The sequence below is a fragment of the Myxine glutinosa genome, chromosome 3 (genome assembly GCF_964187855.1).
Source record: "Myxine glutinosa chromosome 3, kmMyxGlut1.1, whole genome shotgun sequence".
NCBI classification, from domain to species: Eukaryota; Metazoa; Chordata; class Myxini; order Myxiniformes; family Myxinidae; genus Myxine; species Myxine glutinosa.
Window position 1 is genome coordinate 175,111,792 of NC_136263.1, and position 72,089 is coordinate 175,183,880.

Sequence of the window (72,089 nt, forward strand, 5' to 3'; positions counted from 1 at the left end):
CCGATAGGAAGGGTCGTCATGGCGACCCCTTTTTGTTGAGGCGTTCCGGCAGGTCGAGATCGGGACATTGGATGGCCACGTGCCGAGGTGGTGCGTGGGACCTCAGCCCGGGTAAGCCCCCGTCCCTGCACCGAATGCGGGACGTATCCAGCCGCTGGCACAAAACAACCCGCATTCATTGCTCGGCTTTACGAAGCCGAGCTCTGGAAGTGAATTGGCGCACCGAGAGGTACTAGTAAGTAGACTGTAATGATTAGGATAGTGGCCTGGACCCGAAATTAGAAAAACCAAATTTGATGATTGGCAAAGGATTGGCAGAGTGATGATTGGTAATGGTACAGTGATTGGCAGATGATTGGCAAATTTTTGATTGGTTGAAATTGGACGAGCAAAATTTATAGTAAGAGATGCCCCATGTGATGGGATGGCCAATCCACCATCCCTCACAGCAGGGTTGCAAAGGAGCACTAGTTTATGGGGTTGATGGCAGTGAAAACTAGCCCGGGTGGGTTAGGATATATCGTGTGTAGGGCCCTAGAGATTGACATTAGGTAACGGTAAGGTTAGGTAGCTACATTGGACAGGTAGCTGGGGACATAGAGAGGGTAGTTTGGATGATAATGACGTGGTATGTGCTTAGTTTAAAGGGAAGACGGGGAGCACTAAGTTAGCAGGGCAACAGGTAGTTGAGATGATGCCGTGTGAGTGTTGGAGGTGTATTCAAGTGTATTGAGCAGTGTGTGAGGAACAGGTGTGATTGAACAGGTGTGATTGCACAGGTGTGCAACTGAACAGGTGGATGGAGCAGTGTATGAGTAAGAGTGATAGTGATAGTGATGTGTATTGTGTTGACCAAATGGTCCAGGGAGAAGGAGGGTGCAGGTGGCACCAGGTGTGAGTGCACAGGTGCGCACCAACAGGTGTATGGAATAAATGGTTGTGTGGAAGACATGGAGTGTGGAATATATGGAGTCTTGGAATGGATGGTCGTGGAGTGAGTATGGTGGAAAATATGGAGTGGAGTGGATGGTGCGAAGGTGTGAATGGGGGAAGAGTGGACCCCCATCACGGATACCCGGGGCGGGTAGTGTAAGTGTTAGGTAGAGGGTATAGGTAAATTGAGGTTGGATATTGGCATCTGTGGTGCGGGTGGAAGAATGATGTTAGGATGGGTGCATTAGTGTTGTGGAAATGGCTGGGCGTGTAGCCTGTTAGTGTGTGTAGTTGGTTTGGGCACTCCACCACTGTGAGGATGTCGGCCAGGTGAGGCCGCAGGTGGGCTCTGGGAGCCGGTAGAGTTGTTGTGGATGGGGCCCGAAGATCCGGAGGACGGACCCGGGTAGCCCAGTGCCAGAGGGCACCAAGGGGTGACAGAGCCAGGAGGGGCCTTCCCCAGTTAGTTAGGTTAGGGTGAGGAGCTAGGTAAGCTTGGGTGGCAACTACAGTGGTGGAGGTGTGCAGGTGGGTAGACCTGCTGGGAGAGCTGCATGACCCAGCCCAGAAATTGTGCAAGGGCACCGGGAGATGAATCGGGGGAGTGAGACCCCAAATTGAGAAGCACCACAGTTTGGTCAATGGGAATTGGTTTTTAGAACCCATAGTGTAAGTTGGCCAATGGATTGGCAGGGAGAGACCCCGGGTAGTGTAACGTGTGTTAAAGTCATTTAGAGGATAGTTAGGATTGAAGTCTCCTCGCACCATCTACATCCACTCACCTCAGGTGACAGGTACCTCCACACCATGCCATGTTTGATTATTTTTTATGTGCAAATATTTTGGATTGTGAGACGCATCATGACGTGGGTGTGACATTGTGCTTTATGTTCCATCTCTCCCTCCTTATGAGGGTTGATGATGAATTGGTGATAGCAAGTTTTGGCTAGAGGGATTGTGGTGACAAATTTGGAATAGAAGAAATATGGGGAGACGTGACAGTAGCGACGAATTTGTAAAGGTGTAGATTTTGTAAATATGGGGTAAGGGCAAGGGTAGAGTAGGTGACAGGGGGGTGACGTACGGTACGGACGAGCTTTCTCATTTCGCTCTCCGTACGCATTTCACCTTGCATTGCCTTATTGATGTGTACCCTTGTGACCTTACCCCTCGCTCATTTGTCTTCCCCCTTTTGTCTCCCACCTGACCTGTGCGCCATTGGGCACCGAGGGGAGCATGCGTGAGGCCTCCATTGTGCGCCCGGAACTCCCAGAACCAGCTGTCTGCATCGATGCACCACATTATGGACCACATGTCTGTGGCCGAGCACCACTGGTGGACCCCATGGGTTGGGGCCTGGCCCCTCTGCTGGAACCGGCCATGAGGGCCCGAAATCTTGCTGGCGGACCTTGGCCACAGGGCACCGATGCCCCACAGGTGAACCACACTAGTCAGCCCTGTGGGCCATAAATAAAATAAATTAAATGGACACATTTGGGCAAGTTTTATTGCAAATAGGCCGCCAGCAAAGAAAATGACAACAACTGGAAGAAATAATAATAGCCAGCAGAGGGAGCCGAAGAGCAAGAGATCAGCTGCAGGGTTAGGGGTTGTTGTTTTTATTTTCATTGAACAATGGTGACTGCACCGATTGGTGCTTGGGGGTGTATTGGTGCGTTTTTGGGTGCTTTCATGGTGCGTCGATGCAGAGCAGACTGTCTCCCCCACCCCCCCCCCCCCCCCCAGAAAGAACAATTACAGGTCCTGGGTTACGTTTTGTAAATAAAAGTAGCGTCAATTGTAAATAATGCTCCCCACCGTCAGTGTGTAGTTTGAAGACCATTCCGCAATTCGGTTAGCTGTGGGCGTGAGTCTGTTAGGCAGGGTGCAATGGAGCAGCGGGACATATTTATTTATGTTTTAAAACTGTCGCACTCAGGGTCAGGTTAAAAGTAGAGGGAACTACACCTACGTGTCACACTAAATAAAAGTTGTAGGCCCGGGACGTGTCTAAGAGGAGGAGGGTGCAGTGTTGCGGGTATGAGGATGGCATTTTTTTTATTGTATTGTATTGGAAATTGTTGTGTAACATTGTTGGATATGGCCCCTCCTGCCTCCAGAGTTGTGTAAAGATAAAAAGGGCGTCTCGGTAGTTAATTCCATAAACACCACATTGCAGGACACGATAAAACCCTTGTTCAGTAGCTTATATCTTATTATGTGTTTTAGAGTAAGGCCTTGTCTTCCATTAGAATGACACTCCATTGCACCAAGTGAAAGAGATAGATTCCCTTCATTCCCATTCCCAAAAACCTCCATTTCCCCCTTTCGTCATTGCCAAGCCTCGATTGGCAATTACATCCCCTCCAAAGCCGCCATTGGCCACGAGGCAGGGTTGGGGAAGAAAGGCGGGTCCCCACCTCGTCAGAGAGGGGAGGAGTGAGTAAGCCCCACTCAACCAACCACAAACAAGGGGTTGGACTTCGAGAGGGTGTGGCAAGAAAGATCAAGGAGGTTCGCAAAGGTTGAGGGGCGGGGCATATATAACCCGCTGCGGGACGTTCCCCAAGCAGATGAGTTCTGAGTCTGAAAAGAGACGACCTTCAGAGAGACAAGTGCGCAAGGAGAGAAGGACGCGTCAGACGATTTGGGAGAAAGAAGGGGAGGACCCAAAAGAGCCCGAGACGTGGAGCGACAACCAGCCCCGGCCGTGTGCAGCGAGATACGCGTGCCGCCGTCACCCTGCTCGCTCCCAGCCTGACGAGGCCCGGCTTGCTGTGCACCCTGCCAAGCCTTCCAGCTTGTGGTCCGAGCTGAACATTCCTCCTTCCAGCCAATCCACTCTGCAATTCCCCGCGTGAGTCTGTGTCTTCATTTGTTCTGTCCTGGGTATTAATTAAGCCTGTTAGGTAAGCTAGTCATTTGCACTGTGTCACCTGCGTCTCATGTCCCCTGTAAATAATCGTGACTGCTCTTTTTGCTTATGTGTGTAAATAATAATAAACCCCGTTACTCTTTTCTCGTCTCCTTCTTCCTCTTTGCATTCGTCGTCTTAGTCTTTTCCCGATTGAATAGCGGTGGCGCGATACGGCCAACGTCTGGGTGAATCGGGTGAGTCGGGGAACAACTGTTCGGTCGCGGAGCCTCCGCTCGGCAAATATAACATCCTTAACCGCGTACCGTAACAGTATCATACCTTAAAAGAAGATGTCAACACGTTAAACTGGAACACACTACTTACACTTGGAATTTGGGTGTTCTTCAAGGAAAGCCACGATACCTATGGCTCATTTTTTAAAAACCAGATGGAGAGGAGGGTACTGATAAGAATAATGCACTGAGTGATAATGCCAAGGTGAAACAACTTCGGGTTTCTCTTGATGGCACATTTTATCCGCGAGATAGATTGGAAATTGATTGGGAAAAAAGTGATTATGCGGAAGCCTACAAGTCCTACCAAAAGGTGTGTGAAAGCAACGGTAATAATAATCCTATTTTGGATATGGTTGCATTTCAAAAACTTTATACAATCTATGCAATTGACCTGAGTTCTCAAAAAGAAACTATAAAGTCTAATAGAGTGGATACTTCTCTATACATTGAAAGAGGAGAGAATGAGGAAGTTGATGCTTATTGTTTGCTTTTGGAGGAAATAGAATTACAGATTAATACAGATAATGGTGTTATGATTAATATCACATAGGTTTTTTCTCATAAATAAATGAGTAGGAAAGAACCAGTATATATTAATCAAATCAATCTTAATAAATTAACATCTTGTATTCAAAATCAAAAGCCTTGTATTATTAATGTTAAAACAATTCAAAGAAAAGGAGCAGTAAGAATTGATGTTTTACTCACAAGAGAGCAGGTAAAAACACTAAATGATGCTGGTTCACTTAAAATTAAAATGACAAAAACTATGTTAAAGAAATATTCAATACAAGAGGGAGGATATCTCCCATTTCTAAATCCTTTATTTGCTGGTTTAAGTGTGGCGGGAGCATTGACTGGTGGTATTTCAGCAGCGGTAAAAACTGCTAACGAAAGGAAGGCACAACTAAAAGCTCAAAAAGAATTGGAAAGACATAACAAGGAGTTGGAGAAACAAATTAGTGGAAGTGGTGTAATTGTGGATTTTGCTCAAAAACTTGAAAGTTTACCTGATAAAGCTAGATTGTTGGTTGGAGATATGCTTTCCTCTATCGCTCAAGCGGGTGTTAAACTAACTAAAAGGGGTAATGGGTTATATCTTTCTCATAAATAAATGGATAAATGGTTTAAACAATTTGGAAAGAATACAACGTCAAATATAGAACTTGCTAAGTATTGTAAAACACTACAAATTGATTAATTAGTCCTTGAGCCAGACCAAAAGTAATGCTCCGGCGGGGGGAGTAATTCTCATTATGATTTTCCATTAGACCAATGTCTCAAGTGTCAGAAAAGGTGTGATGGACATCTGAGAACGGTAGCTTAGTGCCCGGATGGACGCCATCTTTGAAACCACCCAGCTCGAAAATGCCCATTTGGTGGGGTACATTGTTGCACGTGTATCTGGACTTCTATACTAGCTATCGATGTGCGGTTGACGACTAAATATACGTCCGATGTGTACCGTCTAAATAAAAAATAATATGAAGCATTTTGTTTTAGATTAATTATTATAAAAATCAATTATCGAAAAAAAATCATATATTTTTCAATATTTTATTATTAGACTTGTACTTTTTTTAGTGAAACAACACTGGTATGATTTTCCAAATTATGCATTGTGCTACACCGTTTATCTGTCTATAAAAATAACTCAAAAACTAAAACATATCATCCACCACGAGTTTACAACAAATAAATGTAAAGAGGCATAAAATGACTTAGGCCGCCGCTGGCATTATCTATTCTGACGATAACGCAAGTTAGGAATGTCGTACGGAGAGGATTTTAACACCATACGATATCTAATAAGCAGGCGGAAATTGTTACATAGGAAATCTGCACTTTGGTGGCCATCTTGGATTTCAAAATGGCCGCCAATTATATTAATTATTCATTACTAGAGTTTGGAAAGACGTATGGAGCTGATTTTAACACCATACGATGTATATTCCTAATAAGCAAGCGGAGGTATCATTGAACATGTCATGTTTTAGTCAAATAACACCGGTATGATCTTCCAAATTATACATTTTGCTAAACCGTTTATCTGTCTATAAAGATTTTCAGGCAATTTGGCCTGCATTATAATAGAGAACAACATATGCTATACAATATACAGTGCACACAAAGTTAATCATCAGAGTCGCCATCAGAGTCATTGGCATCCTGAGCCACGATAGCATCATCCTGCACCATGTTGGAGCATCCCTGCAGCTTACACACAACAGTGCACTTCAACCCATTCAGTATGCAGGAGCAATCTGACGGTCGACACGTCCTTCTGCATGTGCATGAGATGAGATTCAAGACGACATCTGGAGCTGGTAGACCCGCCATCCATCGGATTGTGAGCGAACCGCCATCATCGAGTTCCCAACCATGTCCTGCTGATGGTGTTGGGACGTCTGGTAGGTTTTCAAGGCTGCGTCGCCAGATAGCCGCCTGATAGTTGGCCCTAAGCGTATGCTGCATCAAGGAGTCTTCACAAGGCGGCAATTGTCCAGATTCGATCTGGCCCTTCTTTGCACAGAACATGTGATAACGGAGCGAATTAACACCGACGATCTTCGTGTTCTTGGCGTACAGCTGACACGTGAAGGCCTGAATGCTATTGAAGACGTCTGTTGGTACATTCCACGAAGATCCCAGATCTGTGAATGCTTGAAGATACAGCTCATTCGCTTGCACAAGCTTCAAAGCCTTTATCTTTCCTTGGCTAGCCAGAGCACTCACAGTGTCACACCCGCTCCATGCATGAAGCCCTGGCAATGCACTGCAAACTCCAGACCCCAATACCGCAGCCAACTTTCCAACGTCGATCATTCTGACTCGAACCTTTGTTCCTCGTCTGATGAAGAGCTGACTATCGATGGTTCTGCTGAGATGAAGACTGATGATCAGAACGTCGGTGTCATCTGCCACTAAGATGATCGTCTTGTAGTGGGTAGCGGCGTGCTTTGCGTGGAGAAACATACGCGTGTCTGCTTCCTCGTGGCTACATTCGAGTGCTTGCACCAACTTCCACCTATCGCGGGTCAGTACCAGACATTTTTCACCACAGGTGACATACAGTGTTCTGTTGCCTAGCTTTTCGCGATTTGTTTCATGTTTCCACGACTCCGCCAGAAACACAACCAGTTTCTCCTTTGTCTGGCTGCAAGCAAGGAGACGCCGCCAGTTCATGATTTTGTGTGCGGGTCTGATCTCGCTGAAACTGATGCCTTCATTTGAACCGCGGTTCACACGCTCAGCTGCTTTGATGGATTCTTCTGTGTATGTGTCAAAGACAACATCGATGCGCTCACTGCCTTGACCAGCGTGAAGCGCTGCAGCAAGGATGCGGTCAGATAGTTCTTCGAACGTGTCATTCTCGCCATGCATCTTTTGTATGAGAGCCATCGCATCAATTATTGTTGCACTTCGCTTGTCAACGTTCTCGGCTGGTTCCACAAGACCTTCCATGTGTTTCGCAAGTGCAGCTTTGTTCGTTTTTTTCATTGACCCATCAACGTTTGCCAAAGACCATGGTAACGGCCCTAGTGGGTGACAAAGGACAAGTTGCATGTCGAGGTTCCTTGTCTTGGCGATGAGTATCATGGTGGCAAACAGTTGTCTGTCAGCTCTCAGGACGATCTCCTTGTTTGTGCCCTTCACAACTTTCTGCTTGATCTTACCAAAGGTCTTCAAGTTTAGCTTGTTCAATGTGTCATGAAAGCCTGTTCGCTCTTCAAGACGTTTCTGGAAGCTTTGATACGCCGCTTCCCCCTTTTGCAGGGTGTTGAGTAGGTCATTAGAAACGTCCTCCCTCGCAGCCGCTCCGGTAGATATACTGAGAAGACATGACGGATCATCGGCGAATGGATTGGTCCAGTCATTTTCCAGTAGATCACAGATAGCTGTGACGCCAGACTCATCACGTTTGATGCGAGAAGTAGACAAGTCAGGGTGCTTGGCGTGAGATGTGTCGCTGCCATTCACAAGGATAGTTTCTCGTAGTTGCCTCAGTGCAGTAGCCCGATTTTCTGCAGTTAGATAGTATCGTGACACAGCCCCTTGTCGAAGACTAAAACCTCGTGTTCCTCCAGCTGTTTGCGTATCTTTGTTTACTGTTTCTTCTGTTGTCTGATCAACAGCGATTCTGGCAAATGGATTCCCTGGTCTAAGCTGTACGGAGAAGTAGCCTTGATTGAAATGCCTGTACAACTCGGGGCATGTTTCGTGGAGTTGCGTCATCTGTGCATAGTACACTGGTAGATATCTAGCATAGTTCACCTTGTTCATTGCGAAACACCAAGGGATCACTCTTCTGACACAAGCCAAGTGAAGCATCCAGTCGCCTTCTCTATCCGCACGAATCAACCCCAGCAGGGTCTCTACCATATCAATATACATCATCCAGAAGCGAGCCAGGTCTCCATGTTTGGTTCGCAGAAAATGTAGGTATTTCGCGAACATATCAAAGCTCTGTACACATGAATCATCATCGAGAGCAGCAGCGAGAGTCTCGTGGCAAACATCCTCCTTGATGCTGCGAATTTTGAGGTCAGTGCTTCGAATCTGGGGTTCCTTGTCAGGATGATTGCTTTCTATCCACACCTGGAAGCCCTTCCAAATGATGCGCATTAGTGCCTCGTACATCAACTTGTGGAGTCGCACAGCACGGTTGTATTGCTTGCCTTCCAGAACCCTGTTGATGGAACCTTCAGCGATTACTCCTGACTCAACAGCTACATCCTGAAGGCCTGCATCTCCAAACATTTTCCCAATGCTCGACATGAAGTTACAGATGGTATGGAAGTTCCCCATCATGAGCACGATTCTTCCATATCGATCGACATCTTTCCATGCTATTTCGGTCGCCTTAGCAAATAGTGCCTGGTCTAGCACCACCGGTATACGCTCAAGCTGAAGTGATGACATGATGTTCAGAGCTTCTCTGAGGATTTCTTGCACTGTTGCCATATCTGTGGCAGGCGCGTTTATAGTCGGCAGGTAGCCAACTACATCTTCCGTCACCTGAACACGATCTCTAGTCATGATGTTGAAACCAGTCCACGAACTGATTGTCTGGTCGCATGGTTCCAGCATGCGAGTCATAATCCATACGTGATTTCGGCGCTGCGCAAGGGATGTTGCGCCTGCAAGAGTGTCAGAAAGATCTGCAGGCTTGATTGCAGGTGGGCCCTCTCGTTTCCCACCGCTGTATATTGGAACTAAATCGCTGGATGACGGGATAGATCGCTTCTTATCTGCTTTGGATACTGCCGATGGAGGTTGGGGCGGCAAACACGACTGCGACTTCGGTTGGACGATGATACCGTTGACGCGATGCGATGTTCCGCCACCACTCAGCGATTCCTCTAGCCTGTCGATGTTATCGAATGCTAATACAGTCGGGACCGAAGGGTGCACATGTGACGGAAGTGGTACTGTATCTTTCTCCACACTTGCTAATTTGTCTATGCATAGCGCTGTCTCGATTTCTTCCAGAACTGTGTACGAACATCCGTGCCCGAGTCGATTCAATATTCTGATGACCTCTGTATTACCGGTGAGCGTTTTCATGACCCACGGAAGTAGGACATGCTTCGATGTTCTGATGGTACCCCGGTGTACAGCATTGATGATATCTTGAGCCATCGACCATACCAGTGTGTCGGCACGCGCAGAGCTACCCCCACTCCCGCAAATCAAAGTATGCAGAAATACACGAAGAGAATCTGGTATCTTCACGTAATCTGAAGTGAGTTCTGCTGGCTGAGGCGGCCAACGTTCATTGTAATGAGCATCTTTGATCTGGTGTCGCAGTGAAGTAGCTGCACGCACAATGTTACTTTCACCGTCCGTTCATTCAAATGCTTTCACTTCTGCTTTCAGGTTTACGCACTCTGCAGCAACTCTCGCTTTGTCAGATTATCGGGCATCAAGTATACACGGTGTTTCACATTGAAGAAGATGAGCGATTCTCCAAACTCTCTTTGTAATGTGCGCTGCAGATTCTTCTTGATGGAGTCACGAACATCAACTGAAAATGTATCTGAAGACAGGATATCTGTTGCAACATCAACTATTGGAACAATCCTCGGGTTCAAGAACAAGTCAGTGCGAATGAAATTGAATATACATCGTATCATTTCTTTTTTCTCGATATTATCTTCAATGTCAGTTTCTACTTGAGGTTTTTGGGGCCGTGTGTAGTTTCTATAGCAGGAGAAGTGGTAGCGAGCCTCAGCTGCAACCATATCTCGTGTAGTCAATGCCAAAACTCTCTCATCATTGCGAGCTGTCGCAGCATCTCTTATTGTCTTATCTGCTCGAAGTTCAACAGCCAAGACAACTGTTTCACGGGTACGACTGCCTTTTATGAATTTTGAAGCACGCTGGCAAAAAATGCATTTATCATCGTAGACCGTTGAAGTTGATCCTGTCTCTTCCCGTGATGATCGCCGTCGCACGCATCGCCAGTATCAACTGAAGAACTTCTAGCTGCATTGGTCAAAGTAGCTAGGTGGTTTTTGTGAGTGAAGTCTGATCTACAAGCCCTATGGTATAATATTGGAATATTAGGAAGTTCAACTGCGCCTTCTTGGACTAGCTTTAGAATTGGATAAAAGTTTCTAACTGCGGCTGCGTCACACAATGTCTTCCAAGAACTGTTGCCCGCTGCCTTGCTTAGTTCAGAGAGTGGCGACTTCTTGCTGCACAGGATGCACGTTCCGGACTCAGGTTCAATCTTCGCCCGTTTCGCCTCGACACCGGCCATCTCAGCTGAAAGAACAAAAAGACTGACGTTAGATTACTCCGATATCCGAAAAGCTCGCCAGCTTACATAGACATACTCATCCAAGTCAGTGAACATGTTAGATGGCGCCACAATACAACTCTATAATAGAGTTGTATGTGGCGCCATCTAACATGTTCACTTTTAGTTCTTAAGCCACCCATCCCCCCCCCCCCCTCAGAAATTAATCAGGTCACCGCAACAAATCTCAGACTGAGATATAGAATATAGAATATAGATATAGAATAGACTGACGTCACTTTCGGCACTGGGTTCTGTGGGTTGATTATCGGCGGGAAATTCCAACTGACATAGTTTCGGTTTGTGGAAAGTGCATGCCTTTTCATATATTTTTTGTGTACACTCGTGGTGGATGATATGTTTTAGTTTTTGAGTTATTTTTATAGACAGATAAACGGTGTAGCACAATGCATAATTTGGAAAATCATACCAGTGTTGTTTCACTAAAAAAAGTACAAGTCTAATAATAAAATATTGAAAAATATATGATTTTTTTTCGATAATTGATTTTTATAATAATTAATCTAAAACAAAATGCTTCATATTATTTTTTATTTAGACGGTACACATCGGACGTATATTTAGTCGTCAACCGCACATCGATAGCTAGTATAGAAGTCCAGATACACGTGCAACAATGTACCCCACCAAATGGGCATTTTCGAGCTGGGTGGTTTCAAAGATGGCGTCCATCCGGGCACTAAGCTACCGTTCTCAGATGTCCATCACACCTTTTCTGACACTTGAGACATTGGTCTAATGGAAAATCATAATGAGAATTACTCCCCCCCCGGAGCATTCACTTAAAAAAATGGCCGGTTGGCTCAAGGACTAAATGTGGTAATCTGTATGAGAGATGAATTAACAAAGTTGTCCAAGAATACAAAGAATCATATTATGAATTTAGACAGCCAGAATGGTTCTCATTGGGTTTGTATTCATAATAGTCAGGATAAATATTATTTTGAGAGTTATGGTATGCCACCACCTGTTGAAGTATAACAATTCTTACAGAATGGTGTTTATCAAACGTTTCAAGTTCAAGAAATTAATTCTAAATGTTGTGGTCAATTATGTTTATATGTATTATTTCAACTCAACAATAATGAAAATTTTTATGATGTCATTTTTAATCTAATATAAATGACATGATGGAAAAGATGGTTCTATCTTTGGAGAATCCTCTCAGGATATTGATTTATTAAATTATTATACAAAGGCACAGGCTGAACGACAAAAATATAGTTTAAGTAAAAATATTAATATGAAGAATACTTATAAATTAATCAATTATACAAACCCTACAGATGCGAATGACTTAATTAGATTCAGTGATTTATCACAATATATATCTTTAAATAAAACAGCACGTTTTGTTAAACAAGTAAAATTTACAACCACAACACCTGGTTATACTGACCATACACCTTTCCTCATTCAATTTAACTACCTGCTTACAAATGAATTTTATAAAGAAGGACATATAGTTAACATGCGAATTAATAAATGGGGGTATGATATGCCTGATTTAGGGTATAATTGGTCTTTTTCAATAAACATAGAAGACCTACATGATTTGAATCAGTCTCATCAAGAAGAATATTATCCGCTTGGTGAGGATAAGGATTTATGTGGAAGTACAATTAGTAAACAACAAATACATGATTTTAAGAAAAGAAAAATATATGATAGTATAGCGATGGTTAGCATGACAAAGAAGGATGGTAATGAGATAAGGATAGAAAGCCGAGGAATACAAACCAATTTGGTAGTGGGAAGATGGGGTGGTATTACCTGTCATAATATTAATCTCACATATACTTCTGATACATAAATGGCAGGAAAAAAACTACAAGAGAATTATAATTTTTGTATTCAGGGATACCTACAAGAAAAGGGTGCTCGGTATTACATACCTTATGATTTGGAGCATATACATGGGAATTTTGTCATAAAAAAACTGGCTTTATACTGATATTGCGAAACCCACAAATAGAGACTTGTTAAAAATATTAAATAAAAATGAACTTCTCAAAGTTATGAAATATAAAACTCTTTTAGAAATCATCAACAAATCTTATTGGTATCCTATTATGAGAAAAATAATTATAGATACAAGAATATCTCAAAATCCAGATGAATATATGTATAATATTCTTTGGGGTCCAAACCCAAGGGTAGCAGGGGATGAGGAAGGAGTTGAGGAGAAAGAGGAAATTGAGAAAAAGGAGAAGGAGGAAAAGGAGAAGGAGGAGAGGGAGAAAAAGGAGAAGGAGGAAAGAGAGAAAAAGGAAAAGGAGGAAAGAAAGAAAAAGGAGAAGGAGGAAAGGGAGGAAAGAGAGAGGGAGCAGAGGAAGGAAAGGGAGAAAAGAGAGAAGGAGGAGAGGGAGAAAAAGGAGAAGGAGGAGAGGGAGAAAAATGAGAAGGAGGAGAGGGAGAAAAAGGAGAAGGAGGAAAGAGAGAAAAAGGAAAAGGAGGAAAGGGAGAAAAAGGAGAAGGAGGAGAGGGAGGAAAGAGAGAGGGAGGAAAAGTATAAAAAGATGGAAATCAGTGAGATTCGTAAAAGATTGAATGTATTACGGCAAATAAATCAATCTCAACTCACCGAAGAGGAAGATAAAGAAAGAATGACTCTTGTGAAGATAATGATTTTAAAAATGGTTGAGATGAGTTCAATTTCAGGGAGGGGATTTACATGAAGAAGACAAAGGTCATAAAGTTGATGATGTTGGTGTTATTAACTTTAGTTAGTTTTTATTTTGTAAATAAATGGAGGAGAGAGTGAAGGCATTCCTAAGGATTCTTTATGTTTTAAAAATTAAGATAGAAATGTATATGTTGAAAACCAAAAAGGTTTTGATACTCTGTCGGAATTTTTCTGATAAATAAATATGAGTTATTGTCTCAAATGTAAAAAGAAAACCAAATCTAAAAATATCTCTTATGTTAAAGCTAAAAATAATAGAGTTTATCAAAAAGGAATATGTTTAGTGTGTGGCTCTAAAAAGTGTCAATTCATCTCTCCTAAAAGTGGAGGAGACATACAAAAGTTTCTGTCAGGAAGTAAATTTACAACAACTGGAATTCCAGGGGAATTACACCTTCCAGGGTATTCTTTCTGTGGTCCAGGAACAAACTTGGATAAAAGATTAGATGAAGCTGACAATCCAAAACCTTGGTCTAAACCTATAAATAGGGTTGATGAAGTGTGTATGAAGCATGATATTGCTTATGGGAATACCACTACATTGGATGAAAAACATGAAGCAGACAGAGAAATGTTGTATAATTTGTCTTTGATACGAAATCCTACGTTGAGAGAGAAAGTTGATAGGTTTATTGTGAAAAAAATGATAAGTGCGAAATTGAAACTTGGTCTTGGTTATTCCCCAAAAAAACTATTAAACTCCAATGATGTCATCAAGGCTGAGGAGCTTTTGGCTAATGAATTACATAAACCTATAATCACAAAGTTTAAAAGAAGGAAAGTTTATTCCAAATACACCGACCACATATGGTCCGCTGATTTAATCGAACTAAATAATGATAAGGGTATGCTTTAACCGTTATTGATTTGAGGAGTAGATTTGCCTGGGTTGTTCCTTTGAAAAACAAAAAGGGTAATACTCTTATGTTAGCTTTCAGTGGAATCTTTAGTAAAAGTAAAAGAAAACCAAAGAAGTTATGGACTGACGAGGGAACAGAGTTCTATAACAAAATATTTATGAAATTTCTTAAGGGGGAGGGTATTAAATTATACAGCACCTTTAATGAAGGAAAGGCAGTTGTTATTGAGCGTTTTAATCGCACCTTGAAAGAGAAACTACAAAAAAATTCACACAACTCGGTTCTCAACAATGGGTATATTTAATCCAGAATATTGTAGATAATTACAATAATACAGTTCATTCATCAACAAAATCAAAACCATCGGAAACATTTACAAAATTAGAATATGAAAAGGAGATTAATTTGAGAAAACCCAATTTCAAAGTTGGTGATATTGTAAGAATATACAGATGGAAAAGCCATTTTGAGAAAGGTTATACAAAGAGATGGACTAATGAATTATTTAAAATTGTTGATGTAATGGATACAGTCCTTTGGACTTACAAATTATATGATATGAATGGGGAAGAAATCTTGGGTTCATTTTACTCACAAGAATTACAAAAAACAAAACAGATAAACCATTAAACAACAACCATCCATACTTTTATCCACCCCACCCAGATTAGTTAATTTAATTACTAGTAAAAAAATTCATATGCAAATAAGAGAATTAATTTAAATACCGGTGAGTTGGGTAAAAAAGATGGAAATATTTTTGAGTGGACGGAAAACTTTGATGGTTGTCAGGAAAATATATACTTTAATTTAAAAATGGTGTGTGGCACTGGATGTGCTCAAACAAGAACATTGAGGGAGGTTTATCATTTTATCTTAGCTCAGTTAAAATATCTTAATAAAGAACCAAACTCAAACATCTTTTTTGTTAATGTATTAGATGGTGATGGTAGTGGTAAGATAATTAAATTATTTCCCACACATAAACAAATATTTGTAGGATCATTGTTTGAGTGGTCTACTCGGGATCATTGATATTAAGAGAGTGAGAGGGAGCAAATATTCGTAGGATCATTGTTTGAGTGGTCTAATGAACAACATTAAGGATAGGTGCTATAGCTCGTATGTCAAAAGGCCAAAAGGTTCGTAAAGAACAGGGTGGGAGAAATAGAGGTGTTTAGGGAAATGAGGGTGAGAGAAAAATTAACATGTAAGTCAATGGGAAAATGAGGGTGGTCCAGGAGCAACATTATTATCCTACTCATCGGTCACGTGGTTCGGCCTCTATATTTGTTTTCACACAAATGCCTTAAAAACCACTGAAAACACATCCTGGCAAGGGTCTGCAATCTCTGATTGCTCTTTCTAGTTGATTTTCGTGTTAGAAGCGGTCTTGCAAAAACGCCACAATAAGCTATCTTAACATGGATATCCACCTCATCACAAATTTTGCCCAAGATGGAAAAAAAAACCTTTCGGAGGTGGGCAAATGAAGATGCTACAGCTTCCGTTGTGTGTCCTTTAGTGCTCCTGTCAAGTTTGGTTGCGACTGGATAAGTAACGACCGAATGTATCGTGGTGAAAAAATTCGTGAGACAGACAGACAGACACCAAATTTCGTATTTTATTATGATTCACACGTATATTTTCAGGTAATATTTCATCCAAAATTTCATCCATATTTCTCACAAAAAGTTATGTTTAAACTTATTGTAACAGACTTTTTACTGTTCTTCATATAATTAAAAATTTCCACACCTTCTTGAAACTCAAGTGAAGATGTATTTAAACAACTAGCAACGGTACCCGCCCTATGGGCGGGGCTCCAATTGGGAAGCCCAAATGAAAAGGCAAAATATCAGAAATTGAAAGTTTTTTATATTTTAAACGATTCATATAAACATCCGTTGAATCATATCACACGCAAATCATCAAAATCTAAACAGTATCTTTAGAATTTCAATAAAAGCCACATCACTGTTCATATCGGTAAATATTATTCCATCGTGTTTCAAATCGTGATCGATACACTATGATCGTGATGATCGTGATCGTGAATCGTGATCGATAATAGTGTTCACAATTGCTATGTCGTATGTACTCCCGATACGTGTACCAAATTCCCGAAACGTGTAACTGTACCAAATCAACACTTAAAAGGATTTTGAGCCGAAAGTTGTTACGGCTTTGGCAAGATCGATGGAGACAGCGATCTGTTGGCGTACCCACCGCCCAAATGGCTATGTGGAATTCTCTCATGTAGAGATTAAACGTTACGGCTGTTACGGCCTTGGCAAGATCGATGGAGACTGCGTTTATTATACTTTTAATGAAGGACACTGTCTCAAGCCCCATTCCCCATCATGGATGGGGCTCAGCGGTTGACCCGAGCCTGACGGCGAAGGGCAAGGTACACGCTGGCCCGTCCAGTGTATCGTGCGTGCGGCCCCGGACATCGAAGGGCATTCAACGTTCATTAAACATTAAACGTTCATTAAACATTAAACGTTCATTAAAGGATTACGAAACGAAAAACATTACGAAATTACGTTCACACCGTCACGTCAAACACTACCGTGAACACATACATCGTCACAATGAGAACATCGTCACAATGGACATTATGCAAACGTGAATGTTATGCGGAATTCCAAACCTGAAAATACTGGAGACTAAAGGTGAAATTGGGAAAACGAAATAGCCTATTTTACTCCGGGAGATCCCAGGATTACCCACACAAAATATCGTTTCGATCGGGTGAGCCGTTTTTGCAGTACCTTCGAACAGACGGAAGGACATTTGGTGAATTATAGTAAGATTAACAAATGCTGTCTGCAGTGAGATATATTAAGATATAATTAAAATGTTTTGCTGCATTGAACCAGAAGGTAATTAAAACACGTTCATTATACTTATTGAAGATGACATGATTAAATTTCAGGATGTTAATATTGTATTTTGAAATTATACTGCTAGTTTATGTTTTCCCCTCATGTCTTGACATTTAATAATTTCAATTTATTTCTCACATTAAAGTGTCTGTGCACTCTTTTGCCTGCATTGTGTAGTTGAAACTGTGAGAGCGATCAGATGAGAAAACAGCAGTTTATTATGTGCAGAGAAAACAACACACAGACAGTGTTGGTTTACTGTGTGTTTATTATAATAACATGCAAATATATTCCATCTGTTTGTGCAGAGCCATGCAAACCATTTATGAAGAATGAGAAAAGAAGCGCCGTCTTGGAAGGAGATGTAATGCTCGCTGGTTTCTTCTCAATTTACGACACGGGAGCTACAAGTGATTTGTCGCTGAAGGAAAATCCAGAGATTGCAGAATGTGAAGGGTAAGTCACTAATTTCCTTCATTTAATAGTTCCGATAGTAATTTAACCATATTCGGTGGTGTAAAAAAATATAGCATCCACGTCGACTCTGGGAGATCGGCTGCCAAAAAACCCATGTCAAGTCGTACCAAAGACTTAAAAAACGCTCAGAATTTATAAATGATAAACTATGGACAAACAGCCATATGTGGCAAATCCTAGCACATCCTTTGATGGGTCTAATGGCCTTCTTCTGCATTTAGGTTCCATTTAAGGGAACTTTTATACTAGATAATAACACTGGAATTTCAGTTTCAGCATCAGGCTTTTCCGTCATCTGCTGTCCATGATTTTTGCAATCGAGGAAATTAATAAAAATGATTTGCTGCTTCCAAACATAACACTTGGTTATGTGATCTATGATTCGTGTCAGAATATGCACAGAGTCATCAAAGCATCTTTAAACTTTGTCGGAGAGATCATTGGAGATGATTTTGATGTAACATGCAAACCACAAGGAGTGATTGGTGAAAGTTCATCTGCACGCTCAGTTGCAATGGCATGGATGACTGCACTGGCTTTTACTCCACAGGTAATTGTTTTGTCATTCAACAATTTTAAACTGCACAACAAATATTCACTCACATTGTTTTGAAGGTGTCGAATGCTATTCAAAATAAATCAGTCACTTTATATTTCATATTTAATGCGTTTGAAGCCTTGAAAAGCTCACGCAAAAGAATCCTTGTCATTTCATCTTTTTTTTTTGAGCTAAAAAATGATCTGTATGACAGATACATATAATACAGATATGTTTTGCTGTTATTTTTCGGCATTAAACCAGCATATAATCTTTGGAATACAATCATGGATGTAACTCCGTTTTTTCACGCAATGTAGTTTTGACATCTTTCTTCAGATAAGTCACTTTGCCTCATGCAAATGCCTGAGTGATAAAAAGGAGTTTCCATCTTTTCTGCGTACAATTCCCAGTGATGCTTTCCAAGCCATTGCTTTTGCCCAGTTGGTGACTTACTTTGGATGGCTGTACATCGGTACACTAGAGGATAACAGGGATTATGGAAAGCAAGGCATTGCTCAGTTCATGTATGAATCTGAAGAATCGGGAATTTGCATTGCTTTTCGCAAGATACTCCCTGAAGAAAATAATATTTCCAACAATAATGGTCTTGGTAGGAAAAACATGTTCATAGACATCTTTAGAAATTTCTGATTCGTTTTTTTAAAAGTAATGGAAGAGTGAGAGAGTAGAAAGCCATGATCAATCTAAAATAATCAGAACTATCATTGAAACCTTGATGTGATCTTAAACAGTGTCACATTTTGGCAGGTACACTGATAGAAGAAACAAAAGCCACAATCATCTTAGTTTTTGCATCAGGTAGAAGTTTCTATGGGTTTGCGGTGGAGCTGTTGAAACGTAATGTCACAGATAAAACCTGGATGGCCAGTGAAGCTTGGATATCATCATCATTAATTGCCATTCCTAATTTAAGTCACATTTTTTGTGGAACAATTGGGTTTGCTCTGCGCAGAGGGATAATACCTGGATTCCAAGAATTATTGATGCACCTCAGGCCTCAACACCAAATAAAGTCAGGCTTTCGTCACCAAGGTGCTGCCCATTTCAAAACACATAGGATGGACTTTGCAAGAGTCCAAAAAGGCTTTGCATCAAAAGAACTTCTTTCATTTTATTGCAGAAATATTATTTTGAATTCCACAATCACAAGCTTAAGCACATGTGCTTTATTGAACACAAATACTTCAAAGTATATGTGTGAAAGTTCAGTTAAACCATACATTTCAACATCAGGAACCATTTTTATCAATGTAAGAAACGATGATATAACTGATTCAACTCTACTGAGGACGAGGAAGGGAAATACAAACGAAGACAGTGATTCCAATATGAACTTTTTACCTGAAACGAGTATCAGCAAAATCAATGCTTTTATTTACAACTTTTGGGAAACCCAATTTAATTGCACATGGAACACGGATGATTCCACAAGAACAGCCTGCATTGGTGATGAAACACTGGGTCGTGAGAATGGCAGTTTTACAGATGTTTCTCAGATTAGGGTTGCTTATAACGTATACCTGGCTGTGTACAGTTTTGCACATGCCTTACAGAATTTGTCCGAGTGCTTACCAAGTAATAGCCTCTTTATAAATAACACTTGTCCAAGCATTCATGACTTTAAACCTTGGCAGGTGAGTGTTTGATGAAATTAAGGTTTTTGTTCTCCGACATCGAATTTTCTTTATGAAATAATATTTTACATGATTAAAATGTAATATTATTTACATGTTTTAGTTCTCACAATGAAATTAAGGTTAGGTTTGAGTAGATTAGTAGTAGTACCACCTTTGGAGGCCATTTTTCCCCACAGAGAAGGGTTGGCCTTTTTCCGGCACCATGCTCCCCTTTTTCATGCACCCTGGTCCCATTTTTGAGGCACCATGGTCCCCTTTTTGAGGCACCGTGGTCCCCTTTTTCAGGCACCCTGGTCCCCTTTATGAGGCACAGTGGTCCCCTTTTTTAGGCACCGTGGTCCCCTTTTTGAGGCACCGTCGTCCCCTTTTTTAGGCACCGTGGTCCCCTTTTTCGGCCACCTTGGTCCCCTTTTTGAGGCACCGTGGTCCCCTTTTTTAGGCACTGGGTCCCCTTTTTGAGGCACTGTGGTCCCCTTTTTGAGGCACCGTCGTCCCCTTTTTTAGGCACCGTGGTCCCCTTTTTCGGCCACCTTGGTCCCCTTTTTGAGGCACCGTGGTCCCCTTTTTTAGGCACTGGGTCCCCTTTTTGAGGCACCGTGGTCCCCTTTTTGAGGCACCGTGGTCCCCTTTTTTAGGCACTGGGTCCCCTTTTTGAGGCACTGTGGTCCCCTTTTTGAGGAACCATGTTCCCCTTTTTGAGGCAATGTTTTATGGCCAGATGCCCTTCCTGCCACCAACCCTGTTAGGTCACCTCTTGCGACACACAGGGAATTACCAGTGAACTGATACTCAATTTCACAACCTCAGAAGGATGACAGGCTGAGTCAACCCCCCCTGGCATTAATTCAGCAACAGACCAGGATTTGAACCCAGGATCCTAGGATCCCAAGCCAGCACCCTAACCGCTAATCCAACACTAGGCTTAAGGTTTGAGTATAATTATGTGAATATAATGCCAGTATTATAATAATTTGCAGTTCTTGGTGGATGAATGTTATGTTTTCACACCTGTCTGTCTGTCTGTTTGCAAAGAAGATATCTCAAAAAATTGTAGACGGATTCGGACGAAATTTGGCAGAGAGGTAGTCTGTGCGATGAGGACGAAATTGTTAGATTTTGGTGAACATCCAGTTTCGGATCCGGCTAGTATTATTTTGTAAGTGATTCTTCACCTTTGGGAGATAGGGCCAAAAACGATACAAAACAGGATATATCAAAACAAACAGTTGTGGACGGATGATTTTGATTCAATGTGATTCTGTATTGTGATTTTCTGGCCTCCTCTAGGATACAAAACGTAAACTGTTCACCTTGCGGAGGTATGCTCTCCACTGAGTGCCATTGTAGTTTGTTTGTTTGTTTGTGAACAATTTATCTCAAAACGTTGTCGACGGATTCGGATGAAATTTGGCAGAGATGTAGCGTATATGACAAGGACGAAATTATTAGATTTTGGTGAAGATCCGGTTTCGGATCCAGCTGCTAGATGTTTTTAAGTGATTCTTCACCTTTGGGAGATAGGGCCAAAACCAATACAAAACAGGATACCTCAAAACGTTGTGGATGGTTGATTTCGATTAAATGTGATTCTGCATTGTGATTTTCTGGTCTACGCTGGGATACAAAACGTAAACTGTTCACCTGTGGGAGGTATGCTCTCTTCTAAGTGCCGTTCTAGTTTAAATTATTTTGCATTGAAGGTTGCTTTTGTTTTCTTCAATTGTCTTGATTACAGCAAAGCGAATTAGAACGGCACTCAATAGAGCAAACACCTCCCCTGGGCTGAACAGTATACGTCGAGTATCCCACTGATGGGACGGATCTGGATCTAGACAGCTGAACGAAAATCGAATCGGCTTGTTATTGTTACCTAACAAATTCATCCACCTAGTTTTGTCATAACTTGTCAACAACTCTTTGAAATATCATGCTACGGTTATATATAATTTTGGACCCATCTCTCAATGGTTGTGAATCACTTAGTAATCAAAAAATTATCATATGCCCATCTTTAACAAATCGAATTAATTTGTCCTTGTCACACACCCAACCTGTCCAGCAAGTTTTGTCTCATCATGCCCATAGCTTTGAGTTATCATGTCATATATCACTTTAGCCCGATCACTCAAACCAATGGTGAAGAATCACTTTTAAAAATTGTGGATCCAGATCCAGATATTCACCAATGTCTAACCAATTCTTCATTATTACACACACAACCTGTCCACCAAATTTCATCCGAATCCGTCCACAACCTTTTGAGATGCCCTGCTCACATACAAACAGACAGGGGTGAAAACTAACCTCTGTCCACTTTTGTTGGTGGATGTAATAAATGTAACTGACTACCCTAAAATATTGACTCAAAATTATTTTTATGCAGTTAAGTAGGCTCAAATAAGAGACTTCTTACCTGCATACTTTTTTGGGGGGAATGTCCTCCATCCACTGGCAGCAATAAATATCAAATCAGAGGTGAACAAAGATAAACATGTCACTGGATGTTGAAAAAAGGAAGCAAAACCAATGAAACTAGAGCAATGCGACTGTGTCGCCAATATGCCTCCGCATCGTCGCAGAACGGGTAGATGCCCTTGTTGACTGTCCTAAAAATAAACAAGTTTGATTTAAATCACTGCAGCTGTTTTCAAGTATCACATTTTTATCAGCCATGGCAGGTTTCACATCGATCAATGAAGCGGTTTGCAGAGAAGGGATTTTTTTTAAATATAGGCTTACAAGCGAATATGGCTGCCATACCACATGGCATATGACCTTTAAAATGCACACCCTGCATATGTATGGGTAGGGGATCTGATTTGTGAAGTTTCGTGTTGATCAGATAAGGTTCGTTTTTCTATCCAAGATGGCTACAAAACCACGTGACCTATGACATCATCATTTTCAAACTATGTGCAACGGTGGTGTAAGATGATGTTTGTAAAATTTTGCATCGATAGGTTAAGTGGTTTCAGAGATATAATTATTTAATATTTTCCTTCAATCCAATATGGCTGCCACAACATGTGACCAATGATATTTTCGTGATCATCTTTTAACCGGCACGCCCAATCAATGATACACGTAAAGCTTTGAGTCAACTGATTTGGTGGTTTCGGAGAAGATGCTTTTTTAGAGTTTTAGGTTGAATCCAATATGGCTGCCAAACCATGTGATGATGGCATAAATTTAATATTTCAATACAAATGGGTCATAGATCATGTGCATGCAATTTCAGATTTTTAGGATAAGGAATTTAATTAAAACATTTTTTGCTAGTATATCACTTCACCCATGATGTCATCATGATCATGCTTTTGTTTCCATTGGGAGTACTTGACAATGTGCGAAGTTTCAAATTTTTCCACTCAGCAGTTTTCGAGAAATATTTTTTAAATTATTTGCTTTTAATCCAAGATGGCTGCCACACCACGTGGCCTGTGATGTCACAATTATCATAAAAATATTCTGCATGTGTCACTCCTACCCTGAATGTTTTGTCTCAATTGGACATGTGATTGCTGAGAAAAACGAGGTTTAGCCTGAATGGATGGATGGACGGACGGAAGGACAACCTGAAAATAGAATGCCTCCGGCCACCTTCGGGGGCTAGGGCATAAAAAAATACAAATATTGGGTTGAAAAGAATTTATTTTGTCTTAATCAAGAATTGTTCCTCCCTTGCATCCAAGCTGCTACTGTACCTTCGGAATATATACTTTCAAACTAAAATGGGTAATCACTTAATGTTTGATAAAAATGGAGATCCACCTGCCACTTATGAGCTGCTCAACTGGCAAGTTGGTTCAGCTGGGAATGTGCAGTTCAAGGTCATTGGTGATTTTGATTCAACATTCAATTCACAACATCAACTTTATATTAATGAAAAAGCAATTACATGGAACACCAACAACAACAAGGCAAGGGTCATGTGGAAGTGTAAAATTTATCTATGAATCAAGTGATTTATATGAGCCACAACCTGTCAAAATCATGTGTTTAGAACGTACTCACCTCGTGTGCAAGTTTTTATGACTTCCATCAAGAAGTTAAAAATTTGTCTCCAGTCGGCGAATTATCGTTGGCACCCTGACCAAATTTATTTGCTCGGGAAAGTATAACTCTTAACAGAGGCAACGTTAAACCACCTCTTGTCATAGTTTTGTTGAAAACCACGGAATGGTAAATCATTTTTTTGTACAGTTTTAATTATTTCTTTATGACTAAGCATGATATATGGTGCTCTAAAATATAGTATTAGTATTAGATTGGGTCTTCCAAATGATAAATAATTTTGTACAATATCGAATAATGATTCAGAAATTCTCATTGCGTTATGTTTTTAATACACTCAAATATAGATTTAAAATGTTTTTTTTCCTGAGTTCTATAAGCAAGTTGTGGAAAGATGAAGTTTTCTAGGTAAATAATAAGGCTGACAGCTGGCGCCATGATGTCTGACCCGGGAGAGGAGTAAATCAGTATTCAAAGAAACTTGTTTACCATTTCCATTGTGTTTAACTAATTTCCATCGAGACAATGTTCTTCATTTGCATTGATTGTTTGCCTTTTGGCTAAACAAACTTGGTGAAATCGTAGCTGTTCTCCAGGTCAAATTAACTCAGTATGGAGTATGTAACGAACATTGTTTGATAAGTGAGATGCAAAATACTTGTAAATTATTTTGCAGGGTGGAGGGGTGTATTCCCTCCCACTTGCACACATGAAAGTGAATGGTTTTGCCTACGTGACCTCTGGGGGATGGTGATTCACATGTACCTTTCTTTCTTCCCACTTGCTTCACATACAAGTTGGTCTTATGACTGTTTTTTAAAGGCTTAAAATTGCAAATGGAATTGTCAATGCAGTCTTGTTTAAAAAAAAAAACATATAGGCAACAATTAGGAATTAAATACCTGTAATTGATTCAGTTGCATACAGGTTTGCCCTCACCAGGGGAGCTATCTGTGGCCTTTTGAGTTTAAAAAAAACTGTCAGGAGTTCGCAGTAAATCTTTTTCAAAAGCAATAATTAAATTTATAAACATCCTCCTCTGCCTCCTCCCCACTTCCTCTCCCTTCTATCTCATACCTCCACCCCCCCAAACCTTCTACTTTCCTCTGCCCCCCCTCAAACAACCTCTCACTGTGCCGCATCCCTTCACCATCAAACCTTTCATCCTCCTCATCCTTCCCTTTCTTGGAACTCTTCTGCAACATCTGAAACACTATCAACTGCTCTCCCTACCTCCCCCTCTCATCCTTCATCTTACCCTACTCCTCCCCTCCCCTGTCCTGTACCCGATGCTCCCCCTCTCTCTTCATTAACGGTATGGACCTCAAACATCCGGGGCCTTCGCTCAAACCTGACTGATCTCTCCATACAGGTTGCTTCTGACAATCCAGACTTGATCTGCTTAACAGAGACTTTCCTCCTTCAAGATGTCTCTGATTCCTTAATATCTCTTCCTGGTTACTCCCTCCTCCGGTATGATAGACCTGAGCCTCGGCCTGGTGGTGGGGTGGCTATCTTTGTCAAAAACTCTCTTCCTCACTCTCCTTGCACTGCTCTCTTTCCTCCTCACCCGCAGGAGTACCTCTGGTTACGGCTTCCTCTCCGCTCCCACCTTTTGTTCATATGTGTTCTGTACCGTCCCCCAAACAGTGATGACTCCATCTACATTTCAATGTCTGACAACATGGACCAACTTCTATCCACTCATCCCAACTCTCTCTTCCTCATATGTGGTGACTTCAACTGTCATCATGCCACCTGGTTGGGTGTGGGTTCCTCTCTCACTAGTCATGGCACCTCAGCAAAGGACTTCTATGACTCACTGGGATTGACACAATCTGTCAATTTCCCGACCCGGATCTCAGCCAATGGAGTATCTTCTCTTCTAGACTTGGTTATGACAAACTTCCCTGCTAATGTCTGCTGCTTTTCTTCTGCTCCAATCGGTTCTTCTGATCATGTGCTTGTCAAAGTGGACATCTCTCTGGCCATTCTCAGAGAGCCTCCTCAGCGTCGACGAGTCTGGCATTTCACTCAGGCCGACTGGGACGGTCTTCAAGCAGCCATCAATCGTCTGGATTGGTCTCCCATCTCCACTGCCTCTGACATCAATTCTTCCTGGGAATTCTTCCAAAGCAAACTGATCTCTCTCATGCACAGATTTATCCCATCTCGCCTTCAATTGTCTTACCCTTCCTCCCGTCCATGGTACACTGAATCTTGTGGTGAGGCAGTTGCCCTGAAACAACTTGCCTTTGCCTCTTGGAAGGCTAATCCAACTGAAGGAAATCTCAGTTCCTTCCACCAAGCTCGGAACAAGTGTGTGTCTACCCTCAGGAGTGCCAGGAAGCACTATCTCTCCTCACTCAAGAATGAACTCTCAAACCTGTCTCCTTCCTCCAAATCCTGGTGGCGTCTGGTCAAATCCGTTTCTGGTGTTTGTTCCCCCTCCATCCCCTCCCTTACCTCAAATGGCCACACAGTTGACATCGCACGTGACAAAGCCGAATGCCTCAACTCTGTGTTCGCCTCAAAATCCTTAGTCCCAAACCCATCTCTCTCTGTTCCCACCTTTCCCAGTCGAACCCAACTGCTCCTGGACTCTGTGTCCTTCTCTCCTGACAGGGTGGAGGAGTTTTTGTCAAACCTCGACTCTGATTCTGCAACTGGACCAGACGGCATCAGCCCACGGGTCCTAAAATCCTGCTCTGCCGCTCTATCTCACCCTCTCTCTGTTCTTTTCACCCTATCTTTTGCTCAAGGTCATCTGCCAGCATCCTGGAAATCAGCTAACATTACCGCTTTACACAAAAAAGGTGCAAAAACAGATCCTTGCAACTACAGACCAATCAGCCTGCTCCCAATTATCAGCAAAGTCATGGAATCAATCATTGCTTCGGATATGAAATCTTTCCTCTTCTCCAATGGCTTGATCTCTGATCATCAATTTGGTTTCAGACCAGGTCACTCTACTCTGGACATGCTGCTTCTGCTGTCTCAACAATGGATGGAGGTCCTCAATGCCAAACAGGAAATCAGAGCTGTCTCCCTTGACATATCAAGGGCCTTTGATACGGTCTGGCACCCAGCTCTGCTCACCAAACTCTCTTGCTATGGTATCCATGGAAATCTCCATGCATGGCTTGCGGACTTCCTCTCTGGTCGTAGTCAACGTGTGGCCCTGAATGGATTTCTCTCATCTCCCCTTCCTGTTCAGGCTGGAGTTCCCCAAGGAAGTGTGCTGGGCCCTGTGCTTTTTCTGGTCTTTATCAATGATCTCTCTGACTCTCTGGAAAATCCTCTCTATCTCTTTGCTGATGACTCCACTCTCTGCCGCTCCATGCCTCTTCCCTCAGATCGGCAGTCTGCAGCCTCCTCACTCTCTGAAGACCTGGACAAAATCACAGACTGGTCAAACAAGTGGAACATGTCTTTCAATCCTGACAAATCTCACTCTCTTACTATGTCTCTCCGAAAAGATCGACTGGACAACCCTCCCATCTACTTTCTCAACAATCCTCTCCAAGAAGTTCTGTCACTCAAGCTTTTGGGTCTCACTATCTGCCATGATCTTTCTTGGGAAAACCACATTTCCAAGCTGGCCTCCAAAGCCAGTCGCCGACTGGGCATCCTCCGTCGTGCGAAGTCCTTCCTCGGCACACCTGAGCTCCTCACCACATACAAGGCTTTCATCCGCAGCTCAATGGAATACTGTTCTCCCCTATGGGCTGGTGCTCCTGCCTCACACCTGGCTCGGCTTCACGCTGTTGAATCCAAAGCTTTCAAAATCATTGGAATCTCCCGCGATGAAGCTATCTCTGAGGGCCTTTCACTCACTCACCGCAGGCAGGTAGGTGGCCTTTCTGTCTTCTACCGACTCCTCTCCGGCCTTGCTCCCCCAGCTCTCTCTGTGCTCTGTCCCCCAAATATTCCTACAGGTCGCACAAGATCTGCCAGCAACCCTCTGATGGTTAAACTGCCGAAATCTCGGCTCTCTGCTCACCTTCACTCTTTCATTCCTCTTTTCTCCCGCCTGTGGAACAAACTCCCACACTCCCTTCAATCCCTCTCCTCCCTCCAGGTCTTTGAAACAGCTGTTCACCACCATCTCTTATCTTCCCCCATCCATAACCTTGATCTTTTCTACCCCCACTAATTCACCCCAGATCCACCTTGTTTGAAATTCCAACTTCTTTCCTGGAAATCCTGGCAGTGTCCATATGTTTATACCTCTCCCACCCCACCCCCCCCCTTCACATGCCTCCCCCCCTTCACATGCCTCCCCCCAAAGCCCTCTCCCTCCCACAGATCTCTCGATGTCTCCATGTCTCTCGGTCCCTGCTCTCAAATGTTGTGTTTGTGTCCTTCCCCCTCTCTCCCCATCTTGTCTACCGCTCCCGATGTTATTTGTTTCATGTGTCTGTTTGTCTTTCTGTGTGATTAATGTTCGCTCTTTCACGAGCCTCGATCTTGTATACAAAAAAAAAAAAAAAAAAAAAAATCCACTGAATTATTAGGACAGTTATGCTAAAATCCTGTGAAACAATAATGTTAAAGATGAATGAATTACGGATAACATGCAGGTTTGGAATTTGATGTGCTTGCAAAACTCAGGTATTTCTAAGATTATATTTAAAAGTTTAATAAGTAAAATATATAAAGTTTTTTTGTAGTTTACATTTACATAGTATAAAGTAAGTCACCTTGTATATGTCCTTGTAGTGTCGAACATGAGTAAAAGATATATCTTCATATTGAGATAGTCAATGAATGACCTTCAAATGTCCTTGAAGTCTTCAAGGATAATTAAAAGAATGATGGCTCCACAAGGTCTGACAAAAGACAATGGGAAACAGATGTGCCTCATTAAGAATATTTGATATGCAGACCTAATCTCTAACTCAATCCGCAGGAAGTCTGCCCGTCCCTACATTTCACTCGACCTATCAGATTGCATTTCTTTATCTCTCCCATCCATATGTCACTCGGCCAATCCCCACTCCTCTCATCCCTCCCACCCATACCTTGCTCAACCAACCCTACTACTATCCTCCCCTTTTCTTCATGCGCCCAATCCCATCTTCGCTCCTCCTTTCACTTGCTCCTCCCAATTTATTTCTTTGTTTCCATCTGGTATAAAAGACATGCTGACAAATACAGCTGCTAGGATTTCACTTGGTCTGTAAATATTGTATGTTGATATTGTACTTAGGATTTCACTTGGTCTGTAAATATTGTATGTCGATATTGTATATTGGCATGCTGCTGTGTATTTGGTGTATCCTTATGATGTTTTCTTTGATGTTCATCTCTACTGTACCAGGACTTAGGATTTTGTAGTGTATCTTGCAATGTGCTTTTCGTGATTTGCAGCATATTCTTCTTGGTTAAGAAAGGGTTTATTGTTTCTTAATGTGTATCTTCTTGTAAACAAAAAGTGATATCCTCCTCGGGAATTAAAATTTGTCAATCCTTCTTCTGACAAAAGGTTTGGACTTTGAATTCTTGAACCATCAATTACATACTGTCCAAAATTCCACAACAGTCACCACAAGGGTTTGCTATGCTCAATCATTATCCTCAATTTGTTAACTGTTGTGTAGATTCTGAGCATGTTGCAAAAATGCCATGAGCTTGCTTGACATCTTTTTGAATTTGGATGATGTTATGCTTGAGGAGATGGGGAAAGAAAGGGAGTGAGCTCCACACACAGTGCCCCAGGATGTGGAGGAGGAGGAGGTGAGGAGGAAGAGTACAAGTGGAGAGAGTTCGGCAAATGAAAATAAAATGAAGTGTGCACAATTAGTGGATGTAATGCGACAATGAGAGAAGATAACAGAAGACAGAAAAAAGGGAGAGGGAAGATAAAGGGAGAGAGAAAAGAATGAGAGAGAGGACAGAAGCCAATGAGAGAGAGAGAGAGAGAGAAAAGACTTTTTTTTTTACGAACAAGATACAGGGTACTCACAACAGTCATGCCACATAAAATAGATTATGTAAACATGTACAGAATAGGAAAAAATGCAGTTATATATTTTCTCTCGAATGATTTATCTACAGCTTGAAAAACATGCCGAGCCAAACAGTCTGCCAAGAGATTCCCACAACTCAGAAGGCGTGAGGTTCCACTCCCTTGAAGAAGGTATAATGGGAAGTCGTCCCACCACCTCAACAGTAAGAAAGCAGATTTTATATCACTTTGAATGATGCTGTTGCCTACAGTTTTGAACTGAAGTTATAAAAAAACCATTTGTCCGAGGAACATTCCAAGAAACCAAACATGCTCGGTGGTGCTTCTAAAGACATGATGGCACATAGTCAGGCTCGGAGGTCCAGAGACTGTGCCTGTCCCAGAGGGTTAACTACACATTGATATGGGCATGGGGGTATATGCATCTGCATTTAACCTTTGCACAAGACATAGTACATTGTCCTGTTACAGGGACAGAGTAGAATGTGAGACTTTCATGCATTGAATCCAATGTTCCATGTTGATGAGTGCAGGTACTTATTTACTGCAGATATTAAGACAAGGAATGTGCAACCGCCTGCCTGTGGAAGGGATCATTGTGATACATATCAGTTTGATTAATCAGTGGAGGAAGAAAATCTGTCTGGAGCAAAGGGTGATGAACATGACTAAGCTGAAGAGGGCAGCCTTATGTCCCATTAGGACGAAGTGGATAATGAAATAAGTAAGCTGATGAGGAATTTTCAAATCATGACAGAATTAGACCTCTCCACCTGGAGATGATTTGAGGAACAATTCGATATTTTAAGGAGGCGGTATTTAGAAATTACATTTACATTTTTCACAATGGCAGCAATTTAGGTGGCTGGCACCATCATTATCAATGAGTTATGTGAAAAGGTAAAATGTGATGTATTTTTGTTTGTTGTAGGTTCCTTCTTCAATTTGCAGTGAACCCTGCCCACCGGGAACACGTCGAGTTTCCCGAAAAGGAGAACCTTTTTGCTGTTTTGATTGCGTTCCTTGTGCTCCTGGCGAATTCTCCAACATAACAGGTTGGCCATTGAATGACATAAATATTGAGTGATTTCCATTGCACTTTTAAAAGATAAAGGACTATGCTGAAGTGCTATTCAGTATATACATGATTGTATAGTAAACGCTGTCCACAAATTACCATTCCAAATTCCCACTGTAATCAATAATCCTTTTTCGGTTTTCTTTTCGTTCATGAAAGAAAATATTTTTTCTCGATGACAGCTTCCCATCGTAGGTTGTCCTGACGCTTCAATGAAACTACGAGCATGACTCGACGCACTCCGCGTACCTCACCACACGTCGTTTCAGAGGGATAGGCATCTTAAACCATTTTGGTATCTTTTGGGTCTTTTGGGTCTTCGGGGTGTTTTGGGTCTTCAGGATGTTTTGGGTCTTTGGGGTGTTTTGGGTCTTCGGGGTGTTTTAGGTCTTTGGGGTGTTTTGGGTCTTCGGGGAGTTTGGGGTCTTCGGGGCGTTTGGGGTCTTCGGGGTGTTTTGGGTCTTCGGGATGTTTTGGGTCTTCGGGGTGTTTTGGGTCATCAGGGTCTTTTGGGTCTTTGGGGTGTTTTGGATCTTCAGGGTCTTTTCGATCTTTGGGGTGTTTTGGGTCTTCTGGGTGTTCTAGGTCTTCGGCGCCATTTGAGTCTTCAGGGTCTTTTGGATCCTCTGGGCCTTTCATTGTATTTTGGGTCCTTGGGGAGTTTTGGGTCTTCGGGGTCTTTTGGGTCTCAGTGTCTTCAGGGGCTTTTGTGTCTTAAGGGTCTTTTGTTTTTTCTGGGTCATTAAGAGTCTTTGGGGTATTTTGGTTCTCTGGGGGTATTTAAGGGTATTTTGTGTCTAAATGGTCTTTAAGAGTCTTTGGGGTCTTCAGGGTGTTTTGGGTATTTTGGTCTTCGGGGTCTTGTGGGTCTTCAGTGTGTTTTGGGTCTTCAGGGTGTTTTGGGTCTTCGGGGTGTTTTAGGTCTTTCGGGTGTTTTGGGTCTTCTGTGCCTTTTGGGTCTTCAGGGTGTTTTGGGTCTTCCTAGGTGTTTTGGGTCTTCAGGGTGTTTTGGGTCTATGGGGTGTTTTGGGTCTTCGGGGTGTTTTGGGTCTTTGGCGCCACCTTGATCTTCAGGGTCTTTTGGATCCACTGGGACTTTAAGGGTATATTGGGTCTTTGGGGTGTTTTGGGTCTTCGGGCTCTTTGGGGTCTTCGGGTTTTTTTGGGTCTTCAGTGTGTTTTGGGTCTTCAGGGTGTTTAGGGTCTTCGGGGTGTTTTAGGTCTTTGGGGTGTTTTGGGTCTTCGGGGTGTTTGGGGTCTTCGGGGCGTTTGGGGTCTTCGGGGTGTTTTGGGTCTTCGGGATGTTTTGGGTCTTCGGGGTGTTTTGGGTCTTCAGGGTCTTTTGGGTCTTTGGGGTGTTTTGGATCTTCAGGGTATTTTCGATCTTCGGGGTGTTTTGGGTCTTCTGGGTGTTCTAGGTCTTCGGCACCATTTGAGTCTTCAGGGTCTTTTGGAACCTCTGGGCCTTTAAGTGTATTTTGGGACTTTGGGGTGTTTTGGGTCTTCAGGCTCTTTGGGGTCTTCTGGGTATTTTGGGTGTACAGGGTGTTTTGGGTCTTCAGGGAGTTTCGGGTCTTCAGGGTGTTTTGTGTCTTTGGGGTATTTTGGTCTTCTTGGTCTTTGTCACCATTTGGTTCTTCAGGGTCTTTTGGATCCTCTGGGCCTTTATGGGTATTTTGGGTCTTTGGGGTGTTTTGGGTCTTCGAGCTGTTTGGGTTCTTCAGGGTCTTTTGGGACTTCTGGGTGTTTTGGGTCTTCGTGGTGTTTTGGGTCTTCGGGGTGTTTTGGGTCTTCGGGATCTTTGTGGTCATCAGGGTCTTTTCGGTCTTCAGGGTGTTTTGGGTCTTCAGGGTGTTTTGGGTCTGCGGTGTGTTTTGGATCTTCGGGATCTTTGTGGTCTTCAGGGTCTTTTCGGTCTTCAGGGTGTTTTGGGTCTTTGGGGTGTTTTGGGTCTTTGGGGGTGTTTTGGGTCTTTGGGGTGTTGTGGGGGTCTTCGGGGTGTTTTGGGTCTTTGGGGTATTTTGGATCTTTGGGTTTTTTGGGGGTTCTTCTGGGTCTTCGGGGTGTTTTGGGTCTTTGGAGTGTTTTGGGTCTTCAGGATGTTTTGGGTCTTCAGGGTGTTTTGGGACTTCGGCGTGTTATGGGTTTTCGGGGTGTTTTGGATCTTCAAGGTTTTTTGGGGGTCTTTGGGGTGCTTTGAGTCTTCGGGGTGTATACTAGCATCAGGGGTGGCCATATCTCGCAATCCCGACGAGATATATTCTATCTGTCTTGTCTTTGGTGCAGGAATATCATTGACTGCGGTATCAAATTCGCACATTTTTCGAATCATAATCTGGTCTGGATAAAGCTTTCTCTTGCTGAGACAAGGCGCGGTTCTGGTCTCTGGCACTTCAACAATGCCTTAGTTCACGATGAAGGTTTTCTTTCAGTATTTCATAAATTTTGGCAGGCGTGGAGAAACAGAAAAGGAGATTTCTGCTCGCTTCCACTCTGGTGGGATGTGGGGAAGGTGCGGTTGAAATTGTTGTGCCTGGAGTACTCATACGGAACGAGCCAAAAACACTTGGGATGGAGATAAGGATGCCAGAAGATGAGCTGTTTTATCTCGAGCGTCGTCTGACAACATTTACCCCTGCCGAATTGCCTTGGTATGAAGGAAAAAAGAACACTCTGAAAGCGTGTAGCAGTATGAAGGCTCGTGTACCATATGTGCGCTCGCGGTTGCAGCTTCTATTTGAAGAGGAATACTCCCTGAGCTATATTTAAGCTATGGAAAAACGCAAGGGTCGATCTAAAACTATGTGCAGTGTTCTGGCTGAAGATGGCTGTCCACTTAATAATTGCAAATTTGTTCATGATCGAATTCGAGCCTTTTATGCAGAGCTGTACTTGGGGAAAAGTGTGGACGCAAATGCTTGTTGCACTTTGTGGAATTGCCTCCCAGTTGCTGCTCCATAGTACGAGGAACGACTGGAGGCTCGTATGACTCTGGAGGAATTTACTACTGCTCTCCAGAGTCTGTCGGTAGATAAGTCCCGTGGAATTGATGGCCTATCTTGCGATTTCAACAAAAAAGTCTGGGATCTGATTGGACATGACTACCTAAGCATAAGCCAGGAAGCATGTAATGCAGTCCAAATGCCACAGTCTTGGCGTCGAGCAACCTTGGCTTTGATTCCTAAGGAGGGAGACTTGAGAGACATGAGGAACTATCGTCCTGTGTCTCTGTTATGTGTGGACCACAAAATAATGGCAAAAGTGTTGTCAAATCGTCTGGGCCTTTGTTGACAAAATTGGTGGTCTCTGACCAGTCATACGCTGTCCCTGGCAGATAAATATATGATAATATATCTGGTCAGGGACTTGATACACGATGCAGACATGACTAAAACTCAAATTGGGTTCCTCTCTTTAGATCAGGAGAAAGCATTTGACCGAGTGAACCATGACTACCTCTTTGAGACCTTGATATTCTTCGGGTTAGGGAGGAGATATGCAGGTATGCTTCAGACACTTTACACTTCTGCAGAGTGCCTCATTAAAATTAATGATTTCTTACTCGCACCTCTTCCTTTTGAGAGTGGAATAAGGCAAGGATGTCCTCTCTCTGGCCAGCTATATTCCTTGTGGATTGAGCCTTTTCTCTGTCTGATGAGGCGAAGGTTAACTGGCATCATGGTACCGGGCTGTAATAGTCCCTTATAACTTTCTGCTTATGCTGATGATGTTCTTGTGTTTGCGGAAAGTGCAAGAGACATGCAACGAGTTTATGACTGTCAACAAATATACTCGGCAGCATCATCTGCTCAAATAAACTGGCAGAAGAGCTCTGGACTACTGGTTGGAACAATGCAGATTGGTGAACTCCCAATGGTGTTTCAGCAATTATCATGGAGTCACCAGGAACTCAAACATTTGGGGGTCTATTTGTTAATCTCTCGTAATGGCTCATCAATTCTCAATTGGAGCACTCTGGAAGGGAGAATTGGAGCACTCTTCACAAAATGAAGGTGAAGCTGAGAGATTGGAATGGATTATTAAGGATCCTATCTTTACATGGGAGAACCCTTTTACTGAAACAATTTGTCCTTCCCAAACTGTTGTTCAGTCTTTCTTGCATAAGTGTTCCTGGTTGGTTTCTGGCTAAGATGCAAAGGAAGTTGGTGGACTGCTTTTGGAATGGAAAGCATTGGTTATCTTTGTGAATCCTGAGCATGCCTCTTGCTGAAAGTGGACAGGGCTTTCCCCTCCTTTGAAGCCACTTTTACACCTTCAGGCCTCAGGCAATTAAAAGACACCTTAATGCGAACCCAACACCACAATGGTGCATGCTGGCATCATACTTTTTCAGTAAAGTGCTCGGCCTAGGGTATAAAAGGGAAATTTTTCGTATCAACTGCAAAAACATTTCCAGTGACCCATTGCCTTCTTTTTATCAGGAAATGCTGAAGGCCTGGAATACAATTTAAAATGACCAGAACAAATGGTCCCCACCCAGGGAAAGACCTACTGGAAGACCACTTTTCTTGAACCCTCAACTACAACCCCCACTGCTAGCTTCCATCAGTGTAAGGGGAAACTCTTTTTGAAAGATATATCCACAGTGGGGGATCTCCTAAAGGATGCGAAGGATGGCATTCTCTCACCTGAGGAACTTGCAGCAAAGGTAGACGAGCAGACAATATGAGTTCTTTTTCGGATACTCCAAGAGTTCAAAAATTCCCTGCCTCCTGATTGCCTGGATTACCTGGAGAAGCCTTACAAAGGTGAGGAAGCGATGCAGGTATGCCCTCCTACTTACATGGCTTTCACAATGAAAGCGCATGGATGCGATCTTTTCCTTGCATACATCTGCATAATATGAGCAAGGTCCCTGGCATGGCTGGGGTGCCCTTCTGTGATGCATCAAGGAAGGAAATATATGCATGAGTAATTCACTCACTCCACTTTGTGGCGTTAGCAAATCGCATGGACACGCCATGACATGAGGTTCTTCTGCCTCCCTTGCCTGTCCATCCAAGTTGGGAATCTCTTTATCTCTACCCAACACCAAGGGTGGTTGGGTACCTAAGTTGGAGGCTGCTTCACAAGGCATGAGTTCTGGAGTTCTACTGCAACAGTTCACAAACACTCCTCGTGGATGTTGCTTCTGCGGGCAAGCAGAAACCATTTTTCACATATACCTGCAATGTCCTCTTCTTCAATCAGTGTTTTTGCTGGTCAAACACCTGCTCTTGCGTTTTTGGCTTCATTTCTCCCCAACACTTTTTATTTTTGGTCACCCGTTGTGAGTGTGGCAGTGATAAGACAACTACAGTTTGTGAGGGTGGCAGTGATAAGACAACTATGCTTTGCAAAGGGGATTGTGGGATATTGTTACGGTTCGCGGTTAAGGATGTTATATTTGCTGAGCGGAGGCCCCGCGACCTAACAGTTTCCCCGATTCACCCAAACGTTGGCCCGATCGCGCCACAGCTATTCAATGAGGGAAACTCTAAAACGAATTTTTTGTTGAACTGGAAGAATTTTTTGTTGCTCTAATTTTGATTCAATTTACAATGTCAAACAATCTATTAACATTGTATTACAAATTCAGTTCGACAGTCAAGAACATTTTAAAATCTCGGAAATTTCTTTTCAAGATTCTTACGAGTGCCTCAAATGTGAAGAAGAATTTTGGTCCAAAGGAAGGCAACAGAATTGTTGGCGAATGTCTGAAGAGTTTTTGGCTTTCTCTGATCCCCTCGCAATAACTCTGCTCTCATTTGTCCTGGTGGGCCTTGTTGCAACAACATGTGTCGGGTTCCTGATGCACCATTATCGTGAACTGCCCTGTATACAAACTACAAGCTTTGGTTTTGATGTCCAATTGCTTGTTATAATTGGATGCTGTTTTATCAGTAGTATTGTATTATTTGGCAGACCAGATGTAATTCGATGCAAACTGCACCACATATTGCCTTGCAATGCTGTTGCATTGACCATCATCTGTGTGATCAGAAAAATCAGTATTGTACTAAAAGGTAAGTTGTGAATAAAGAATATTTCGGCTCTCATGTTAATGAAAGGGTTCACGAGCGTGTTTTGCAACTTTCATTTTTTTGGATAATAATAATAATAATAATGCATTTATTTTATATAGCGCTTTTCAGGAAGCCCAAAGACGCTTTGACAGAGTGGATGAACACATATAACTAATACTGCAATCACTCGTGCCCATCGATCTTATATCTATATTATATATCAATAAATCTATCTTGCACAACCATGAATCTATATTTTTTGTTCTGAATAGCAATTATTTCGAGAGAAGAATTGAAATTGTTCAGTTATAATACATCAGTTTGCTTTTCAAACCTAAACTTTTAGAAATATTAGTTGGTGGGTATGTTGGCACATTGGACCAACTTTTCATTGTCCTTCATGGCCTTGTGGCATGCCTACCGGCTGTAGTGCTTGAGCATTGGCTTACCTTTCACCAAACCCAGATATGCATGGGCCATGGTGGGTGTGTGGGGAATTATACATTCGTTATTATTATTGCTAAATTATACTACAATTATTATTGTTGTTAATATTATTGGTATTCATTTAAAAATGCTTTGATACAATGTTATCATTGTTTGTTTGTTTTTGTAGTTATAATGTCATGCCATGGAAGGACCTATTAAGCTGCTCTATACACCTTAACATTAACATGACACAAGTTTAGATACACGGGAATTCTTCCAGATTATTTGTAGTTATTTATCGAAATCAACTCTTGAGAATATTAAATAGATACATGTGGGAAAAGTACATGCTCAAACCATGAATCAAGTCAAGGTCCTCTGGAAAACCATGCTCTTGCGTTTTTGTGGGTGGTTCTTGCAGGTGGTTCTTAGCTACAGAAGGCAAAAAAAAGAATATTGAATTGTTTTACTCCTAACATTTAGTATTTTTCGTATTAACGTAAAACGTCTGACTGTGAAATAGTTTTTGAATACATCAAGTTTTAGGGGTTGCACAGTGATTCATCATTGCCAGCCACTCAATGTTTGTGCCCGATAAGCGTTGCGCCCAAAAAGCGTTGATTTCCTGAAATTGGGAAACCTCTTGCGATGTTCTGTCACAACTTGAAGGAGACACTGGGTTTGCTGTTCCTCTCTTGTCAGGAGACGATTGTACTCTTCAATGACATCAACTACATACACCAGAGTACAGCTGTACTGTATTCAATTAATTTAAAAACAACTTGAAAATGTGCAGTACATGCATGGTCAAAGGTCAAATGTAATGGTCAAATTTACAAGTACTAGGACGTGCCCGTACGTGGCGTACCCGTAACCGTACCGTACCCGGAACCGTACCCGTACCGTACCCGGAACCGTACCGTACCCGTACCATACCCGTACCCGTGACGTGCCCGTAATGAATATGTACAAAATATAAATATGTATGTACTACAATCGATCGTACCTTACAACAATCAACACAGATTGCAACGTCAAATAAATGAATACGCTCTCAAATGTGCCGTCCGAGGCAGCGTCTGCTCGCCACGTTCAGCGTCACTATGACTATCCGTAAGTCCGGAAGTGACGTCCTCATTTGACTGTCCGGAAGGTCGCATATCGCAGTTATGATGAATCGCAAATTAGTTTTAATTAGTTTTAAAACATAGTTTAACGCCAACATAGTTTGCCAACGTGAAATAAATGAATACGCTCTCAAATGTGCCGTCCGAGGCAGAGTCTGTTCGCCACGTTCGGCACACGTGATAGCTCGCTGCTCTCTGATTGGTTGAATCGTTTTTTGGACATAGCTCGGTAACTACTTGTCCGATTAATATGAAACCTTGAAAAGGCACATCCTCAGGTCCCCAGCAATATACCTGGCAAGTTTCAAGTATATCGGACCCGTGGTTGTCGAGAAACAGCGGTCACAGACAAACACACAGACATACACACATACACACACACACACACACACACACACACACACACACACACACACACACACACACACACACAGAGATTACTGGAATTATAGATAGATAGCAGTGGTGAATAAATAACCAACTCCAAGCATTTATGTGAGCCAAATATGTGAAATTATAAACTCCGTGTGCAACGCCTAAATTTATTCCAAATGTATTGAAATTTCACCACAAGGGCTTTTACATACATATAAAAATTGTAATGTTAGGAGCATGACTTTTCTAACTTTCATTTTGAAGAACCACCCGATAGTGCTCTGCCATCTGAGCTATCTGGTCTAGGTATGTAATTCCCCCCCGCCCCCCCCACGCACACACACACACACACACACACAGACACACACGCACACACACACACACACACACACACATATATATATATATATATATATATATATATATATATATATACTAGCCAAAAGCACCCATTGCCCGGGTTCTTTTTGAATGAATTTACTACTATAATTCAGCTTTTACTCGCGGCCGTAGAAGATTGACTACTATAATTCAGCTCAGCTTTTTATTGTGAAATGGGCCAGCTTGGCCAAAGAGGCCTCGACCGGCCTCGCCACCTGGCCTATAACCTTCCTGGGGCCCATCCCAACATTTTTAGTTCTTTTTGAATGAATTTACTACTATAATTCAGCTTTTACTCGTGGCCGTAGACGATTGACCACTATAATTCAGCTCAGCTTTTAATTGCGAAATGGGCCCAGCCTGGCCGAGGTGGGCCTCAACTGGCCCGCGCCAGCTAGCCTATAACCTTCCCGGGGCCCGTCCCGACATTTTTGGTTCTTTTTGAATGAACTTACTACTATAATTCAGCTTTTACTCGCAGACATAGAAGATTGACTACTATAATTCAGCTCAGCTTTTCATTGTGAAATGGACCAGCTTGGCCAAAGTGGCCTCGACCGGCCTCGCCACCTAGCCTATAACCTTCCCCGGGGCCTGTCCCAACATTTTTAGTTCTTTTTGAATGAATTTACTACTATAATTCAGATTTTACTCGTGGCCGTAGACGATTGACCACGATAAGTCACCTCAGCTTTTAATTGCGAAATGGGCCCAGCCCGGCCGAAGCGGCCTCGACTGACCTCACCACCTAGACTATAACCTTCCCGGGGCCCGTCCCAACATTTTTGGTTCTTTTTGAATGAATTTACTACCATAATTCAGCTTTTACTCGCGGCCGTAGAAGATTGACTACTACAATTCAGCTCAGCTTTTAATTGCGAAATGGGGCACGGCCCAGCCGAGGTGGGCCTCGACCGGTCTCGCCAGCAAGCCTAAAACCTTCCCGGGGCCTGTCCCAACATTTTTTGTATTAGAGGTTTCCTCCTATCTTTCACCGTTCAGGAGATTAGCTTGCGCAGACAAACAAACAAACAAGAAACTTTCTTTTATATATATATATATATATATATATATATATATATATATATATATATACACAAAGAATTAAGTTAAGCACCCCCCCCCCCCCCCCGTTTTTTTACAACCTCGCACATTACAAGTTTGTTGTCGTCAAAACAGTGTAATATACCCATGATATTGCTATATTTTCTGGAGAAGTGATATTATGGTCACATAAAAACATAACAATCATGCCGTTTTCAATATTTATTCTGCATAATTTAAGGTGAAATTTTTTGGGAATTTTAGCATATTTTCACCTCAATTTAAGTATGGAGCTATAGGTCCATCACGGACAGTGTGGATGACGTTTATGTTTTCTAACGTACAGTCATTGTTCTGAGAAGACCTCTAGCGATCTTTGCGTCAATAACGTCAATAACGTCAATAACGTCAATAACGTGTAATGTCAATAACGTGTAAGTGACGTCAATAACGTCAATAACGTCAATAACTAATGTCATACCAATCATTATTTGATCTCACATACCTTAGAATATATGCCAATGTATACATATACACAAAGAATATATATTAGGGGGGTGCTTACCTTAATTCGTTGTGTAGGGTGCTTAACTTAATTCTTTGTGTATATATATATATATATATATATATATATATATATATATATATAAATATGCATATATATATATATATATACATACGTACATATATATATATATATATATATATATATATATATATATATATATGTATATATATATATATATTTAATCCTGTTCATTAATGTAATATCTTCACTACACCCCCAGTGGTGTTTACAATAGAAGACATGGATTTGTCCCCCCCATTGGAAGAAGACCCTCTTGTGTTCAGGCTGTTGGTGCTCCTATGGTTGCGAGTGCAACCATCCGAGCCCTGGAAGCATTAACGGAAAGCGAGTGGCAATCACATGTGGCAAAATTGCTTGCTCAGTCAGGGTCGCCAGATAGCTCAGATGGCAGAGCACTGGTACGGTTTTCCAGAGGACCTGGGTTTGATTCCTTGTCTGGGCACGTAATTTTCCCACATATTGTATATCTATTTAATTATTTAATGCTGTTCATTAATGTAATTGCTTGAGGTTGTGACGATCATTTTGGTGTCACATTCCACATCAGAAATCTCCAATAGAATACCATTAAAAACATGCCACACACACACACCTCCTGTATTTCTGTTAATCACAATTCTTCCACACACACACACACACACACACACACACACACACGACACACACACACACACACACACACACATATATATATATATATATATATATATATATATATATATATATACACACACACACACAATTGGGGAGAGACAAAGAAGGATCATTGTAATGGCTAAGAAGCGGTCAGCTCAACTGGGACCGAGAATGAATCATTATTATTAATGCCCAAGACCAATGACACAACACCAATGGCTTCAGGAAGATTGAAGGACTGAGTCAATGGGACAAGTGTAGGTTCTGCAAGGTGGAAACAGAAGCACAAGTCACCTCCTATCAGGATGTAAAAAAAACTACTGTCAGAGCAGCTGTACACCCACAGGCACAACAAGGTATGTTGAGTCATCCACTGGCACATCTGCATAAATTTCAATATCCCAGTTCCACAAAACTCATGTAAACATGAACCAAAAGAAATCACTGAAAACAAGGACATAATGCTCACATATGTAATGACCTGATGATCCCATCCAGTGTGAACATAGAAAACAATGCATTACGACCAGACATATAGTACTCAGGAACAAAAAGGACAAGACCGCATTGCTGATTGAGATATCAGTATCCAGAGATTTTTGCCTAAATAATGCAGAAACCAAGAAAATGACCAAATACCAGGACCTCAAGAATTATGTGAAAAGATCCGGGAAGCTGAAGAGCACCGAAATTGTACCAGTGATAAATTGGAGCAATGAGAGTGACAAAGAAGAACCTTACAGAGATCTTGAAAACATTCCCTGGGAACATTGGCCCAAACGAAATGAAGTAGGAGGCTGTAGAAGTAGAAATGAAGTAGGAGGCTCAGTGGCAATCTTGAAAAGAGGCCGTGGAACAAAACTCTTAGAACAACACAACTTAGCCCAGGAATCGCATTCCTTCACCGAAGTGGGTTGGATACTTCAAGTCCTGGGAGGACTCTGTTCCACCTTCCAAAACCAAAATTATGTAGATGTCGTAAAATTATGTCGTATTGTTTGTGAAGTAAATGTTAGCTCTTTCACGAGCCTCGATTCAGTATACAAAAAAAAAAAGAAAAAAAAAAGTCAACCAACAACACACACACCTCATCTCTTTACAGTAGATACACCACCATAGCAGCAAAGTAAAATTGCACATTAACACATGCATCAAAGCACAATAGACTGTTTGAGCAAAACTGTAAGCCATGACTCTCTAAAGACTTGAGAGATACTAACGTGCTCATACCTAATCTGATAGATGTCACACATCCCTCAGTAACTGTTGTTCAGTAACATTCAACATGCCACATCATTCATTTCGTACAGGCTAGAAGTCAACCATTATGCTGAATTCAGCACCATCTGCAATGCCTCTCCCAAAAATATGCAAAACATTGTTTTGGTGTTAATTAAATTTCCAGTCCTCAGCTGGAGTTCATTTTTGCTGGACTTCATTTTGGGGTGCAGGTTATATGTATAAACTTGTATTTTTCTGAGAAATTTCCCTTGTATTTCCCTTGTATTATCTGAAAAGTGACCCGCGTATTACACACTACTAGTAAGGTACCCGTGCTACACATGGGTGGGTGGCCAGAAGCAAACTGACAATGCAGAAACGGTGAATGCGAAAGCATGAAACCAATAAATTCCACATTCCGGTAGCACCTTCAGTCGCACGTCAGATATGGACAGCAAGTTCGTGAAGGACTTCCATGAAAAACGTATCCGTTTGAAAACAAACGGGTACGTTTGTTCTATACCCAGTCAATGGCGAATCTGCATATGGCGATCCACGAATTTCATGCTTAGAAAGCAGAAACCGTCACGGCATTTCGTCATTCACTTGAACTCGATATCTCTTTTTTCATTCCAAACAGCAAAACTCCAATCACAAATTAAATAGCATTAATATAAAAAAATAAACTTTTGCCAAACATTTGTGACATAAACAAATATTTAAATATGGATGTGAAGTTCCGTACGGTTGGGTGAATACCATTATGAATTCAAAATCGTAATTATATTCACTCAATTCCAATCATCAATTGATACTTTAACAAAACGATGAACATGATTAACGTTTAATGATTTAACATTACGATTGAATGATGGTTGTATTGGGATATTATCAAACCCGCGCATTGCCGTCATCTGTCCACTTCTGCATTTGAGGCAGGTTCGTAATTCTCATCAAAATCTAAACAGTATTTTTAGAATTTCAATAAAAGCCACATCACTGTTCATATCGGTAAATATTATTCCATCGTGTTTGGAAAAACTGGAAAATTGGAAAACTGGAAAAATTGGAAAAATTGGAAAAACAATATAGCCTATTTTACTCCAGGTGGTCCGATTATTACCTACCCAAAATATCGTTGCGATCGGTTCAGCCGTTTTTGCGGTACGTTGAACGGACAGATGGATGGACATTTGGTGAATTCTCGTAAGATATAAGATTAAACACAAGTGATTATGGTATTTAAGTGAACAATCAAAGCTTGTAATCCAGCGCTATCGATAAATTTCCATCTTGATTATATTTTGTACTATGAAGAGTACCTGTCCCAAGTGCCGGGAAAATCCAGCATAGGATCTCCCTTCTCACTCCCCTGTCTTCCCCACGCATCTTCATGTACTTTTGAACAGAATGCGTAACCATGCCAATGCTTTTTTCAACCAAATAAATCTTTGATTACATTTTCAACGGAAGATAATCAGGTGAAGGTACAGGGCAGGGGTTGGAGTTCAAAACCGCAAACAGACGTTTTTGGGAGTGAAATATGTTGCCACGAAAGAAGATGTCGCAGTGTGTGGACATACATAGAAACACTCCGCTGGGACACATATTGGTAACAGTCGCTACATGAATCACAATCCGACGCACTTGTGGCACTACTTTATTAATAAACAATTAATACTAATAAAGAGATGCATAACAAAAGAATACTTTATTTTTTTTATTTTTTTATACATCATCAAGGCTTGTGGATGAACAAGAACACAGGACAGACAATGATGTTCACGGGAGCAACAAAAGTTGACACAAAAATGAGAATCCAAATCCAAAAAGATCGCTGCCGGTGTCCCTGGTCAGCAATAAAAATATAATCAAAATGCAATGTCAAATAAAATCAAATAATCAAATATATCAGCTTTTAATAAGCTTAGACAATTCAATCATGATGTGTGCACAAAACTCAACACAACACAAATGATTATACACAGTTATGGATGACGTCCGATTAATTATTTGCAATAAGGGAATGGGAAACAGGAATGGGTCGAAATGGGATTCTCATCATGAACGGGTCAAAATGTTAATTGGAATTTCTTCCTTTCTTCCATGTAAGTGCTGCTACTTCAGGACGAAGATTACCGCGGGCAGTGCATAGGCACATAACGCTGGCTTGATTGCTCTGTGCCTTGAAAAATAACAACTTGGGTTATGTAATGAAGCCAAAACATTGCTATTGTTAATGTGCATATATGTATAATACATCATGTTTATATTGCTTGAATTGATTCAATTCCACTGAGCCATGAAGGAATTATCTTATAGACCAGAAGGTTTGAAGCCTGGGGCCTACACAAACTGTGTGCTTCATAAGGCCTGTGACGTTGATGGGCTGTAACCTTTCGACATTTGATGATGCTTTTAATAGTCGATGTTGGTCTTTTTCACACTGATGAGAAAGGTTATAGGGAACTCATGGCGATTGTGAATATAACACTTCTGTTTGGAGCTGTTTTACCTCACGTCCCATGGAGCGTATTATTTAATTATATATCAGGTTTTTTAAATTGTCTTTTTTCCAAATTATTTTCTGATTTCACTCTGGATTTTGACATAATTATTTAGGCTATGACTTCTGCTTGGAAAAAATCTTTAATCAGGTTTTGAATATCAGCTTTTAATATGCCTATGCAATAATCTTGCCAGGAGACAATCACAGTGCACCTGGCCTCACACAGCCAATCAGCATAACAGGGAATGGACGGCTGGACAGCCATCCTTGTCTTATATATAGATGTCGGCTAGAGTCTTGCAAATAATTCAAATGATTAAAGACAATGAAATCACTGTATTTACAACGTTGAGGAAAATTAGTGATTTGCCATTGTTTTGAGTTAAATTTAATGTTGGAGAATAATTTTTATGTTATTGCGTCGAGATTAACAATTTAGTGCAAAATACATAATTCCAACTGCATCTTCAAAATTTGTATGAAGCTACCTTTCTTAACACTCCATTAAACAATGTTTTCCCTCTTGCAGCAAGAGTGCAAGCAAACACCGAGTCACTGGGATCCATCAAGACAATTCCAAAAAATCTTTTATTATTGTTCCTTTTGATATTACAACTTTCTTTCTTCTTATTTTGGATCATTTTTGGTGATCTAAGTCCTTCCAGAAACAAAGCATCTTTAGTAGGAATCCTCATCCTGGAATGTTCTGGAGCTTCACCAGCCTGGGCCATCTGTGGTTTTGTTCAGCTTGGACTCCTGTCCTCCATTTGCTTGGCTTTGGCATTAAAAGCAAGAAAACAGCCTTCATCCTTCAACGACCCTAAATTTATCACTTTCAGCATGCTGGTCTTTTTCCTTTTGTGTTTCTGCTTTGTACCTGCCTACAGCAGCACACGTGGAAAAATCAATGTTGTTACTGAAATATTCTTTATAATTTCTACCTCTTACGGCTTCTTGGGCTGCATGTTTTTACCAAAATGTTACTTTATCTTCAAATCCAAGAAGCTTTTGCACTGACGACCTGGTCTCATGTTATTATTTGCATTTATTATATGTTTTGTTGTTGATTAAAGTTTTTTTTATAATCACTATCATACAACTGTCCTGCAGATTGTTTGCATGAAAATGATCTACTATATAAGAGAGCCGTTGGTCTGTCTGTCTGTCTGTGTGTCGCCATTTTTCTCAGAGATGGCTGAACAGATCTTCATCAAACTTTCAGAGGTCCATCAATGAGTGCCTGGGAGTGTTTTTGGAAAAACAACAACTAAAAAAAAAAGTTCATTTTTTTTGATTTTTAAAACATCACTCTTATGTGCCTAAGCCTTCTTGATTAATGACAGTTATATATATACAAGTACACATTCGCATAGATAAATACAAAACAATCACGAGACATTTGAACACAAGTAAATCAAACAATTCCGGAAGCGGTCAAAGTTGGTGGCCGGGCTTCTCCTTCTCACTGAATGTCATCATACTTAACTCAGAAACGTGATAAATGGCACATTCACCAGCAAATATTCAATGAAAAGGTAAAATGATGATTTGACATTTGTGATGGATTCTGATTTGGATGTAATTGCTTTCCCAATTTATTCGTCCTCATTTCAAATATGTTAATGTTTCTTTTTCTCTTGAACAACGCCGGGTACTCCGGCTATAAACACTTACATACTTTACTCGCGGTACAAATACAAATAGAACTTTGTGTCGGGGATATTTTCCCTACAGTAGTATGTAATATATGAACCAAGAAATTCAATGTCCATCAACTTAACAGAAGAGAGTCACAAATTTAATTCCCGAGGAGGATAACACTTTCTGTCGACAAAGAAATCACAACAAGAAAACAATAACCTTTATCAAACCATATTACAATTCACAAATTACATTTCAAGATTCACAGAAGGTCCCAAGTAAAGGGATGCACAAAGAAATGCCACACCAAACACCAGCATGCATAGAGTACAGTTAACATACATTGCAAACATACAGAATCATAAGGATACAGTAGCATGCATAGAATACAGTTAACATACAGTATGAACATACAGAATCCTAAGTACAGCAAACCAACATCCTACAGACCCAGTGCTAATCCTAAAGTACAACAAACCATCATCTTACATACCCAGTGATAATCCTGGTTATTTGGTCATTCGTTCTGATTTTTATACATTTTCAAGTGGGAGGGGCAAGTGGAGGGGGGAGGAGCGTAGAGAAGGGAGGAGAGCAGTAGGATTGGTTGGGCAAAGTTTGGGTGGGAGGGAGCAAGGATCGGGGGATACAATGTGATTGGTCAAGTGAAATCTTGGGATGGGAATGCCGCTGCTGGGAGCAGATCTGCATTTACAAATCCTTTAATGAGAAGAATGTGCTGCTTCAGACTCTTCGGCACCAAGACACTATCAATCATAACGATGCGTAAACGTTGCAGTGACGTTTTATAATGCCATTGCAGGGACATTTATGATTTAATATTTAGAAAATATACAATAAGAAAGTCCTTATTTAATCAAAACAGTCACTCAGTAGCTATGACAATCACATCCTTTTTCAATCTGCAAACTCATCTTTTCCCTCATAAGTCAAAATCATACTGCAATCCCACAAAAGATCTTTACTGAGAAGCAGAGAGCCAGTGAGTGCTAGCCTACATGGATTTTATACCTTATTATTTCCGAACCGTTGTTCAGTTTAGTTTTGTTTTAAAACTCAATACTGCACGCAATTTTTGTAGTTCTATACACAATTTTTCTCAAAACCTAGGTGTAACATTAAGTTGAGGATGGACTTCGGAACTACCATCCCCCAGAAGTCACATAGGCAAAAGTGGGAGGGGACACACCTTACAAATATTTACATCTAATTTATTAAAACAATGGTAGTTTTCCAGATCTGGTACTGAGAGGTTTTTGTCATAACGAACATTTGTTTACCAAGCCCCTTGGCAAGCAAGCACCAATAGTAATTAGCTTTCACCAACAATGGACAGTTCTGAATACTAATTTACTCAGATATTGCGATGTCAGCTGTCAGCCATACTAAGAAAAAAACAATATCTCACTTATGAAACTTATGGAACTTCAATGAGACATACTAAATCCAACATTACATTATTTCAAACGAACATCCCATATGTAATATTACCCTTAGTTATAAATGTTCAGAGATAACTTGCCAACTGTAGGGAATCCCAAATTCTGCATGGAATGACATGGAATGCAGAACGGATTTTGTCAGTGCCGGAGATAACTTGCCAAATGTAGGATATCCCAAATTTTGCATGGAATGACATGGAATGCAGAACGGATTTTGTCAGTGCCGGAGATAACTTGCCAACTGTAGGAGATCCCAAATTTTGCATGGAATGACATGGAATGCAGAACGGATTTTGTCAGTGCCAGAGATAACTTGCCAACTGTAGGAGATCCCAAATTTTGCATGGAATGCAGAACGGATTTTGTCAGTGCCGGAGATAACTTACCAACTGTAGGAGTAGTGTATATATGTTGCTTCTGGGACACTCTCATTTTCCCATTGACTTACATGTTAATTTTTCCCCTCCCTCATTGCCCCTAAACACCTCTATTTCTCTCACCCTGTTCTTTACGAACCTTCTAACCTTTTGACATGTTATCCTTATTCATTAGACCACTTAAACAATGGTCCTTCTGTGTGAACCTGTGATCCTTCTGACCTTATGGACCTTTTAACCTTTTACTCTTAATATCATCTGGTGAATCATCTTTGGCCCACTCAAACAACGACCCTACAAATATTTGTTTATGCGTGGGAAATAATTTAATTCTCTTGCCACTCCCTTCACCATCTAATATATTAACAAAAAAGATGTTTGAGTTTGGTTCTTTATTAAGATATTTTAACTGAGCTAAGATAAAATGGTAAACCTCCCTCAATGTTCTTGTTTGAGCGCCTCCAGTGCCACACACTTTTTTGTAGGCTCTGCCCACCTTTTGTTAAGCTCCGTCCACTTTTTGGTAAACCCGCCCACTTTTTGGTAAACCACGCCCACTTTTTACTAAGCCCCGCCCACTTTTTGTTAAGACACGCCCACTTTTTGCTATACCCGCCCACTTTTGCTAAGCTCCGCCCACTTTTGCTAAGTCCCACCCACTTTATAAACTCTTCAGCATTGTATCATTTCCAGGTAATACATTACATCATTTTCAGGGAATTTCCATCACATCATTTCCAGTTAAGACACGCCCAGGTTTGCCCAGGGAATTTCCACAGGAAATGACACACGCCCAGCCCTTCTTATAAAAGGCACCGACCACACAGGCTTTTTCAAGCACGCTTTCTGCTTCACTTGAGAATGGACTACTATGCCGAAATGGAATGGGATAACTTTGCTATTCCTTGGAGTCCTACTACCTGTGTAGAACTCAACCTTCAGATTGATGAACTGGACTCGAACCTCTTATCAATGGAGGTAAGTTTGTTTATTTATTTATTTAAATTTTTTTTTTTTTAGATGAGACTCATGTAAGAGTTAACAAAGTTTATTTTAATATTCATAGAGCTTGATTTATACAAATAAAAATATTGTATTAAATTAATACATTGTTATTTTCTTTCACAGGAAATTGTATCTGACATACGAAATGAAAATTCTGCTTTTAACACAACTTGGGATGAAGTTATTTTTTTGTTTGAAGACATTTTGAACAACCAAGACCCCCAGAACGAGTTCTACCTTGATGACCCAGCCAAAGAGTTATACCTTGGAGATCCACAAAATCCTGAAAAAGAGTTTTACCATGATGATACTTGTTGTGAGTTATCAAAACAAAACCCACTGAACAAGTTCTACCTTGATGAGCCAGAATACAAGTCATACATTGGAGACCCACAAATTTCTGAAAATTGGGAAAGGGGAGTTCTCCCTGATGGTCCGCAGTTATACTATGTGAGACACATCATAGAAACCCTAAAAAATTGGGAAACGGGAATTCTCCCTGATGGTCCGCAGTTATACTATGTGAGACACATCATAGAAACCCTAAAAAATTGGGCAAGGAGAGTTCTCCCTGATGGTCCGCAGTTATACTATGTGAGACACATCATAGAAACCCTAAAAAATTGGGAAACGGGAATTCTCCCTGATGGTCCGCAGTTATACTATGTGAGACACATCATAGAAACCCTAAAAAATTGGGCAAGGAGAGTTCTCCCTGATGGTCCGCAGTTATACTATGTGAGCCACATCATAGAAACCCTAAAAAATTGGGAAACGGGAATTCTCCCTGATGGTCCGCAGTTATACTATGTGAGACACATCATAGAAACCCTAAAAAATTGTGAAATGGGAATTCTCCCTGATGGTCCGCAGTTATACTATGTGAGACACATCAGAGAAACCCTAAAAAATTGGGCAAGGGAAGTTTTCCCTGATGGTCCGCAGTTATACTATGTGAGACTTATCACGGAAACCCCCAATATTTCTGAAAATTGTGGTTCTACCTTGGGGACTTGGAAAGATGGTTATATTTTTGGAGACTCGGAATGGGGGTTTTGTTTTGATGACTCGGAATGTGATACCTATCTTGGAGGCTCAACAGGAATGTGGTTATACCTTGGGAACTTGGAAAGTTGGTTTTATTTTGGAGACTCTACCTGTGGGGTTCTTCTTGGAGACTCTTTGGATTCTAAAGCAATGAACAATGTTCTTTATTTAATGACGATTGATTTAAGCAATATCAAGAAAGTTCGAGGAAGAAAATGCTGGAAAATTCTTTCTTCCCATTTCTACTTCTTCAAACTTGAAAGCCTTGAAAGACAGAATTGGAGGGAAGAGGAAAAAAAGAAAAAAGAAATACGTATTTAAAAAAAGAAGAAAAGAAAGATTATGTTAGGGTTTGGGTGGGATTTTGAATGTGAGGGTTAGGGATGGGGTTGGGTTAGGGATGGGGTTGGGTTAGGGTTGGGATTTTGAATGTGAGGGTTAGGGTTGGGGTTGGGTTAGGGATGGGATTGGGTTAGGGTTGGGATTTTGAATGTGAGGGTTAGGGATGGGTTGGGTTAGGGATGGGGTTGGGTTAGGGTTGGGTTAGGGATGGGGTTGGGTTAGGGATGGGATTGGGTTAGGGATGGGGTTGGGTTAGGGATGGGGTTGGGTTAGGGATGGGGTTGGGTTAGGGATGGGTTGGGTTTGGGATGGGGTTGGGTTAGGGATGGGTTTGGGTTAGGGATGGGTTTGGGTTAGGGATGGAGTTTGGTTAGGGATGGGGTTGGGTTAGGGTTTGTATATTATTATGACTCACTCACACATACACACACACACAAAAGTTAAGCCCCAACTGAAAAGTTGTGGGATTCTGTGTTTGGGGTTCACAGATTTAAAAACGTATCCCCATTATACACACACAAAAGTTAAGCCCCAACTAAAAAGTTGTGGGATTCTGTGTTTGGGGTTCACAGATTTAAAAATGTATCCCCATTATACACACACAAAAGTTAAGCCCCAACTAAAAAGTTGTGGGATTCTGTGTTTGGGGTTCACAGATTTAAAAACGTATCCCCATTACATTTTATTTATTTATTTATTATTTTCAAGGGTATTAGCTGCTTACTTGTGTTTTTTGTAATTCTTGCGAGTAAAATGAACCCAAGATTTCTTCTCCATTTAAATCATATAATTTGTAGGTCCAAGGGACTGTATCCATTACATCAATGATTTTAAATAATTCACGAGTCCATTTTTGTGTATAACCTTTCTCAAAATGACTTTTCCATTTGTATATTCTTACAATATCACCAACTTTAAACTTGGGCTTTCTCAAATTAATCTCCTTTTCATATTCTAATTTTGTAAATGTTTCCAATGGTTTTGATTTTGTTGATGAATGAACTGTATTATTGTAATTATCTACAATATCCTGAATTAAATACACCCATTTTTGAGAACCGAGTTGTGTGAATTTTTTATATAATTTCTCTTTTAAAGTACGATTAAAACGCTCAATAACAACTGCCTTTCCTTCATTAAAGGTGCTGTATAATTTAATACCCTTCCCCTTAAGAAATTTCATGAATATTTTGTTATAGAACTCTGTTCCCTCATCAGTCCATAACTTCTTTGGTTTCCTTTTATCCCGATCAAATATTAGCTTAAAGGCTAACATTAAAGTATCACCCCTTTTATTTTTTAAAGGGACAACCCAGGCAAATCTACTCCTCAAATCAATAACGGTTAAAGCATACCTGTATCCCCTGCCATTATTCAATTCAATTAAATGAGCGGACCATATGTGGTCGGTGTATTTAGAATAAACCTTCCTTCTTTTAAACTTTGTGATTATAGGTTTGTGTAATTCTTCAGCCAAAAGCTCCTCAGTCTTGATGACATCATTAGAGCCTAATAGTTTTTTGAGGAATAACCAAGACCAAGTTTCAATTTAGCATTTATCAAATTTCTCACAATAAACCTATCAACTTTCTCTCTCAACGTTGGATTTTGTATCAAAGACAAATTATACAACATTTCGCTGTCGGCTTTATGTTTTTCAGTCAACGTAGTGGTTTTCCCATAAGCAATATCATGCTTCATACACACTTCGTCAACCCTATTTGTAGGTTTAGACCAAGGTTTAGGATTGTCAGCCTCATCTAATCTTTTATCCAGGTTTGTTCCTGGACCACAGAAAGAATACCCTGGAAGGTGTAATTCCCCTGGAATTCCAGTTGTTGTAAATTTACTTCCTGACAGAAACTTTTGTATATCTCCTCCTCTTTTAGGTGAGATGAATTGGCACTTTTTAGAGCCACACACTTGACATATTCCTTTTTGATAAACTCTATTATTTTTAGCTTTAACATAAGAGATATTTTTAGATTTAGTTTTCTTTTTACATTTGAGACAATAACTCATATTTATTTATCAGAAAAATTCCGACAGAGTATCAAAACCTTTTTGGTTTTTAACATATACATTTCTATCTTAATTTTTAAAACATAAAGAATCCTAAGGAATGCCTTCACTCTCTCCTCCATTTATTTACAAATAAAAACTAACTAAAGTCAATGACACCAACATCATCAATCACATAATCTTTTCCTTCTTCTTCTTCTTCTTCTTCTTCTTCACCACTTTCTCGTTTAAATCTCCTCCCTGAAATTGAAGACATTGACGTTGTTATTTTTGAAACCATTATCTTCATAAGAGTTGTTAATTCTTTAATTTCCTCTTCGGTGCGTTGAGATTGATTTATTTGCTGTAATACACTCAATCTTTTACGAATCTCACTGATTTCCATCTTTTTATATTTTTCCTCCCTCTCTCTTTGCTCCCTTTCCTCCCTCTCCTCCTTCTCCTTTTTCTCCCTCTCCTCCTTCTTCTTTTTCTCTCTTTCCTCCTTCTCCCTTTTCTCTCCTTCCTCCTTCTCCATTTTCTCCCTCTCCTCCTCATTTTTCTCCCTCTCCTCATTCTCCTCCCTCTCCCTTTCCTCCTTCTCCTTTTTCTCTCTTTCCTCCTTCTCTTCTTCAACTCCTTCCTCATCCCTTGCTACCCTTGAGTTTGAACCCCAAAGAATATTATACATATAATCATCTGGATTTTGAGATATTCTTGTATCTATAATTATTTTTCTCATAATAGGATACCAATAAGATTTGTTGACGATTTCTAAAAGAGTTTTATATTTCATAACTTTGAGAAGTTCATTTTTATTTAATATTTTAAACAAGTCTCTATTTGTGGGTTTAACAATATCAGTATAAGGCCAGTTTTTAATGACAAAATTCCCATGTATATGCTCCAAATCATAAGGTATGTAATACCGAGCACCCTTTTCTTGTAGGTATCCTTGAATACAAAAATTATAATTCTCTTGTAGTTTTTTTCCTGCCATTTATGTATCAGAAATATATGTGAGATTAATATTATGACAGGTAATACCACCCCATCTTCCCACTACCAAATTGGTTTGTATTCCTTGGCTTTCTATCCTTATCTCATGACCTTCCTTCTTTGTCATGCTAACCATCGCTATACTATCATATATTTTTCTTTTCTTAAAACCATGTATTTGTTGTTTATTAATTGTACTTCCACATAAATCCTTATCCTCACCAAGTGGATAATATTCTTCTTTACGAGACTGATTAAAATCATGAAGGTCTTCTATGTTTATTGAAAAAGACCAATTATACCCTAAATCAGGCATATCATCCCCACATTTATTAATTCACATATTAAATATATGTCCTTCTTTATAAAATTCAATTGTAAGCAGGTAGTTAAATTCAATGAGGAAAGGTGTATGGTCAGTATAACCAGGTGTTGTGGTTGTAAATTTTACTTGTTTAACAAAACGTGCTGTTTTCTTTAAAAATATATATTGTGATAAATCACTTAATCTAATTAAGTCATTCGCATCTGTAGGGTTTGGATAATTGATTAATTTATAAGTATTCTTCATATTAATATTTTTACTTACACTATATTTTTGTCGTTCAGCCTGTGCCTTTGTATAATAATTTGATAAATCAATATCCTGAGAGGATTTTCCAAAGATAGAACCATCTTTTCCAACATAAGTCATTTATATTAGATTAAAAATGATATCATAAAAATTTTCATTATTGTTGAGTTGAAATAATACATATAAACATAATTGACCACAACATTTAGAATTAATTTCTTGAACTTGAAATGTTTGATAAACACCATTCTGTAAGAATTGTATTACTTCAACAGGTGGTGGCATACCATAACTATCAAAATAATATTTATCCTGACTATTATGAATACAAACCCAATGAGAACCATTCTGTGTGTCTAAATTCATAATAATATTCTTTGTATTCTTATTTATATGTATTAATTCATCTCTCATACAAATAACCACATTATCAATTTTTAGTGTTTTACAATACTTAGCTAGTTCTATATTTGACGTTGTATTCTTTCCAAATTGTTTAAACCATTTATCCATTTATTTATGAGAAAGATACAATCCATTACCCCGTTTAGTTAGTTTAACACCCGCTTGAGCGATAGAGGAAAGCATATCTCCAACCAACAATCTAGCTTTATCAGGTAGACTTTCAAGTTTTTGAGCAAAATCAACAATTACACCACTTCCACTAATTTGTTTCTCCAACTCCTTGTTATGTCTTTCCAATTCTTTTTGAGCTTTTAGTTGTGCCTTCCTTTCGTTAGCAGTTTTTACCGCTGCTGAAATACCACCAGTCAATGCTCCCGCCGCACTTAAACCAGCAAATAAAGGAATTAGAAACGGGAGAAATCCTCCTCTTGACTCGTCTATTGAATATTTCTTTAACATAGGTTTCGTCATTTTAATTTTAAGTGATCCAACATCATTTAGTGTTTTTACTTGTGTGTGTGTGAGTAAAACATCAATTCTTACAGCTCCTTTTCTTTGAATTGTATTAACATTAATAATACAAGGCTTTTGATTTTGAATACAAGATGTTAATTTATTAAGATTGATTTGATTAACATATACCCCAACCATTTATTTATGAGAAAAAACCTATGTGATATTAATCATAACACCATTATCTGTATTAATCTGTAATTCTGTTTCCTCCAAAAGCAAACAATATGCATTAACCTCTTCACTCTCCCCTCTTTCAATGTATAGAGAAGTATCCACTCGATTAGACTTTATAGTTTCCTTTTGAGAACTCAGGTCAATTGCGTAGATTGTATAAAGTTTTTGAAATGCAACCATATCCAAAATAGGATCATTATTACCATTACTTTCACACACCTTTTGGTAGGACTTGTAGGCTTCCGCATAATCATTTTTTTCCCAATCAATTTCCAATCTATCTCGCGGATAAAATGTGCCATCAAGAGAAACCCAAAGTTGTTTCACCTTAGCATTATCACTCAGGGCATTATTCTTATTAGTACCGTCCTCTCCATCTGGTTTTTAAAAAATGAGCCAGAGGTATCGTGGCTTTCCTTGAAGAACACCCAAATTCCAAGTGTAGGTAGTGTGTTCCAGTTTAACGTGTTGACATCTTCTTTTAAGGTATGATACATTTAGCGGTTTCTTTGAGTTAAGTCTTCTATTTAACATCTCTTCCGTTTTAAGATTAGGAGTATATTCACTGATATACCAACACAAATCATTAATAACAAATTTATTATTTTCTCCAAAAGCATTTTCAACCCCAAAAAGCAATCTATTTACATTATCATTCCTTTGTCGTTGAAATCTAATTTTCAGCCCATACAAAACTTTATCATAATCACAAAATCCAAATATACCTTTCAGAGGTACTGCTACGGTAAAACTATTCTCAGCTTTTGCGTCATCATTATACATTGACTTCCTTTGACTATAACCAGGGTCTGCATTTGTACCCGTTGACATATCAGGAATAAAACCTTCAACAGCTCCCTTACCCATTCTATCACTAAACGAATATAGTGTAAATTTCATCATTTCAGATGTAGCAGAGACATAATCAACCGCTTCAACCTCTTGTGTTCCAATATACAGGTGGACACTGTCAAACATTTTCCAGAAGAAATCATTTACGAGTGTAGCATTAGTATTATTCGCAGCCTTAGTGAATTTAACTTTACACAGCAAGAAACTATCAGCTATATTCAAGTAAGTTTGTTGATTATTTATTTCAAAACTTTTTGTGCCGTTTGAATTCCAGTCTGTTCCTGTTATAGCATTTACCTTAAAATAGTCTTCCTTTTTAGTGGAGTTTGAAATGATAATCGTATCATCCAAATCATAGATACTATCAATCGCTTCCATACTTGTATTTATATAGCATTAAAATTGTTGAAACCCTGACCCAAGTATTTTAATGATTTTTTGTCGTTCTTGTGAAGATAGTTGAGTTTTACCTTTTTTTATTTCTTTGATTGCTTGTAATTTATGAGACTCCTTTTGAGCATCTTTTATACTCTTTATAGCACCCGCAACTGAACCCACGGCAGAAGCAGTTGAACCAATTAGGTCTTTATGTTTAAGGATGGTTGAACCAATACCCATTAGAGTATCAATTATCCCATCTCCTTTATTTCGAAATTGATGACCTACACCTCGTTGTCTCTTAGGTTTATAGTATCCTCTACCCACATACCTTGTATAGTATGGTGAAAGGTACATGCCCTCCCCTGTAATTATTTTATATTTTCCCAACTCGTGTTTTCTCACAATAACCATTATTTATTTATTGAAAAACTTCACGTAGGTGAATTCTGATGGATATAATTTCATCATTAAAGGATATCATACGATTATCTTGGTCGGTTATCCTAAAATTTACTCTGTATATGGTTTTTCCTGACAGGTAAATAGACAAGATTTTTTGGTTCCATATTAAATTTATAACCAATCGGGGTTGAGTATGCACTGAATGAAAATATTGTATTTGTTCTTATTCCATCGTTATAAGCACCATCAATCAAATCACAATGAATTAATACTGAATTTATACTGGACGATATTTGCATAACATTATCACTGTAAAACGTCCCGTTATTTTCAATCTTTTTTGAAGAGAAACCCAATAGCTCTCTAAACGAATTTTCAATCGTGAAATCAACTTTATAATTATTTTTAAGTTTAATAGTTGATTTTGAAGTGTGTTTTTGAATATCTATTACAATATTTTTTGGTTCATCACCTTTTTCTTTCATAAGGCGAGAGACCTCTGAAGATATTTGAGAAATCTCGTAAGCTCCAGGTGAAACGGTTATAGTTTTATATCCACTTCCTGGATTATAACTAAACTTGTTGTTTTTCTCTGTGATATTAAACAAGGTATTATAAGTTTCCATCGACAATAAAGATGCCTCATATGAGGTAAGGGGGTCAAGTTGTAGTGGGTAAGGGAATGAAGCTGTGTAATCGCTCGTTGTGAAATTAAAACTAAGAATTGTGCTTCTCATCTTATTTAATATCTAATAAAATATCTTTGTATTGACATTTATTAATTATTTTCATATTCATCAACTGATCTAAAATGGCTGAGGATTCATTAAAACAATTGTTGTTTCTAGCCTTCTTACTACCTAACAACAATAATAGCCTATTAACTAATTGTGATGGGTCATTTGGAAGAAAACTAACACCTGAACCAAGCTTACTTAAAGCATCAATAATATGTTTCTCCTTCTCATTCTTCTTACTTTTACCAGCAACAGAAACTCCATAATCAAGTGCATTTAGCAACTCAATATATACCCTATCTTCCTCTCTTTCCATATCAAGTGGTTCCTCAAAATATTTTGAACCGCTGAATCCGGGGTTTGTTAGAAGAAACATTAATCTTGGAGTTAATTTAACATTTGGTTGAGTAGAACTCAAGAACATCAATTCATCATTAAATATCAATACCTTTTCTTCCACAAGATGAAACACTGCTGGTTCTTCTGTTGGAATGAGACCTGCTCTGGTTTTTGAATCTGCCAAATATTCATTGTTTTGAAGAGCTTCCACTACATAATTAGGGGGTTGATTTACCTCCTCAAGTTTCTGAAATAATTCTTCATCATTATATTCTAATTTTTCAAGTTCTTGTTTTGTTATCTGACTAAAATCTTTGAGCATTTGAAGTTTTTTCAGAGTAAATTCTACCGTGGGAACTGTAGGTGAGTGTTGAGTTTTTAAAAGCGGTTTAAAAAATTTCTCTTGTTTTCTTTCAAAGGCTTCTTCACCAGTTAGTTTCTGTCTCCGTTTCTTCTTTATCTCTTCCTGTTGCCTGACAACTTTTGAAACCAACTCTTGATGTTCTTTAAACTTTCTTGCTCTTTCTTCGGTATTCATTTTCTGTATTTATTTATTGAAAAATATCATTTAATGAATTGTAAAGGTCAATTGGAAAATTTTCCTTTTCTTCATCATTATAGTAAATGTGTTGAAATAAATCTTTTTCTTTAAATATTTCATCAAATTCTTTATTGGTATTAATACAAGTTGTTATTTCTTCTTCACTAATACTTGTATCTCTGCTTTCCATACGTTTGTGTTGAGTCTCCTCATCGATATCAAAACCGAATAATAAAATCTTAACTCCATCACCACACAAATGTTTAATAATTTGTCTCATTCCTTCAGGATTAGTTTCTAAAATCCCAAGACCATTAGATTTTACTTTATTTAACTCACTCTTACATGTGAATATTTTGTAGAACCAAGAGAGACCTCCTCAAATATTTGACCTTGGTTCCTCAATCGCATATGTTCCTCCATTGAAATGTAGTAATAATCTTTCCCTTCTACTTCTCCTGGTCGCTTTGCTCTGGTTGTAGTACTCACAAAACGAATCATAGGGTGTTTTTAACAAAAACTTACAATCTTTTCATTTTTACTATTCAAGAGTTTAGATTTATGAAAGTTCTTTCCAGAAGCAGATTTACCCACAAGGTTAATAATAATTGTTGTCATTTATATATGTAATTATGTTTAAAATAAAAATACATCCTTTAATATCTCATCTTGTTTCACAACAATATATTTATATTTTCCAATCGTGTGTTTCATATAATTTTCAAATTCTTTTTTACTACATAACGTAGAGCAATTATCTCTCCAAAAATTATTTACATCTATTGAATTTAACTTAAATAAAATAAAAGTATTAGCATTGTTTCTTATTGAGCGTCGAGGGAGTTGAAAATATGACTGACTAAGATAAATACAATTACAAGAAGAATGTCTCCCTCTTGTATAGTAGCTATCCATTACTGTTTGGTTTCTCTCATTAACACAATCATCAAAGATGACGAGGTTCTTTTTTGATTTATCTAAATCTTGAGGTGAAGGTATATCATCCGTATTATCACTGAGAATACAAGTTATGAGTTTTGGTTTAGGTTTCTGTGTATCACAAAATAGTTGTATTATATCCTCAATGTTATAATCATTTAGTTTGTTTTGAAGTTTAAATAAACCGATAATGTCTTCCTTTTTAAGACCTGCATTAAAACCCTGTGAGAGTAGTTGATACTCGGGTTGAAAACTTGACTTCGTAAAAATTATTAAATTATCATAATCTAAAAAGTTGGGGGTAAGGAGCATCTTTAAAAGCAAACAGGTTTTTCCACATCCGCTTGAACCAACTATTAGACATCTCAATGAATTTGGAATGTTTTTATGGTTATTAAATTTTATCTTATTTTCCCAAACGGGTAAAAAATCATTCATTTATATATTTGGAAAACATGTCATCCAACTTTTTTTGAGCTATTTTAGAAACTCTATATTTTATCCTGAGTTCGGGTTTAATTTCAAAATAATTCATTATTTTATTTATGTAGTATCTTGTATTAACATTTCCATTAAAATTATTTTGAATAATAAATATCATTAAACCCTTATACATTTCCTCAATACAAAGAGTCTCTTTCCTTGTAAGAAATGGTGTATTATCACCATATTGCTTAACATTCATCTCTCTTATTAATCTTGTAAAGTAATTCATTTTTGGTTCTAATTTAAAAGAGTTATATGTTTTTTTATATTTCTTATTATCATTAATTAGAATATAATCACAGAATAAACATTGTTTATATGAATCCTCATCATTAAGCCCCACTCTATCACAAGCCGGACAATTCTCTAATTTATCATATGGAGAGTCTGGAAATTCTAAATATCCTTCAGAACTTATCATATTTATGTGGTAAATTTTTACTTAAACTAAATGCAAGTTTATTCATTAATAAATACAATGTTTCAAAGCACAAAAGACAAATTTCAATCAATCTCTACTTCGGTGAAAGATATAGAAAAATATGTCAAAGATGTTAAATTGAACAAAGATAAATATGGAAATTTTTGGGTAAAACCAGTAATGGAAAATAACATGAGCCCCTCTATTTCATTTAAAGGAAGAGCTCTAACTATACCTGGAAAGACATCCATTAAAGTAAATCTAACAAAAGTTTCTCCTCTACTCCTGGCAATTTATTCAAAGCTTGAAAAAGTGATTGACCACGATACTTTGAAAAAGAATGATAAGACCATCAACAATACTCGTGGAGAAATTTGTATTTACTTTAATAATCCAAAGGGTGTAGATCTAAGTAAAATGAATGATGTTAATATTTCTGGTGAAATGTCATTTCGTTCTATGATAGTTAGACATTATTTAAAGATAACTTTTGATATTAAAAATGTAGAGATTGTATCCGTTAATGAAAGAAAGTATATTGGTATAGATGGAAAGGTTTTTTCTGCTAATTAAATATGAGTCATTACAGCAGTGAAGATTTTACTATTTCATTGAACTCGGACAATAGTGATGATAGTATTTCATTGAACACAGATGATAGTTATGATACTAATAGTTTGTGCTCAAATGATAGTTATGAGAGTAGCTTTATTGATGACTCTGAGTATGATTCTGAGTATTCATGTGATAGTTATGACTTCGATGATTCTGAGTGAAAAAGTGTTTTAGTTTAAGCACAGCGATATATATAAAACGGAGCTGTAAAGCTCAAAAGTGTTTTATTTTAAGCACAGCGATATATATAAAATGGAGTTGTAAAGCTCAAAAGTGTTTTATTTTAAGCACAGTGATATATATAAAACACCACGTTTTCTCACGCTATAAATATGGTTTATTGTGATACTTGTGAGAAGGAAGTAAAATATTATAAACAACATATTCTCACCGCAAAACATACATACGACATTCTTAACAAACTTTCCCCTCTTCCACCTAAAACAAAACATTGTAAGGTCTGTAAAACAACCATCCTCAAGAAGGGGTTTAAAGCCCATCTTAAAACTAACAAACACTTGTCAAAATTGTTTACTATTAAAAACTCTGATGGTGCATTCAAAGGACATATTAAAATAAGAGTCTTTAACTTCAAACCTCCTGAACCAGAGTCTATAGTTGATGCTGTAGAAATAGTTAAACCTGCTGTTCAAATGTTGATTGAAAAAACACTAAAAGAAATGAAACCACTTAAATTTTATATGGGAGTAAAATTAGAAATGACAAAGGACGAAGGAGTTATAGATACACCATACATGAGAACTGAGCCACACTTTATATCTTCATATCAAGATTTTAAAACATCAGGAGTCTATGATGAACTTATTAAACAAGAGCAAGATGTGGATAATTCAATCGTAGGAAGTGGATTCAATATAGGAAAAATTATTTACATAGACATTCATATTCTTAAATCAGATCCTCTAAAAGCTTCTTCTTACATTGATTTACCCAGTGTTATCAAAAATAGAAAAGCAGTTATCAATATCAAAAATAAAGACAATAAATGTTTTCTCTGGTCTATTCTAGCACACTTACATCCTCCACATTTTCATGATGAAAGAGTATCTCATTATAAAAAATATGAGAATACATTAAATACGAAAGATCTAAAGTTTCCGATGACTTTAAATGATATTCCTAAATTTGAAAAGTTGAATAATTTATCAGTTAATGTTTATGGTCTAACAGAAACAAACAACATTCAGGTTTTAAAGCTTTCTGACAATTGTAAACAAACTCATATTAATCTTCTATATTTTAATTCAGACGAAAATTCACATTATACATACATCAAAGATATTACAAAATTAATAAAACCACGAGTATGTAAAAGAACAAATAAAATATATATTTGTATGCGTTGTCTTAACTTCTTCCATACACAAGAAAGATTAGATAAACATTCAAATTATTGTGGTGAACATAAATCAACGGTAATCAACATGCCTAAAAAAGACTCAAAGATCACATTCAAAGATGAAAAGAAAACAATAAAACATCCATTTGTTATATATGCTGATTTTGAAAGTATTTTAGAAAAAATTGATACTGCTTCTCCAGATCCAAAAGAATCATACACAAATAAATATCAAAAACATACTCCTTGTGGTTTTTGTTATGATATCAAATCATCCGTTGGGGATAAATATAACAAGTTAGAGATGTATAGAGGCTCAAATACCCCAGAGGAGTTTGTGAAACGACTAGAAAAAGACTGTGTTCGATTAACCAAGATAATGAGAGAAACCAATAAACCAATGTCCTTAACAAGTAAAGAAAAAAGGGAATTTATAAAAAACAATGTCTGTCATATTTGTGAGGAGAAAATTGGTAAAGGTCTAAAGGTTAGAGACCATTGTCATCTCATTGGTAAATATAGAGGTCCGGCTCATCAAAGTTGTAATATTAATTATCAACTCCCCTCTTTCATTCCTGTCTTTCTTCATAACAATGCTCATTATGATACACATCTATTTATCAAGGAACTCTCAAAGACTTCTGGAAGTATCTCAGCAATTCCAAACACGGATCAGAAATACATTTCATTCACAAAAACAATTCACACATCTCCTATTACTCATATCAGATTTCTTGATACATTTAAATTCATGGCAAGTCCATTGGCTAACTTGGTTCAAAATCTAAAAGAGTTTCCATGTCTTTCAGAGTATTTTTTAGATAAAGATTTTCTAACACAAAAGGGAATTTACCCCTATGACTATATGGACTCATTTGAGAGATTCAATGAAACACAACTTCCTTTAAAAGAACATTTCTATAACAAATTAAATAATAGTCATATATCTGATAAAGATTATGTACACGCACAAAATGTTTGGAAAAAATATAACATTAAGAATCTTGGTGAGTATCACGATTTGTACCTCAAAACTGATGTGCTTTTGTTGGCTGATGTGTTTGAGGCTTTCAGAACAATCTGTCATTCTGGATATGGATTGGATCCTGCTCACTATTACACTGCTCCTGGATTGGCTTGGAGCGCGATGTTTAAAATGACAAAACAAGGTTTGGATTTGATAACCGATTTTGATATGCTTTTGATGATTGAAAAGGCAAAGAGAGGAGGAATTTCACAAGTCTGTTCAAAGAGATATGCTAAAGCAAATAACAAGTACATCCAAATTATGATCCATCGGTAGAGAGCTCCTACTTGATGTATACACAAAGAATTAAGTTAAGCACCCCTACACAACGAATTAAGGTAAGCACCCCCTAATATATATTCTTTGTGTATATGTATACATTGGCATATATTCTAAGGTATGTGAGATCAAATAATGATTGGTATGACATTAGCAATTATCCATTGATGAAATTGAGTGATCAAAGTGAAAAAAAGTGATTGGTTGAGTCAGTGATCCGATCACGTGGGTCCTACACACGTTATTGACGCAAAGATCGCTAGAGGTCTTCTCAGAACAATGACTGTACGTTAGAAAACATAAACGTCATCCACACTGTCCGTGATGGACCTATAGCTCCATACTTAAATTGAGGTGAAAATATGCCTAAAATTCCCAAAAATTTTCACCTTAAATTATTCAGAATAAAATATTGAAAACGGCATGATTGTTATGTTTTTATGTGACCATAATATCACTTCTCCAGAAAATATAGCAATATCATGGGTATATTACACTGTTTTGACGACAACAAACTTGTAATGTGCGAGGTTGTAAAAAAACGGGGGGGGGGTGCTTAACTTAATTCTTTGTGTATATTATGATGCGAACAACCTGTATGGCTGGGCAATGTCTCAGGCTCTTCCTTATGGAAAACTTAGATGGGTAAAGGAAAAAGATTACAAAAAGGTTTTACAAGATATATGTATCTCTACACAAAAAGAATTGGATGATTCAAAGGTTGGTTATTATTTTGAGGTCGATTTGAAATATCCAGAGGAACTTCATAACCTACACAAAGATCTCCCATTTGCTTGTGAAAAGGAAAGTCCAAAGAAGGAGTGGTTAAGTGATTATCAACAATCATTTAATATAGGTGAATCAACAGAAAAATTACTTACTACATTATATAACAAGAAAAATTATGTTCTACACCAAAGAAATTTGCGACAATATTTATCAAAAGGTCTAAGAGTAGAGAAGATCCATAGGGTTCTAAAGTTCAATCAAAGTCATTGGTTGAAGGGGTACATTGATTTTAATACAGAAAGAAGAACAGAGTCAAAAACAGATTTTGAGAAAGACTTTTATAAATTGATGAATAATGCGGTCTTTGGTAAGACCATGGAAAATGTGAGAAAAAGACAAAATATCAGACTATCAACATCTTGGAAACAAGCATCAAAATTAATTAATAGACCGAGTTTTACTAGAGCTGAGGTCTTTACTGAGAACTTTTGTGCGATCCATTTGATTAAAGAGAGTATTGAAATGGACAAACCTATTTATATTGGAACATCAATTCTTGATTTATCAAAGTCATTAATGTATGATTACTTTTATTATAACTTGAGGAAGAAATATCAAAATGATGTTCATCTACTTTATATGGATACAGATAGTTTTATTTTGCAAATTAATACTGATGATGTTTATTCAGACATGAAAAAGGACATTAATATCTATGACACTAGTAATTACAGTCCAGAGAGTGAGTTGTTCTCTTCTAAAAATAAAAAGGTGATTGGAAAGTTTAAGGATGAATTAGGAGGAAATGTCATGAGTGAATTTGTGGGATTGAGGTCTAAGGCTTATGCTTATAAATACATTGTGAATAACGTTGAAAAAACTGATAAGAAGTTAAAAGGCATAAAGAAAAATGTCATTAAAGAAACAATAAACTTTAAGGATTATTATAACTGTTTAACAACAAAGAAAGAAGAGTTTAGAAAGATTAATGGAATAAGAAGTTATAAACATAAATTATATTCAGAAGAGGTGAATAAGAAAGCATTGGGGGATTTGGGATAAGAGGTTTATTTTAGAAAATGGAATTGATAGTCTCCCTTATGGTTATATAAGTATATAAGTGATAAGTTAAAAAGGGGGGTTAGGGATTTTAACGGGCTACCGCCGCCTTTTTACAATTATATAAATGATAGAACCAAGTACCAACCAGACTAAAGAGTGGAGGTGTAATCAACCTTGGTATATAAATGGTAAACATAACGTATGTGAAAAATATCAAATAGGCATAATTGAAAAGACAACTGGTAAAAAAATTTACAAAACAAATAAGAGAATTAATTTAAATACCGGTGAATTGGGTAAAAAAGATGGAAATATTTTTGAGTGGACGGAAAACTTTGATGGTTGCCAGGAAAATATATACTTTAATTTAAAAATGGTATGTGGCACTGGAGGCGCTCAAACAAGAACATTGAGGGAGGTTTACCATTTTATCTTAGCTCAGTTAAAATATCTTAATAAAGAACCAAACTCAAACATCTTTTTTGTTAATATATTAGATGGTGAAGGGAGTGGCAAGAGAATTAAATTATTTCCCACGCATAAACAAATATTTGTAGGGTCGTTGTTTGAGTGGGTCAAAGATGATTCACCAGATGATATTAAGAGTAAAAGGTTAAAAGGTCCATAAGGTCAGAAGGATCACAGGTTCACACAGAAGGACCATTGTTTAAGTGGTCTAATGAATAAGGATAACATGTCAAAAGGTTAGAAGGTTCGTAAAGAACAGGGTGAGAGAAATAGAGGTGTTTAGGGGCAATGAGGGAGGGGAAAAATTAACATGTAAGTCAATGGGAAAATGAGAGTGTCCCAGAAGCAACATATATACACTACTTGTAGGATATCCCAAATTTTGCATGGAAACCACAAAAAACTTGCAGACTAGGAAAGCAGGTTTTTGGCTCATAGAAATTACTTGCTTCATAAATTTACATTTCCCCAATCTCTCCTCTGGTCCTGTATCCAGGACCACAACATAGAAGTGTTCAATTTAGTCATCTCAGTCACAGGTTGACCTTGTTTTGAGGAACAATCATTCAGAATTTTAACCCTGCTTTCACAAATAATTCCTGTTCCCTTCTTTTCCCTTTCGGTCCTCAGGTTAAATTTTCCCAAATTCACCTGAGGTTCCCTGTCCAATGGTTCTCCACGGACATACCTTCTTGTAGCCCGGGCAGATTTTTTAACAGGTGAATAAAGGTCTCTAACGTAGGCTATTTGCTTAGCCCATCGTCTGGCAGTATCCCTTATTTGTGATTGCAGTTCGTCCAATTGTTCTTTCGGTTTCCATGTCAGGAACCATCTAAATAGTGAGGGGAAGTATGAGAGTGTAACATCAAATGGAATCAATACAGATCAATCATGCACATCTCTCGGAAAGTCTCATTGCGACTTGGAGGTTTGGGAGATGTAGTTGCAAAGAATTTAGCAGTGAAGCATTTCGTAACTAGTGCCGGTATGCATTTGATAAGGCACAATACAATCAAAATCACAAAAAGAACGGTGCAAATGAATTTCAGTGTAGAAGCGGCCCAGCCTCCAAAGGTACTGACTCGCCAAGATGTGATCCCCCATGTGTCTTTAAAGTAATTATGCAATTTTGCCCCTTCGTTCTTGATTTTTTTGTTAAATCAGTAATACGTTCAGAGTTGTCTGGAATATAGGTACAGCATTCTGAGCCAATGATGGCACAAGTTCCGCCTTTTTCAGAAAGCAACATGTCTAAAGCCATTCTATTTTGCATAACAATGGTTCTCATTGCTACCATTTCAGCATGTACTTCCATTTCAACTTCAGCAGTTTCATTGGCAAGCCGTTCTATGCTAGATGCCAATCTTATCAACTCCTGTCCTAATGTAATTGTCCCATACTGGGGAATAAGTAGCAACCCAGCCCCATCTCCTATTTAGACAGCTCTACGTCCTCTTACATTTAACCACCCCAGAGCCTGTTTTCCCACACACTGGATCAAGCAAATCATTTTAAAAACATAGAATTAACACATTATAACTGACAATGTAATCAATATCCGGATTATGTCCAACCTTATAACAATTTACATTGGTTCACAAGTTCCCCTAGAACATTTGAAAGATTATATTTCATGTGTAACACCCGAACAAAACATATGAAATCAGGGGTGTACATGTTTCCAGCATAACCAAAGTGCATATGAACGTATTCAATAAATCTTCAAAATTATATTTCCCTTTTTCCTCACAAAAAATACCCAAAATTCAATCACCCAGAAATCTCAAATATTATCATGTATTTCATCACATTTCCACAATCATGTGGTCCTCTCACCAGAAGGTGAGAAGGAAATCAATCTTACTGTAATTTTAAAATAATTCGTCTTCTTTCATCAACCTTACTTTCATATTTTACTTCCAAAATGTCTTGTGTAATTCACAGGTGCTCAACCAAGCATTAGCAAAATCTTTTTTCCCACATCAAATCAAAGCAAGAATCCAAAATTAACCATTTATGTGTTCTTATCATAATTATCACAGATCTCCTTTGTATCAATCTTCCAACAAAAAATAAAAAAATGTCTGAAACACATAATTATATGATTCACATTACTTTCAGCACATAATTCCTTGAAATCATCATTACCTCTCCTTTTTTCTTTATTTTATAACAAATAAACAAAAAAAAAAAATAATAATAATAATACAATGGGCCTTAATTTTCCCATCCTTAACAATTTTCTTTCACATTATTTTCATTATCTCACATTCATTATTTTACAAATCTGTTGCCAAGATCTGTATTTTCCTCCTCTCATTTTTATTAATATCAACCATTTTCTCTTGCCATGGAATAGTCCGTTATTCATATAAATAATCATAAGAGTTCTGAAGAACATCTTCATTTTTTAAAACTTAGCCAATTATTTTAAACGACATGTTTTCCCCCCAAAAAATAACAAGTCACATTCTTTGAATATTGTCAACATTGTTCATCGTTTTAGTATCATCCAGAACTAAAAATATTTTTTTAAATAAACCATCAACTTGTAGATGCATTTATTTATATCCCATTAACCCAAGAACTCTCAATTGCTTGGTTTCTTTTAGTAATGCCATATATCCATATTTCTTTTCAAAATGTTCCTAACATACACATTAATCCCATTAAACCTCAAATAACCTACAATCCGAAAAATAAATTTGTGACATTTCAACAATGATTGCAATATCATTGTACTTCTCATCTGTAACAGTTCATTCAAAGGACAGATAGTAGCTATAGAACAGGTGCATGTATATGTAACAGGTGCATGCCCCCAGGGCATCGTTTCCTTCCCTTTTCATCCACCTTATAAAACATCAACACCATTCATTAAAAAGAATATAAATATCACATAATTCCACTCTTCCTTCAGTGAGGCCAGTTTTCCATCTGGTTCAAGATTTACATTTCATTCCATTAATTTGGAGCATTAATTCCATTAATTTATCATGGCTTGTGATAAACATTGATCATTTGAACACAAATTGAACAAATTTAATCAAACAAAACACTTCCATTAACTTGACATTCACTAAATAAAATGAATTTTATGACTTTTCTCATTATTCAAAAAGTTTACAAAATGTCCCAAATCTGTATATTATTTTATACTGTGGTTACATTGAACCATATATATGTTCATATCTTAATCCAATCAGAAAATTGTCAATTTACCCCTAATATATGTCTGTACCCACATATGTCTGTATATTTTTTACAAAATCCAACTACCATTAAACTGAAAAATTGTTTTGCTGGACTCATGCAAGATCCCTTACAAATTTTGAAAATTTTCCAAAGATATAACTTCCATTTCCTTTGAGAAATCCTAATAATTTTACCCCAAGATTAATAGCAGATATTTTCACATGCCAGATAACAACAACAACAACAACAACATGCCTTTTAAGGCCATTTTCCCTGCTAGCGTGGGGGTTAGCCTTGCAGTTTCCATGACAAACCTCTCCATTTTGCCCTATTTTCTGCATCTCTCCTTGTTAACCCCCTTTGCCTGCATTTCTTCTTCCACCATCTTTAGTCAAGTCTTTCTTGGTCTTCCTCATCCGTCCTCTACTTCAATCTACATTCATTTCCATCACTCTTCTCCACCAGTCACTTTTATCCTTCCTAAATGCATGATCAAACCATCTCAACCTGTTCCTCTTCACAGCATCAACCACAGGCTCTATTCCCATCATCTTTCGCAATTCATCATTTGTCTTTCTCTCTCTCAATGATACTCCACACATCCACTGAATCATTTGCATTTCCACCCTTTCCAGCCTTCTTTGCACACACACACACACCCTCACACATGCAGCATACACCTTTCCCTTCAGCTTCATCCTATGACTTCCATGTGAGAGTCAAGTTATCATTAAATTTCATGCGACCTTCATAGCATTCCCATTAACTGGTAAATCAATTGTTCCGAAAATTGTCTTTCAGTTCTATTCCCCATGATGACCCCCCCTAAACACACGTGTTAGTCCAATACAGGGTCTTTTAATTTTAATTTTCCACAATTTAATTTTCCACAATTTCCAATTCAAATTTATTCTCTTCCTTCCTATGAAATCTTTTGGGAGAATTTTATGGAAAGTCACTTCTTTTTCCAAAATTTACTGTAAGTTCTCCAACGATCATGTCCGACCTTGAACATTCCACGAATCCTGCAACAAATCTTCTCATACACACTCACATTAGATCCATTTCACATATCTGTTCATGAAATTTCATAAATGATTACACAAGTAATGATCACATTGTAATGACCTCTAAACATTCCTAAACCAATAAACTAGCCTGGCGATGCCAAATACCCCACACTTCTGTCATCTTAGAAGTCGCTGTTTGCTTTAGACAAATATTTATCAAAGCCTTCAGTTTAATACCTCAAATTTTCCATTCCTTCCCTCCCTGATCCTTAGATGTAGGGATGGGTTCTTTTTAGGATCATGTTGCAATTGTTGCATCGAGCATTATTTTCCCAAACAGTGTGAACATTAAACTACACCATTACCTCTGACATCCCATAATTAACCTGAGCTTGCCTTATAATCCCATAAAACTCTTTGTTGCTTTAACATCCAACTGAAAATTCTCATTTAATAGCAATTCTATTAATCCCTACCATAATTGAAATAAACAATGTCACAACATCAACAAAGATATGCAACATCTTGGTTGGTCAACGTCTTTACACTCATTTTGCTTGGCTGTCTGTACTGTTATTTCATAGTAACCTCTAGCTATGAAATAACACTTTTCACAGTTAGACCCATCAAAATTTTCCAATAATCGTCAATTATTCATCTTCATCCATTTTTCAACAAAACTTGATTGTGAAAAAACATGGAGATTTCATCAGTACTATATTCTTTAAAAAAAAACAATTTTTGTTTAAGTTCTGTGCTTTATTAGTGACACAGAAAGATTAATATTATAACGTCCCATTAGATACGAGTGAAATCATGTGAACCCCATTTCTTATTTCTTTCAACTTCCATTTGTCCAAGATTCCTATATGACTCTCCGAAAGTAAGTGTAGCCATGAAGTCGTGGAGGCGTAAAAATCCGACTTTGAAACCCTAAATCAACACGCACCCAACAACAACTCCGCCATATTTTGCCTCATTATGTCCATAAGTCTTCAGATATATTTCCTCTAGGTAACTACTGTCACACCAACACCGAAAATATAATTTCATCTCATAGCAATTTTATATTAAAATAAATAGTATGTCATTTCTCTTGAAGCAATCCAGCCATAAATATTATTTGGAAGTATTTTGCTGTCAGAACACAATTTCTCTGCTGTCAAAGGTTAAAGTTTGGCCTCTGTGACTCCTCAGCTAATTGTCACTTTTCCTTGACAAAAACAAATATCTTTTTTATATTTATCCCATTAAAATCCCATTACAATCCCATATCT

General features: G+C 38.8%; 1 protein-coding gene across 1 annotated transcript; it reads left to right on the top strand.

Annotated features, from left to right (window-relative positions):
• Positions 1 to 17,093: 17,093 nt before the first annotated feature.
• On the top strand, positions 17,094 to 46,442 carry LOC137424113 (extracellular calcium-sensing receptor-like). The gene is made up of 21 exons (XM_078773635.1): positions 17,094 to 17,136; positions 17,344 to 17,346; positions 17,658 to 17,805; positions 18,097 to 18,376; positions 18,704 to 18,977; positions 19,136 to 20,022; positions 20,530 to 20,534; positions 20,682 to 20,710; positions 21,761 to 21,825; positions 23,718 to 23,945; positions 30,942 to 31,065; positions 36,734 to 37,121; positions 37,580 to 37,595; positions 38,067 to 38,126; positions 38,246 to 38,296; positions 39,279 to 39,351; positions 44,390 to 44,485; positions 44,660 to 44,768; positions 45,288 to 45,340; positions 45,620 to 45,694; positions 45,955 to 46,442. Exons 1-21 carry the CDS (start codon positions 17,094 to 17,096, stop codon positions 46,440 to 46,442), a joined length of 3,495 nt encoding a protein of 1,164 aa, XP_078629761.1.
• Positions 46,443 to 72,089: the final 25,647 nt, after the last annotated feature.

What these genes read in the sequence shown, in the direction of transcription:
- LOC137424113 (XM_078773635.1), top strand. Translation starts at nt 17,094, where the DNA reads ATGTTATGCGGAATTCCAAACCTGAAAATACTGGAGACTAAAG. An exon ending in GGAACACCAACAACAACAAG is followed by an intron (nt 23,946 to 30,941) that starts GCAAGGGTCATG and finishes TGTTTGTTGTAG; the next exon opens with GTTCCTTCTTCAATTTGCAG. An exon ending in ATTTGATGATGCTTTTAATA is followed by an intron (nt 45,341 to 45,619) that starts GTCGATGTTGGT and finishes TAATCTTGCCAG; the next exon opens with GAGACAATCACAGTGCACCT.